We start from the raw sequence: 72,089 nt of genomic DNA on the forward strand, positions 1-72,089 counted from the left end.
TGATTATAAATGAATGAATATTATAGACAGAATGGACCAGATTATGACCTTTGGCGCTTTGCTAAAAGAGATAACACAATTCCAGAAACTGCTAGTCCGTAGCAGAGTCTGACGGTAGCCACAGCAGCCAAAATGAATGGTGAATCAGTGCAAACCTGAAAAGTGCACTGTGACCCAACCCAAGAACGAAGTGACTCAACAGTTAAGACACTGTGTCTTGCAAACAAGGTAGCACCTTTTCAATCCACTATACCATATTCTGAAGCAAACTTAGTTGGGAAGCATGGGGGAGAATATTTTGTAGTGTCCACTTTAAGTTTGAACCCATTCTCTAAGGGACCAAGTGGGTGTATAGAGGAGAGAGAGAGAGAGAGTCTGTGTCCGGGTTTTGGATGGGTGGTGGTGTTTTTCTACTTAGATGGCTTTAGAGACACATAGGTGGCTCAGTGTCAGGCCTGGAATCAAGAAGATCTGAGTTAAAATCTGGCTTTCGACCCTCACTAGCTGTGTGACCCTGAGCAAGTCATGTAACCTGTGTTTGTCTTAATCTACTGGAGAAGGAAATAGCAAACCACTCCTGTGTATTTGCCAAGAAACCCCCATGGTCAATATTGGCATGCTATGGTCCACAGGGGCATGAGTCAGACATGACTGAACAACTGAAAAACAAAATTTCTTTACAGTAAATATGCATTTGTAAAAGCTAATTGATGTTGACTGTATCATCAATGTTGAAGAGCAATCAACTGGTAATTGATTTTGGGCTGAATGGTAACTGGTCAACTGTTTGGGGAAGTATTAACTAGCAATTGATATTGGGGGAATAAACAGGATGGCAATGAGGTCACGAGCAATATTATGTAATATCCATATATAGAGACTATATATATATATAATGTGTGTATGTGTGTGTGTGTATACATACACATACACACACCAGTATGTATAAAGAGGGAGAGAGATTATCATACAGATGGATAGATAGATAGATAGATAGATAGATAGATAGATAGATAGATAGACAGACAGACATCTGTAGAAAGACTCTATATGGGTGTATATAATAAATATATTTTAAAAAATTTATAAATCTATATGCATATGTAGGGACAAGGAGAGAGTCTGTCTATCTATAGACACATGTGGAAGGAAAGGAAGATGGAAGGAAGGAGGAGATAAAATAAGGGAGAGGGAGAAAACCCTACCCCCCCACCTCCTCAGAGTTACTCCTAGCATTCTGAAGGGAGCAGTAGCCTTGCTCTTGCTTAGCTTATATGGGCCACAGTAGAGGAAATTGAGGTCTACAGGTTAAATAAGTTTCTCAAGGCCTCACAAATTGTTAATGGCAAAGCTGGGACTAGAGGTCAAATCTTCTGGTTCCCAATCTAGAGCTTGCATTTCTTGCAGAAAACTTTAATTTGTGGCATCTTTGAGGTATTATAGCTATTCAATATCATCTAAGTGCTCAGTGATTCAGGTAATTCACGCGTCAGGTAATTCATCCACTGAAGACCTAATCTTACACCTTATGTGAGGACCCTTGAAAACATTCAAGCACAGACCTGATGATGGCTTGTCATTATTTTATATCTACTTCACTGTTCGTGCTTCTCCTGATAGAATATAAACTCCTTGGGGGCTAGGCTATTTCCTTTTTGTTTTTGGATTTTGACTGCCTAGCTCAGTCCCTGGCATATTATAATGGTTTGATTAATTCTTTTGATTGATTGAAGGCCACTTTAGCTAAGTTGGGGGAAACTTGTTAGAAGGAGATTGGCAAATTGGTGAATCTTTTAACCAAGCAACCAATTCAAAAAATAGGCAATTAAGAGGGTCCTATCTTGATAGAATCATAGGATTTATGGGAAGAAGGGAGGTTTAAGATCATCTAGTCTCAAATTAAGGTTGAAGAAACTGAGACTCAAAGTGATTGGAGTGCTCAGACTGATGAAATTACCAGTTTTTGAAGTGTTGAAATATAAGTAATTAATTTAATTTTGAGATCTTAAGATTTTAGTACTGCCACAATATGAAGAGAAGTGTATTGTAGAAATGATAGAAAATCAAAATTTAAATTTATTTTAGGCTTCTCTGTGTTAACTTTCTGCCTTACATCCAACAGGTGCTTAATAGCTATGTATTGAATTGAATGGAAATGAATCATGCTGCATTCATTTCATTTTAGGGCATTCCAAAAAAAGCTTCAGGTATGATAGAGTGCTGGTTTCAGATTTGCCAAGATTGGGATTCAAATTATACCCCTAATATGACAATAATGGAGTCACTTGACCTGTAAGAATATCAGGCAAGACATGTTATAGACAGGTTGCAATTCGCATTGGTGGATGTTCCCATGTTAACAAAGTCATTCACCCTTGATGTATTGATGTGCAGTGTTCCAACACTCAGGTTTGGTTTCAGTTTTATTACGAATGATGCGTAAGGGGGGTGGAGCCAAGATGGCAGTGTGAAAGCAGTGACTTGCTTAAAGCTCTCTTCCAAACCCCTCCAAATACTCATAAAAAATGGCTCTAAACAAATTCTGAAGCAGCAGAACCCACAAAAAGACAGAGTGAAACAAAATTCCAGCCCAAGACAACCTTGATGATTGATCAGAAAGGTGTATCGCGCCAGGCGGGGAGCACAGCGCAGCCCGGCGTGGGCGAGCAGGCCGCAGCAAACCTGGAGCAGGCCTCAGAGGACTCAATCATGGGCAGCTGTGGCGGTTTCCAGACTCCTCAGTCCACCAATGCCAAAGACAATTTAGAAGACACCAATCTGTCCATATGTGAAAGAGGTTACCTCATTGCCCTGCTGGCAAAAGAACAAACTTAAGCAAAGCTCAACATGCCAAGAGAGGAGGCAGCAATCTTTTTTATCCTTCCTGGGGGCATTCGGAAAAAGAAGGGTGAATTAAGACTATTTACCCTTTTTCTACCCTATCCTACAATTCAGAGTCAGTAAAAAGCAGCATTATTATCCTAGTTCCTGTTTTTAAAAAGGGTCTGTGGTGTAATGTATGAAAAAGTAAATCAGAAAAATAGTATTACCTCTTGGAAGTTCAGTCAGGGGGCAGCTAGGTGGCATAGTGGATAGAGCACTGGCCTTGAATTCAGGAGGACCTGAGTTCAAATCCAGCCTCAGACACATAACACTTGCTAGCTGTGTGACCCTGGGCAGGTCACTTAACCCCAATGCCTAGCCAAAAAAAAAAAAAAAAAGAAAGGAAGTTCAGTCAGGCAAAACTGAATTAGAATTTTAGTTCTGATTCCATTTCACAATCCAAAGCTCATTGAGTCATGATGTCAATAGGCTAGAGTTCTACAGCCATTGTTGATTTGTCAAGTAAGCTTAGACAAGTAATTCAGTAAAAATAAATAAATAAATAAATCACTGAATGCTTATTATTTCCCAAGAAGTAGTAATAGACACTTTCAGAGATAAAAAGATGAATAAGACACAGAAGCTGTCTACATTTTAGTAAAAGCATATGTTAATTTTCCTATTTGTAAATTGCAATAAAACTACTCAACTTTCAGACAAGTCGCATAATAAACAAATGACAAAATGAGTAAAAAAAAAAAGAGTGATGTGTAAGATGTTATAAGGCAGGAAAACATAGCATTGCAGGTTTGGGAACAAATAACTACGAATAGGAGACATTTTTCCTGACCCTTTCATTGGCTTTTCATGTCATTTGTGTTCTTGCTTGCATTGGTATTATTTTGCAAATTTCAACAATAATTAATAATGGCTATGACACAATTAAACGTTGCTCTGAAATGAAAGTGATTTACCATTTTGAGCTCATTTTAGTACTATAATTGGCAAAATTTGAATTAATAGTTTGCATCAAGGTGGAAAATAATACTAATAGCCTACATTTATATATCACTTTGCAGTTTACAAAGCTCTTTCTTCTAACTCTGTGAGGTTAATAACTGAAAATAGCTCTACTATATCATCTGTGGTCCACTGGATTGGCTGGATCAGTGCCTAATTCAGTGGTAGGGACATAGAAAGGACTCATTATGCACCTATTTATCAATTGATCAACAAATTATTAAAGCTCATTGATTTACTCAGTAATACGGGATGTAATGGTGTGAAGATAGAAAGACAATTGACTTTAAAATGCACTTGTCCATGGAAGAGGCTTCAACAAAAGCCACAGCAACAACAATAGTCTCATGGGCTTAAATATGGATGGATAAAAAACTAGGCACAGAACTGAGTGGGGAAAAGAGAGAGCTGGACTCCATTTAGAAAACTGCATCAGATTTTTATCACTCTAAGTTTCTCCCTGCAACAAGGGGCCGTCTTTTTAGCATCAATATCCTTCCAGTGATACTGTACAGCTAAGAGTCATACAGTGCCAGTTGATGAAGAACTGAAGATCATCCAAATGACAATGGAGAGTCTCATGAGGGACATGAACGGGAATTGATGTAAAGAATATTGCCAGTGAGGTAGGTAAATGAACAGCAAAGGAGGTAGGTTAGTAATGTAAGGAGATTGAGGAAAAAAAAGCAATGGACAACTTGAACATTCCATTGGGATCCCTTCAATAACAAGAGATCTTGTGGAAGGATCCCAGCATGCTGGGTAGACTTCTTTGGAAAACTTATAGGAGGACAGATAAAAGTTGTATAGGATGAGAAAGAAAGGTCAAGTTATGATCTGCACTATTGGAGAGAGAGTACATTCATTCATTTTGCACCAGCTGTTCTGCTTGGTTTCTACTTCTCAAACATCATGCTTCCCCCAAGATTAGCTCATCACCAAAGAATCTTATTATCATGGAGATAGACTACTTCAACTTTGGCACTCATCAGTTATCTCTCCCCTCTGACTGGAGGGCTGGAGATAAAAGCAATAAATTACTCCCAAAGTCTCCCTCTATAAATAGAGGCTCAGAATTGTCCAGCCAATTCTTCATTTCCCATTAGCTATTCTGCTTGGTTTCAACTTCACAAACAACATGTCCCCCCCCCTCTGGTTCCCCCAACTTTTCAGTCTCTTTTTGTGTATTGTAATTCTCATTTGTATCCAGAGCACTTAGCACAGTGCCTGGCACATAGTAAATACTTAATAAAGGTTTATTGACCAATAATGGAATCACCAATCCATTGATGTATGGAAGGAGTCCTCACTAATCCAATTGAACAGCTGAATCAATTTCTAATTGGTGGATTTTCAAACAGTGAAATCTTGTGATGTTCTGGGAGCAACGTCTAGTCCATACAGTCTCTGAGCTAGTTTCCTGATTGCCTAAGAATAATAGCTCAATATCCAAGGAGTATACAAGGCAGCTAGGTGGTACAGTAGAGAGAGTGCTGGGTTCAAATGTGGTCGCAGAAGATAGATCTCTTGATCCCCCTTAAGTCTTTCTCTTTCCCAGGCTAAAGATTCCAAATTCCACTGTTACTTCCTATATCTATTCTTCTGTTATGCTACTAAGTCCCTATATCATCCTACATGCCTTTTTCTAAACATGCTCCAATTTGTTATTATCCTTTCCAAAATGTGGTGCTAAGAACTTGGCATAACACTCCAAATGAGAACTGAACGCAACACTTAAGATATAGTTTGACTTCTCAGCCCTATTCTTCTATTAATGAAGCTAGGATCAAATCGACTGTTTTCATAATCATGTCACATTGATGACTCATGTTAATTTCCACTTCAAAAAAAAAAGGATGGTTCCCATGGCGATGGGCACTGTGGCCTTCTCAGTGAAGGGGTGTGTGTTTTGGGGCAGGGAGGGGTGGTGAGGGGATAGAAATGAGGGTGGTGTGTCAGCTATTTAACCACTTCTGTGTATGAGTTATTTGGAAATTGGCTGGGACACTTTTATTAATAGAAGACAAAGACAAAATCAGAACTCCAGTGTTTGAGTTTGAACAGGGAACACAGTTTTAGTAAAAGACCTCTTTAGTATCTCCATTTCTTTCCTCCTGAGAAACACGGACATTAATAAAATGAACCAAAGACCCCTATCCTCCCCTAAGCCACAGTTAGGGCCCCCAGCCACACTGTCCTAAAAATCTTTTTCTTGCTTCCTACATTCACCTAATGTAGCTAATGGTAGCCATCTGGGGGGGGGGGTGGAGAGAAAAAAAAAAGAAAAAGAAAGAAATATACATGATATTTTTATAATATATTTAAAAGGAATAGTAAGCTGTACATAATGGATTTTCAATTTCATGTGCAATCATCTTTTTTATTATACTATGTTATGGAAATGCTTGTTTTATCCCACAAAATAAAAATAAAATAAATTTAAAAACCAAAACAATGTGAACCAAAGGACAACAGCAGATAGGCACTATATACCATTTTGTATAGTAAACCTATTTCTCATCTCTGGATAAAATGATCCTTCACTGACCTCAATGGTTTAAATTACCTCCTCCATGGCAAACTAATATGCTGATCCTTTGGGGCAAATGATAAGAGGAGAGCAGAGCAAAGGAGAACAGAAGAAAGAAGAGGAAAGGGGAGGAGAAGAGAGGAGGGGAGAGGAATTTATGGCTAAAGAAGATAGTGAATCTCCTTATAAGGATAGATATAGGGGACTACTCATGATGGACATCAAGTGAGTGAATGAGAAACACGGTTTGGAATATGAAGGTTGCTTCAGATACTGTCACAGTCACATACAAATTTCTCTTAAAATTTTCTTGAAAGCAGTAATGTCTTCCTAATCAACCAAACTCTCTCTGCATCTGACTGTGTATCCTAATGAACCATGGTACCAGGGTGGGCATGGGGAAAGGTAATAAGGTGTTATACTCTAGAGTTCTCAACAGCAGGCTGGGAGTACCAGGTAAAAAGCCAGCCCTGGGAAAGTTTCAGAGCAGTCTGGTATCAGAAGTTAGAGTAGCCAATAGGCCAGAAATGGCAAATTTAAGGCACAGTCAGAACTCAGAGAGAGATAGGATTAAGGGGAAAGAGTAGGTCTGAAGTCAGATAGAAAGGAAAAAATAAACAGCAAGGATAAAAATAATGTAAGATAAAGCAAGTTGGAAGATCTTAGAAAGGAGAACACAATAAGTGCATGGAAAAGGTTCAGGTAAAGTGCTTTAAGACATCTGAAAAGGGAGAAAATCCAAGGTGTCAGTAGTTAAGAACCCAGCTTGGTGCAAGAACTGAACACTCAGGAGAATGCCAACAAGAGAATAGATGTGAGATGTCAGAAACATGGAAGCACTTTGACAACCAAGGCAAAGGGTTGACCCTTAAGCCTTATATTTCTAATGAAAACAACCGGGCCAATTATGGTGAGTAACCAACCTGTGGATTGTGAGTGAAGTTCATTGAACACGCCAGGCTGGAATGGAAAGCAAAAAATAAATAAATAAAAACAATTCCTTCCCCCCTTCTCAACCTCAACAGCAGGCTTTTGCATTTACCCTGATCCTGACCTTTCGACATATTGGACTTTAATGATGATTTGGGATCACAATGGATCATGACTTAAATAAATAGATCAATAGATTGATTGGTATTTAACAACTATTAGATTTTTAAATTATTTAACATGGTTATTTGATTTTTCAAATTCTGCACACTAAAAATCATCTTTCTTCTTCCAGGCTAGCCTTCTTAGTGTGGCCTTACTGTGTCTCTTGGCAAACGGTACAATTCTGAAGATCAGATAACCTTATTAAGTCATCTGTAGCATAGATAAAAAGAAGTTATGTAAAAATGATTCTCCCGCCTCCCAAGCCTTGCTGGGAAAATATATTTTCAGATTTGTATTAGTCATTAGGTTGCTGCTAAGATACCAGATGTTAGTTGTATAAAATAAATCCATTTCCCATTTAATGCTCTCCAGTCTGCTTAATACACCTGATACGAACATAGACTATAGTGAATCCTTTCTTCTCCAAGCCATCATTCTAGCACAATTCAACATGTCATGCAGACCTTAACCTTCCACTATTTTCTTTTAAATATATATTCCTTCAATATTCATCTTGAAGTGGATGACCATTAGGCATTTCAAATTCAATGTACCTAAAAGAGAACTCATTATCTTTTCCCCAAAATGTATATTGTACCTCTTTTGAACTTAGTGATTTTGTAGAGACACTGCTATCCTTCCAGTTAGCCAGATTGGAAACCTTGGTGTCAGCTTCAACTCCTCATTAGCACTCACCCCACATATCCAATCTGTCATCAGATTGTCATTTTGATTTCACAAAATCTTTTGAAACCATTTCCTTTTCTCCACTCATAAAGCCGGCACACTAGTTCAAGTCATTATCACCTTTGGCCTTGACTATTGCAATAATAGGTGCTTGTTAATTCATTGATTAATCTGCTCAAATTGTCAAATAATCTTTGATACAACCTCAAGTGCATTCTAGTTTTACCTTTCTTTTTCATTTTCCCAAGTATATGCTTCCACAAAGGGAACATTAATTTCTCTCATTTCATATGAGACTTGCACTGTCTTTCTCTAAACATGTTAACTGGAATAGTAGATCACATCAGCCAAAACATCCTTCCCCTTTCAGCCAATACTCCTATGGGGGATTCATTGTTATCTGCTTTTAACTCTGCTACCCTCCCCTTGGGCAGCTAGGTGGCACAGAGGATGGAGTGCTGGGCCTGAAGTCAGAAAGACTCATCTTTTTGAGTTCAAATATGGCCTCAGACACTTAATATTAGTGTGACCCTGGCAAGTCACTTACCTCTGTTTGCTTCAGTTCCTCATCTATAAAATAAGTTGGAGAAGGAAATGGCAAATCACTTTGGTATCTCTGCCAAGAAAACCCTAAATGGGGTCACAAAGAGTCTGACAGGACTGAAAAACAACTGAACAACAATACCCTCTCCTCAGCCCCCATCCCTAATCCCTTCTGAGAGGCACAACCTTATGCAAAAGCAATGGAAGATCTTCAGGAGCTAGAAATTCTAATGGAATACAAGCAACAAGAAAAGATAATAGTTACTGAATAATGACGTCAAAAGAATTAGCAATTCCCAAGAAATACATACCTCCAATATGCCCATTTATAGACTTGTGAAAGTGGCCTTAAAGAAACCTGATTTGTGGTCACAAAGGATATCAGAAAACAATAATAATTTTTCCCAGTATATTTATTCACCAACAGTTAGTGAATTTTAAGTTCTTAGCCCCAAGCAAAATTTTGCTGAGAACCTTCTACTACTTCCAGTCCTGGAAACATCCTTGCCTGGAGCCTAAACCAAATTCTAACCTGGATACCATGAGTCCTGAGCACTCACCCCTTCCTTTCATTCAGCAATAATGACACAAACTAATTGGTTTTAGTAAGTGTGGAAGCAGGTTTGAACAGTGGATAGAGTGTTGGGCTAGAGGGTAGTAAACCTGGGATCATTATCACATGAAGACGCACGCTAGCTTTCTGAACCTGGACAAGGCACTTTATCTCCAAGTGCCAGAATTTATTTACTAAACCACAGATAGAATAGGATGTGCACAATAATGAAATCATTGATCCTTCACTCATTTGCGTATATTCAAGACATTCTGATGGGCTCTGGGGATATTAAGATGTAAAGGGAGACAAAATACAGTCCCTACCCTCATGTGTGTATGCATATATATATATATGGAGAAGGATGGGGGAGACAATATATAGAGGTCAGGAACACAAAGAGGTCAGGAAAGCTTTCTAGAGGTTGGTCCTAGAAGAAAAGGAAGTTATTTTAATAGACAGAATTTAAGGAGAAATTCCCTTCCAGGCAAGGGAAACAGGGGTTTGGGTAGAGTATTAGCTCCCAAAGGCAGAGGGATAAAAAAGGGCTGGAGAAGAATGCTGGATTGGATTTGGTTAGTTTGATTGTATAGAATACATGGAATAGAGTAGTATGAGATAAGACTGGGAAGGTAGGTGGAACAAATTATGGGTAGTCTGGAATGCTGGGGTCAGAAGTTTATACTTACTCAGTAGACAAATGGAAAACAGCTCAAGGTAGAATGAGTGGTATATTAGGAAGATTATGTGTGCAGCAATGTGAAAGACGTATTGGAATTGGTTGACTGGAGGCAGGAAGATCAATAAGGAAGCTATTATAATCATCTAGGTGAGAAGATATGAAGCCCCTGAATCAGGGTGACTAAAGAGAGAAATCAATCAGTGAAATATTTTATTCACCACCTACCATGTCTCAGGTAGGACCAAGATTCCCCCTTTTTTCCCAATAGGAATTGCTTTTTCCTAGAAGGCTGCAAAGCTGTCCCAGAATCTGACTGACTCCTGACTCCCTTGACAAATATTCCTGTTCACCTAAGGGCATAAAAAGTCTTACATACTTGAAGTTAGGGCTCCTCTGACTTGGTGGTAGAGATGAGTCACCATATCCAGCCTGGCTGACCAGACAGGCTTTCATTGGAAGGGAGGGAGACATCAAGAGGCAGTTAGGTTACCCCATAAATAGAGAACTGGGCATGGAATCAAGGAAGATCAGAGTTCAAATTTGACCTCAGATACTTATTAGCTGTATGACCTCAAAAAAGTCACTAAGCCTCTTTCTGCCTCAATTTCCTCAACTGTAAAATAGGAATAATAATAGTAACTACCTCACAGGGTTGTTGTGAGAATCAAATGAGATAATATTTGTAAAGTACATAGCACAACGCCTGGCACATAGTCGGTGCTGAATGAATATTTGTTCCTTTCCCTTCCCATGTCTATAGAAGCTAAGTACTACCCTTGTTATATGTATCTTTGCTGTGTTAGAGCGAAGTAAACTGTTTTTTAACTCTTCAATGACTTACAAGTGTTTCATTTTATCCCCAAACTGAACTTTAAATAAGAGAATGTTGATGTCAGGCCAGCCCTAACACTGGGCAGGCACTGGACTGGGTACTGGCGATATGAAGAGAAAAATGAAAGCGCTAAGGGGAAATAACAAACATACACTTACATACATTTTGAAAATTTAAAAATGCCCAGTGTTTTAGGGGGGAAGGCAGTAGCAGTTAGGGCCACTAACCTGACACAGACCCTCATCATCTCATGCACTATTGCAATAGCCTGCTGCTGGATCTGCCTGCTTGAAGTCTCTCCCCACTCTGACCCCTACTCCACTCGGTCACCAAAGTGATTTCCCTAAATCGGGGGTCAACAATATCACTTCCTCCCCTCATTCAATAACTCTATTGGCCCACTATTATCTCCAGAATCAAATACAAAGTCTTCTATTTGTCATTCAAAGCCCTTTATAACCTAGCCTCCTCACATATTTCCAGTCCTCTTATACACGACTCCCTCCTATGTACTCTTCAACCCAGTGATGCTGGCCTTGTATTGTTTCATGAACAAGACATTCCATAAGAAAATGCCTGGTGTGGGGCATTTTCTCTGACTCTCCCCCATGCCTAAAATGTTTTCCCTCCTCATCTCCACCTACTGACTTCCTTTTAAGTCCCACGATAAGCCTTTCCCAAGCTTTCTTAATTCAAGCATCTTCCCTCGTGGTGGGATTATTTTCTGCTTATCCTGTATATAACTTGTTTGTACATATCTGTTTGCTTGTTGTCTTCTCCAATAGACTATGGCCTCTTCTGGTGTCGCCAGAACTCAGCACAGCGCCTGGAACACAGTAGATGCTAATTATTGTTTATTGACTGGAAAGGTCTCATGTAGGAGGGAGATGTTGAACTGAGTTCGGGAAGAAAATAGAAATTCTAAGAGGCAGATGTGAGAAGGGAATTTCTTCTTGCCACAGAGAGAGCCTGTGCAAATGTATAAAGATGGAGCAGCAGCAAGTTATAGTAGTATAGCTCAGTATAGTATATTTCAGTATAGCAGTTTGGCTATACTGAAGAGCATATGAAAGGAAGTATTATATAATAATATATATGTATATATATATACATATATTATATATACACATATATGTACATATATGTGTATATATATATGTGTGTATATATATGTGTATGTATATATATATATATATATATATATATATATAAATGAGGTTAGAACCAGGTTATCTAGGACATTAAGAAAAAAGATAGATGTAAGAAATTTACAGAAACAAGTGAAGGACTGATTGTATATGGGGGAAAGAAGAAAAGGGAAGTAATTTTGAGGGAAGAGTATCAGATGTATCAGAAGAGTAAAGAAGACTGAGGGCCAAAAGCCATAGGATTTCATTATGAAGACTTTGAAGAGATCAATTTCAACAGATTGTTGCTGGCAATGTCCAAAATCTCAAGGAACCAATAAATGAGTGGTTGGTAAGCAAGTTGAAACATTGAGTATAGACTGATCTTTCAAGAAATTTAGCTCTGGGGGCAGGTAGGTGGCACAGTGGATAGAGCATTGGCCTTGAAGTCAGGAGGACCTGAGTTCAAATTTGACCTCAGACCAAACACTTGACACTTACTAGCTGTGTGACCCTGGGCAAGTCACTTAACCCCAGTTGCCTAAAAACAAAAAAAGAAAAAGGAAAAAAAAAAGAAATTTAGCTTTGAAATGAAGGAAAAATATGAAGATATATTGAAGGGATAACAGGGTATAGGGAAAGTTTTGTTTTAGGGCTGGGGAAGACCTAGGCAGTTTGTAGGCAGAGAGGAAGAAGCCAGGAAAGAGGTAGAAAGAAGGAATGATTGATGGAATAGGATCCCAGAAGACAAACCCCCAATACTACTAAAGTCCTATGCACACATCTGCTTGGGATGGCCACTAAAATAATACAAGGTGTCCCAAAAGTCTTAGGGCAATTTCTAGCCATTGAAGCTTTTTTACTTTTTCTTTTTTCAGTCTCAAAAGTCAGGATTGTGTATGTTTATATCATTTCAATTTTTTGTTACACAAAAATGGGATTTGTGTCTTTTTTTTGCATTTGATTCAGTGTCCAGGACCTTTTGGATCCTCTGCAAAATATTAGTCCATCAACATAACAATCATGAGAAAAATCCACAAGGTAGGAGGAGGGAAGTAAAATGGAAATCCATCCAAAACAGTTCAATTTTCCAGTTCTGACAAATAAACCTCATTGTGTGCACACTGATATTAATACACAAAACCAATGACAGAGTGCTTGGTGATATGAAATAATGAGTCAAGGGAAAAAGGTCATTTCATAGAACTCATATATCAGTTAGAATCCTCTTTATCCTTCTCCCTGCAAATTTCAGTAATGCTGGTAGCTTTTTTGAGGGAATTTTAGCTTTTATATTTGTGAGTTTCATTTTCCTTTAAAATGAAAAGACAAGCCAACAGGGTCAATAAACATGACAGAGAGGCAGCTGATGTAGAAGAAAGAGTAAGGAATATGTGGATTCAAGGGTTGCATTTGACCCCTATAATCCTGTATAACCTTGGGTAAGTCATCTAAATTTTTAAAGCCCTAGATTATAGTTTCAGCTCTGGTATCCTGGACCATTGCCAGTCATCCTGACTTATGTCTTGCCACCGGACTCAATAATTCTAGAAGAGAGAGTGAGGCTGATGACTTTGTGAAGCTCTGCCTCACTTAAATCTAATTCATGCAAAATTCAAGATATCAGCCTTCTGTGTGATGGCTAATATTGATAAACTGAACCCTTCTCAGCATTACAAGGATCTAAGACATCTCCAGAGGCCTTGTGATGGAAAATGTTGTCCACATCCAAAGAAAGAACTATGGAAATTGAATTGCTATCATTTTTTTTCTCTTCTGTTGAGTTTTGTTTCCTCTTTCTGATGGTTTCTCCTATTGTTTTAATTTATACTTACAACTTCACTAATGTGAAAATATGTTTAATAGGAATGTAAATGTGTAGCCTATATCAGATTGTGTGCCATCTTAGGGAGGGTGGTGGGGAGGAAGGGGGAGAAAAATGTTAAACTCAAAAGCATATGGAAGCAATTGTTGATAAATCAAAATAAATTAATAAAATTTGGAAAAAAAAGAAAAAAAAAGATATCAGCCTTGTGATGTCATAAGTCCACTTCGAGAATGAAGGAGGAACAACAATAACAACCATAGTTTCAGCCCCATGATTATAGATTACAGATAGGTGACTGTGGTCGGTCGTTGTTCTTCGTCCTTGAAGAGGACCAGAATGACATCACCACGCTAGAGTCAAGTTCCAGTGTTCACTTCAGACCAACATGAGCTTGGAATATTCCACAGGCACAAATTGTCCAGGTGAACATTTGTTCTCTAAATTTGTACATCTTGCATTTCTTTTGAGCTATTTCAATTCTTCTTTGTTCACAGAGCACAGCACCTTCTCTGACGTGAGCACACCATGCTGGCAGTATAGGGCCAGTGTCTCCCACATCATAAATTCCAAACTTCTTGAGAGAAACCTTGAGAGTGTCCTTGTATCGTTTCTTCTGACCACCGTGTGAGCACTTGCCGTATATGAGTTCTCCATAAAATAGTCTTTGACAAGCATATGTTTTGCATTCGAACAATGTGGCCAGCCCATCAGAGTTGTACTCTCTAAACTAGAATTTGAATGCTTGGCAGTTTAGTTCAAGAAAGGACCTCAGTGTCTGGTATCTTATCCTGCCAGATGATCTTCAGAATTTTGCTAAGATAATTCAAATGGAAGTGATTCAGTTTCCTGGCATGGTACTGGTAGTCTGTCTAGGTTTCACAGGCATAAAACAATGAGGGCAAAGATGTAGGGATTTCCCTTCACTAATAAAATCATAGGTGTGCCCCATGCACTCCCCCCTCCATAAAACCTTCCAAAACAGGACAATATGGAGTTAAATAAGCAAGGTAGAGTGAAAATTCACACCTCCTAAAAAAGTCATTAAAGTTATAAATTTAAGATAATTCTTATGCAACACAGTTTTTTTGGGTGTCCATACCCTGTGTCATTGTGGCCAAAATGTTTACCAGCCCTCAGCATAGTGTCTGGCACATAGCAGGTATTTAATAAAGATTTATTGACTGATGACCAACTTCCTCTAATGAACTTCTCCATATTTGCTTGATTGATCTTTGGACAGCATACACTTAATGCATTATTGGACCTATATTTATAACCAAAACAAAGAGTCCAAAAAGCAATGAAAAGTCTCATGGTGGGCATCAGTAGGCTTCTCTATCTTAAAAACCAAACAAACAACAAAAAAAACTGTCTTGACCCTAACCCCCATAATCATTAGCACACAAGAAGTAACAGAAATGTAAAAGAGACTGATAAGAGGGAGGGCCTTGATCCAGATGAATTTATAAATAAATTCTATCAAATTTTTAAACAGCAATACTCAAATTATTCTGTCAGTCTGACAGTCAGTAAGCATTTATTAAGTACAGTTTCCTCTAGTTCCATGAAGAACCATATGAATAGGAGTGAAGGAGGCAGATTGCGAGAGTAATCCAGGGTTTTGGTTTGTCAAGGCACAAGCATACATAGGATGGGGGGGTGGGGGGCAAGGCTAGGGATTTGGGAGTAGAGTATAGTGTAGAACTAAATTGGTTCTCAATATGGAGTAAGGATGAGAGTGTTGTCAGTTCAGGGGTGGTGGCCTGGGAAATGACTGAGGGGTGGAAGGAATGGAAATCGTGTTGGATGGAAGATGAAAATTAGAGTTAGGAATAGTAAGGCAGATGAAAGGGAGAATGAGAAAAGATTATAAGCAGAAAAAGGGATTTTGTAGTTCATCAACTTGGAAGTAGAACAACTGTAGGTGATAACGAGATCAATGGTATAACCATCTCTGTGTAATTGAGATGGAATGTGGGAGTAAGTCACAGGAACTGAGTAGATTGAGCAACTAGGAAGTTACGTTATGTGAAGAAGCATCAGTATGTTATGTTGAGGTCTCCTAATATGAGGAAAAGCCTTAGGAAGAAGAGAAAGACTATGAGCCAGGCATTGAATTCAGTAAGGAAGGAAGGAAAATATCAGTCATCAAGAAAGAACCAGATTTCAATGATTGCCAGAAAACAGAAGGAATGAAAAAGGAAGAAGTTTATGCTGAAAGGAAGTCTGTTAATTATGTTGCAGATATTCCATAGGTTACAGAGGAAAGGGCAGGCAGATTTAGAATCTGTCATGGGGAAATGGTCTCAAGGGAAAAAAGGAGTGGGCAGTTGGGACTAGAGAATGAGGTTTGTATTTTGGCAGGCAGAGGTTCAGAGACTCACTGGGATGGGGAGAATCTAAGGGGATGGGGTATGTTAGCTATTGAAGAATAAGTGCAGTTAGAGTATTAGTGGTTGGAGAAAAGTATGAAGAGAGGCACATGAGCAGACTTTATACACATATATGTGTGTACACACACACACACACACACCACACACATACACGTAAGTTTTGTTGAATAATTATTTTTTTCTTCCTTTTTAAAATCTTCATTATAAAAGATAGCTCTTGGAATCAGGGAAAGGGAGAAAGGAAAACATTAGAAATTGTAAGTATGTAAATACAAAAGATATCAATAAAAACTATTTTTTAAATTCTATTATCTAGAACATGAAAGATAGTAATTGGAAAATAAAGCAAGCCAGACATGTAGCAAAAATGAGAGCCAAAAGATGGATAATCATCTAAGTGGTCTTGTGACTTGTACCCATAAGTTTAAATTAACAGAAGCTGAGAAATGACTGCAGTGAATTGAGTGAATTCTCTATGGAATATTTCTGGAAAGACATGAAGAAGAATCAGACAAGATGAGAAGGAATGGAGGGTGTATCCCCTTGGGGGAAAAAAAACATCAGGAATCCATCGAAGCAATATTTGATACTCATTTGTCAAGTAGATGATAACTACTTTGCAGGAATAAAAGGAATATGTTTTCACTTCAGTCAATGGAATAGCAGTGCCCTGTCCTTCTCTCAACTACCATCAATCTGGGAAGCTAGCCAGACAGCACAGAAACAGAAATGTAATCTTTTTTTAATTACTAAGAATTGAATATACTAGTAAAGATATACTACTATGACACAAGGGAGCTGTGTCCTCTGATGTCCTTAGCTAGGCGATAATTTACTTGCTAAAAGTTGTCTGCATTGAGATCAATTCTTTTCTTTGATCATGATCACGTGACCTTTTTTTTTAAGAGCTATAGTGTTGATAAAAGAGTCCAAGGATGTACTTTCCCATTCCTTCCTTACATATCTTTAGGTGCTACTGTGGTATCCACAGGACAACTTACTTGTCCTTTAATGTATACAACTCTTTCATGCTGGAATCAATTGAGAATTACAAGGAATGTTTGACTTCTCATTGTTATTGCATCTGCAGATACTTATAATCTAGTCGTCCATCCTAAGTCATAGGTCCTAGCATAATTTTTTGCTTCCATTGATTTCAATAAACTAACAATACCTTATACATGAAGAGCACTTAGTGGTTTTTCAAGGGGCTTTCACAGTTCTTGCCTTATTTTATTTTCCCAACATCTTACACATTAGTCATGAGAGCTATTTTTGTGAGTGGAGTATGTGGCATATTTTCAGTGTTTATCTCAGGCGGGTCACTATTCCAGAAATCCCTCAATACATGCATGTCAGCAATAGTATTTCCTTTAGTAATCACCATCATAATAACAGATGGAGTTTTTATACAACATGTTAGGGGTTTCAAAGCATTTCACATAAGTTAATTCATTTGACACTGGGGTAGGCACATGATTTCATTAATGTGGGCACAATTTCCCATTGTGCCAATCTGAACCTCTTCATACCTCTTTATCTTTTGCAACTCTCATCCACGTCTTCCCATAAATACTCCACAGGAAGTCCACTCAGCATCCCAAAGCCCATCCTCTAGAGTTCTTGACATTACATGGATATCAATAGACAACTGAATGTCCAGCCACATACACATTCTTATGTTCTCCAATCCTTATGGCCCTTTGTCTTTTCATTTCTAGTTGTCAGACGTTTCGACTAGATTGCAAATCATCAAGTACAACATCAACCAGTTTTGATTTGAATTGGTTTAATGTTGCCACTGGCAGGCCTCATGTTGATGGGCAGATCTGGAAATTCAATAATTTAATAAACATTCATTAGTCTCCTGAAATATTCAAGGCTCTGTCTTGGGCACTAGTGAAAAGTTGGGCACTTTTCAAAGATGAAAAAACAGACAGTGCTTGCTTTCAAAAGGCTTATAATTTAAAATGGGAGATACATTATACACCTAATGATCATCTAAAGTGATATGGATAAAGGCAAAGGAGAGATTGAAACAGAGTGCTCTGAGAAAACTTGAGGAAGAGATCATAGATACAAGTTGTCAAGACTTGGTTGTCATTGTTGTTCAGTTGTATCTGACTCTTTGTGACCCCTTGGACCATAGCACACCAGGCCCTTCTATCCTTCACTATCTCTTTTTTTTTTCCTGAGGGGCCAGGCAATGGGGTTAAATGACTTGCCCAGGGTCATACAGCTAGTAAGTGTTAAGTATCTGAGGCTGGATTTGAACTCAGGTCCTCCTGACTCCAGAACTGGTGCTCTATCTACTGTGCCACCTAGCTGCCCCTCCACCATCTCTTGAAGTCTGTCCAAATTCATATCCATTGTTTCCATGGCACAATCTGTCCATCTCATCCTTTGCCATCCCTTTTTCTTTTGCTTTCAGTCTTTTCCAACATCAGGGACATGGAAAGAACCTCAAAAGATCACCTAGTTGATGGAAGGGACTTTAGGAGATCATCTGGTCTTCCTCATTCATTTTACAGATGAGAAAACTGATGTCAAGTGACTTGCCCAAGGTCACATAAGTAGTAACATTGCTAGCTTTTGAACTTGGTTCTTTTGACTCCAGATCAAACATGCGTTTTACTGAATCACATTATCTCTCAGGAGGAGAGAGCAGAGAAGGCTATATGGGGAAAATAGCACCAGAGCTGGGCTTTAAAGGAAGAGAAGGGTTACAATAAGTAGAGAGTTGGAGAGAGTGCATTCCAGACATGGGAGATGACTTGTGCAAATGTATGGAGATGAAAAGGGCAAAAAAGAGATAGAAGTCCATTTACAGTGAATATTGGGAAATACATGAAATTAGAAACATAGGTTGAACCCAGTTTTTGGAGAGCCTTAAATTTCAAGTTAAGAAGACTGTATTTTAAGGACAGCTAGGTGGCACAGTGGATAGAGCACTGGCCCTGGAATCAGGAGGACTTTGAGTTCAAATCTGGCCTCAGACACATAACACTCACTAGCTTTATGACTCTGGGCAAGTCACTTAACCCCAATTGCCTCACTAAAACCTAAACAAACAAACAAGAAGACTGCATTTTATTCTATAGATAAAAGGGATCCACTAAAAGTTTTTGAACACGGGAGTAATATGGTCAGAACTGTGTATTAATAGGATTTATTTAACAGCCATGACAAGGAGAGTTTGGAAAGGGAAGAAAATGGAAATCTTGTTTATTATCTTCAATTTGCCTTATAAATAACTAGGGGTTTCAGATGAAAATTGGGGCAAAGAGAAACTTCCATGGGGGGCTGGAGATTCCCAAATGGTATCATGTGCTCAAATTCCCCAGGATCATTTCACATCTATTAGGACACCAAAAATATCAATTTGTCAGCACTAGCTCACAGAGAACCAATATAGCATTATAACTTCTAAATTTTGTACAGTTCATTAAATTCTTACTACTGTACATATAACAAAATGAGGCTTTTGTTCAATTACAAAGAAATATCCTCCGATAAGCCTACCAGGGAAAGAATTTCATGGATTTCTATGATGGGACATGAGAAATTTTCACGTTCTGTTAAGCAGTGGGGAAAATAACAGTTCTTGAGGATGGATTACACCATCATTTCAGAGAAATACTCAGATTTTGTGGACCAGTCACTATGTAGGATGTCAAATTAAGGTCTGGAGAGCTCTAGAGGAGGTTATTAGAGAAGGTATATACCTCCTGTGGCACTTCTGGGAGAAATGGGTAGAATATAGAATGCCTTGACCTAATAGAATAGATTTCTTTCCGCATTATGTGGTAATTAGTAATAGTTGTTCACTTTAATATGGCATTTTACAATTTATTAAGTACTTTTTCCCACAACCCTATGAGGCAAGTATAGAGAAGCAGAGCAGACAGAAAACCAGCCTCCGATACATTGGTTCAGTGACTGTGGGCAGATCATTTAATCTTTCAGTTGCCCAGATAGTCCTTCAAGACTATAAACTGCAGAGAGCCTACCAAGCTGGGAGCTTCCTTCATTAGTGAAATCACAGATTTTTTTCCTAAGTATTAATATCTCTATTGTATAGATGAGAAAACTGAGGTTCACGGAGTTTGTGATCACACAGGTTACAGGTAATAAATCTGGGACTAAAAGTCAGATTTTCCTACATTAAGAGCTAAAAGGAAAGACTAAATAAGAGAGGCTACATGGTATAGCGGTATGGCCCTAGGACAAGAGGTCAGAAATCAGGAGCTGACTCTACCACTTAGCGGTTGTGTAAGTCACTTAGTTTCTCTGAGTCCCAGTTCCTTATTTTTAAAGTGAGTCTAATAATATTTATACTACCTATTTCACTCTAGTGTTGCAAACTGTAATGCTCCTTTTTAAAAATTTTTTTTGTTAACATTTTAAGTTCCGAATTGCCTCTCTCCCTCCCCACCCCACACTATAGAAGGCTGACATTTGACACACATTCATAAATATATGTAAAAAATATACTGTACATACTTCTATCTATCCATTCTTTCTCTAGAGGTGGATGTCATCTTCCTTTATAGGTTCTTCATAGTTGTGATTTGAATATTTATAATAATCATAATAATGTAGTTGTTCGCAATTATTCTTTGAACAATATTGCTGTTACCATATCCAAAGTAGGGGCAGCTAGGTGGAGCAGTAGATAGAGCTCTGGCCTTGGAGTCAGGAGGACCTAAGTTCAAATCTAAACTCAGCCACATGACACTTACTAGCTATGTGACCCTGGGCAAGTCACTTAATCCCAATTGCCTCACCAAAAACCAAAAAACAGAAACAAAAAAAAAACCCATATACAATGTTCTCTTGGTTCCACTCATTTCATTATTTCATTCAAGTCTTTCCATGCTTTTATTTTCTAAAATCAACCAGCTCATCATTTCTTATAGCACAGTAGAATTCCATCACAATTATATATGATAACTTGTTTAGCTATTCCCCAATTGATTGGCATCGCCTCAATATCCAGTTTTTTTGCCACTACAAAGAGAGCTGCTATAAATATTTTAGAACCTATAGGTTCTTTTTTTTTTCCTTTTTCCCCCTATTTACCTTGGGGAAAAGACCTAATAGGAGTATCACTGGGTCAAAGACATAAACAGTTTTATAACTCTTTGGGCAAAATTTCAGATTGCTCTCCAAAATGTTTGGATCAGTTCACAGTTCTACCAACCGTATATTAATGTCCGAATTTTTCTACATCCCCTTCACCATTTGTCATTTTCCCTTCTACCATTTAACCAGTCTGATAGATGTGAGATGATATCTCTAAGTTGTTTTAATTTTCCTTTCTTTAATCAATAATGATTTAGAGTATTTTTTTCATGTCTATACATAGTTTTGATTTCTTCATGGAAAAACTGACTGCTCATAATCTTTGACCATTTATCAATTGGGGAATGACTCATGTTCTTATAAATTTGAGAAAGTTCCCTATATAGTCGAGATATGAGACCTTTATTTGAGAAACTTTCCATGAAAAAATTCCCCCCAATTTTCTACTTTCCTTCTAATCTTGAATACGTTGGTTTTACTTGCACAAACTGTTTTTAATTTAATGTAATCAAAATTATCCATTTTATATGTCACAATGCTCTCTATCACTTGTTCATAAATTCTTCTCTTATCCATAAGTCTGATAGGTAATATGTTCAACATTCTTCTAGTTTTCTTACGATATATTCTTTTATATCTAGGTCATGTTTGCATTTTGATCTTATCTTGGTAAGTGGTATAATATATTGGTCTATACCCAATTTCTGCAGACTGTTTTCCAGTTTTGCCAACAATTTTTACCAAATAGTGTATGCAAACTCTAATGTTCTATGTAAATGTAAATTATTATCAGAATACTACCACAGACTCAATTTATGTCATTATTAATGCAAGCATTAGAAATTCTAATGAAATTCTCTCTTTTACATAGGAAAACAATGGATACTTTCAGTAAGATGTGTTTTGCCTTGTGTCTTCAGTTGGGGTATAGATTTGCACTGATGCAGCTATATTCTCAGAAAAAAATTATCTTTTCACTACTTCCATCTTATTGAAGGAAAAATGGTTCACATGGCTCCTAAGAATACCCAGCTCTAAGTAAGAGAGCCATAAAAGGGACGTATCAAAGTGTTTATTGACCCTGAAAAGGACCAGGACAGAAAGCAGCACCAGATCATTGCCAGACTTCGCTGATGAGTCAGAGAAAATAGCATCGAAATGACACTTTGATTCTTTAGCTTTTAGAGGTTCAAATTCTATGCTCTGTGTAATGCTTATAATGTTAATCTATTTCACCTTAATTAGAACTTCCTATCTAGCCCTTAAAGCAAAGTGAATAGAGGAAAAGCTATTGTTTCCAATAATGTTGAGCTGTGATTAAAAGTAATAATATGATCTTTGGAAAATTTAAAGTGTTATTACAAGAGATTTGAGGAAATATTTATTATTTATTAATATTGTCTGAACCTAGCTTTATATGCCTAGAATATTGGTCAGGCTGACCTCAGAGACCGTCCAGGATGGATGTAAGGGAATGGAGTAGATTCTACCCCGTGCTCGCTTTGGCTTCCATCCAAAGCTTATGTTTTGAGTGTCTCAGTTTAAATGGAGTTACCTGCTGATTTGCTGGTAAATTATCTGAGGAACTAGCTACAATCTACTCATGACCAATCTAGTAAATGTCCTCATACCTTTGTCTGAACTCCATATAATGTAAACTCATAGCCACACCTTTTTTCTGGCTCTCTCCTTTATTAAATGATCTAATAAAATTCTTTCTAAAACCACTTCAGGTTTTGGGGTCCATTCTCATGACTAACAAGGCGTGAAGGTAACTCTAAGCAACTAGTGATTAAAAAAATATTTCCAGACAAATGAAAGTTTAGCCACTCCCCTTTTGAGGAGAGGGGTAGGATTAATATAACATCTCCTAAAACTACTGAAATCTTTTTAAACATAGTCCTTTCTTGGTAACACTAGCAAATTCACCAACTTACAATTGGCATAGATATGAAGATCTGGAGAGAAAGGGAAGGGGAGAGAGAGAGGATGAGAGAGAGAGAGAGAGAGAGAGAGAGAGAGAGAGAGAGAGAGAGAAGATGAGGATGTAAAATTTGGCATAAAGAATTTTGTAAATGGAAAAATCAATACTTTGCCTTTTATAACAAAATTATTTCTAAAAGCAGTGCATGAAATCTGAAGGTTTGTTTGTTTGTTTTATGTAAAACCATATGTTTCTCATCTTCCTGAGTTCAAATCTGGTTTCAGACACTTATTAGCTATGTAACTCTGGGTAAGTCACTTAACCCTGTTTGCTTCAGTCTCTTCATCTATAAAAAAAGCTGGAGAAGGAAATGGCAAACCACTCTGGTATCTTTGCCAAGAAAACCCCAAATGGGGTCACAAAGAATTAGATGTGACTGAACAAAACCAAAAATCTACTGCATCAGATCATTGTAATTCCTAAATGCTGTGCACAGGTAGAAATTCTATGAAGTAGCAGCTGCCTCCGAAAACAAACAAGCAAAAATCCTCAAACTTAGCCCTTGATTCATGAGTATATTATCATATACCGCCACAGGATACAAGACACCTGAGGAAGGGTCATGTAGGCACACAACTTCTTCCCTGACAGTTATCACATTGGAGAAGAGAATTAAAACAGTAAGTTTTTGTGTGTATTTTTCACATTTCCCCTTTTACATAATTTTCTGAAAAAGTATTTTCTGTATCACTGTACTATAAAAATAGAAGGTTTAGAAAGCAAATGAATGCTATTTGTTTTGCTATAAAACTGCCATTTTTCTATTATGTTTTTGCCTGTTTGGAGCACAAACTAAGAGATGGTATGTTCCTTAAAGGCTGGTAGCTTAAAGCTCCTTTTGTAACTAACTAAAATAAATGAATAAAATATGTACAACTAAATTCATTGAGTAAATTTTTAATTAGCATGTGAACAGACTACTCTTTATATTTTATTGTAACAAACATCATTTATGAACAAAATAACATATACAGGAGATATTTTATATTCCCAAACTAGTAATAACCTTCCTTCTATAAACTGTATTAAATAAAATAAATATTGCATATTTCCATTTTCAAGAAATGTCCTTTTTCCCAAAATAATGAAAAAATAAATTTTTCCAAGGGTTTAAATTTTCTCAGACATAGTCTTTAGTCCTTGGACAACTTGATAATTGTTGATCAATTAATGTGACTCTGTCTCTGTGTCTTTCATATTTCTGCTGCTCAGAAATAACTATTTCCTTTAAAAAAAAAAAGTAATGCTGTCATTTAAATCAGGAAACCACAAAGTTACATTTAATTCACAGAAAGCTGAAAGGTGGTGCTGTTCTTAAAAGGCCACACATAGAAATATATAGGATTATGCTTAAAGAGACTTTTTATAAGACAAAGAAGCACCAGACAAAGAATCTGAGAACCTAGGTTCAAATACCTCCTTTATTACTACTTCCTTGACTTTATTCATCACTTCATCTTTAGGGGTCCCTGAATTGTAAAATCATCTATAAAATGTGTGTGTTAGAATAGATGATCTCTAAGATCCTGTCCCACTCTAAATTTATGGTGCTATGATCTTTTTTTCCCCCCTTAGGATTTCAGGGTTAAGTGACTTGCCCAGGGTCACACAGCTAGTAAGTATCTGAGGTCCATTTTTAACTCAGGTCCTCCTGATTCCAGGGCCTGTGCTGTGTTCACTGAGTTATGTAGCTGCCCTTGATGCTATTGTTGCTACTTGGGGTACTGGGAACCCCAAAATGCAAGGGTACAGGAGGGTCTGCCTTGAAAGAATTAGGACACTCAAGCTTTCTTTTAGCCAAAGTAGCTTTATTTGTGACACCAATAGAAGCTAGCTAGATTCTAAGTGGATCTGAGCAATTTAATGGGGGTAAGATTGGTACTTCTACACAGGAAAGGACAGGGAGAAGATCTGGAGGGGACTAAGGAGTGCTAAATAGCCTGGGATGGCCCAGGAGCAACAGAGAAAGGGTCTAGATGGGATTAAGGAGTGGTAAAGGGTCTTTGGTAGGCCAGGTATAGACAGTAAAAGCAGGTAAGTGGTCAGAAAGCCAGGGTAAAAGGGAAGTTAAAAGGATTATTGAGTATCTAGGTGGACTGGGCTGGGTCAGATGTCTCAGGAGAAACACCAGCATTCTGGGCTACTGAAATGTGTGGGAAAGTTCAGTGACTGGGCTGCTTTCAAAGACATGGTCTTTTCCTTTTAGGGGTCCAGGTCCCATAACTCCATCATTACAATCTAAAAAAACAAGCAACAAACAAACAAAGAAAATAAAACGCCTGAATGCAAATTATGTAGAATTCAGGTTCTCACTGTCATTCAGATATTGTGCCCATCAGTCTAACTCCAGATTGTGAGAGATGAACTCTCAGAAGTGAAGCCTCCTCAATGGGTCAATAATTCTTGATTATTACTTTCAGAATCCTCCCCACTGAGGCCCTGTTTTTAAGCACTTAACAGAAAGAATAAGCCCTGCCCCAACCCCAACCTGAGCCATTTGCCCTTGACTTCCTGCCTCTTTCCTTGTCTTTGAATTTGGAGCCTGGAATGTAAGCCCCACCTCCCAGTTAGAATGTAAGCCCACCCCCAGTTAAGGGGGTAAGGGATAGTGGTGGGTAGAGACTTGTTTGTGTGGTGGGCGGAGATTTGCTTTTATAAGGTGGCCTCTGTTAGGCAGTCTCTTTCTCTCCCCGTGTAATGAAGGAGCAGACAGCCATCTCACCAGATTGTAATAAAGGTAACCTTTGCTTTCCACCTTGAGAAGTCTCTGAGTTTAATTTGGGTTAGGGTTGCTGTCCCACACAAGACCTTGAATCTTAACTGACTTCTCATACTCCATTTGGTGCCAGAAACATACAGATCTTGGTTTCTGATTCAAGTATCATGTTCTCCATCTGGCTCAATAACCTATATCCATATAATACTCAATAATCTATATCCATAGTCATTTACTAAGCTCAGTTCAAGAGTGAATATTCCTGGTTCCTGCAAGCCAAAGCAACTCCTGGCTAAGGCCTCTATTTGCTGCCCAATCTGGGAGATTTTAGACTTAGACAAAAAATTAAAAATTAAAAGACCCTCAGTCCTAGCCAAGGCCATTCCTATCCATGGTCTGCCCAGGGCAATGTCACCAGGAAAAATTGTTTCTCCTTGAAAGTTCTTTTGTTCACAATTTCAAAATTTTACAGCTACTGACTTTAATATATATGCTACTAAGTTAAACATTTTGCAAAAGAAGGAAATTATGCCCCAAAGGTGTGTTGGTGACCATCCAATGAAAGTCACATCAAACCCATGTGATACTCCATGCTCTAAAGATATACTTTTTAAGAATTTTATTGATTGTCTATATGGAAGGGATAAAGTAGCACAAGAGGATAAAATATAGAATGCAGAACATTTATTTTAAATCTTCTTATAAAAATTCTTTCCTCATTTTTAGTTTACTAAATTTTTTCCTTAGGAAGAGCAGTGGGTTTGGGGGTGGTGAAGGCAGTCAAAACACCAATGCTTCTACCACACTCCATATCCAGTTATCCCTTCCACAATGTGGGGGTTAGGGGTGTGGTGCACCACCCCCACCCCCACAGCAATCTGGAAATTCTATGTGCATTATTTTTGGAGCTCCCTCTGTACCAAAGCAGAAGTCTAATTTTTTTTCTTTTGGGGTGTTTACAGTATCTTATTACAGAATTTGGGTTAAGTATTTGGTCATAGGCTCTGTGTCATCTGCGGTTTCTGCAAAACTCCCCCCAAATTCCCATTTAACCTCTTATGCCTATTTGTGATATATCAAACCCCTGCAATAGGGAGGGGATAACTGTACCTGCATTGGAAAATGGGATTATTCTTCCCACACTTAGAAGATTAAAAAAAAATACTACTTCTTCCAAAAGCAGGTCACAGTTTTTATGATTACAGAGAATCTACCTATTTCTAAACAGGGAAGGATTGGATTCATTTCTGAGTGAGTCTAGTGGCCTGAGGTGATAGACATCAAGAATTAGGTACTTGACTTGAAGCAAAAGAAAGGTAAAACAGCAGTATTCACTCCGTTAGCCTGCAGCTGCCCTACAGGCAGGGTGCATGTATTTTCTTTTGAAGTTCAATGCAATAAACTTGTGTGGATTGACTAGACACATATCTACATCTTTTTTTTAATTGCAAAGAAAAAAATCCCTTTTAAATTATGGTTGAAATAATGAAATAATGTAGACCTGACCTATTTTATTCTTAGGTCACACTTATGCATGAAGTTGAGGAAGATACATACCAGAGACTCAAGTTTGGGCTGGAGGGACCAAGTTTCTCCTCATTCCATCCATTTTTATTTTCTTAGTATTCAATCATAAACTCTTCTGTGTATATTTTTCAAGTAGCAAAAGTGAGACTCACCTATGAGATGCTTGGATGGGGGCAAAAGTCACCTGTATCAAAAGTTCCAAGAAAATTTTCATCCTGACCCATGCTTGAATCAACTTAAAACTGGGATTAACTAGAGAGCCTGGTGTGATGCAATGCATCCCCACCTATGGGCTTCAAAGTTTGTGTATGTACGTGGAAGGAGGAAAGGTATAGTTTAGAGTTATTGCAAGGAGAATCTGAGCCTCCCCCCCAAAAAGAAACCACCTACCACTATCATTTTGATCTTTATTGAACTCCAACAAAATGTGTATCATCCTTCAGAGCTGGGCTGGACTCAGGCCAGTACTCAGACAGTTTAGGTTCAGTATTAGAATACTGAATAAGTGAAACTGAATAAGTGAACTCCAAGATCATTCAACAGTTAACCATAGGAGAACCATGAAGAAAATTTACATGATGACCACAAAAATGTAAAGGAAAACAACATTGAAAGGTTTAATAATTCTGAACAATGCAATGATAAAATGTGGCTTTGACAAGGTGGGGGATCTAGGAAACTCTGCCCCTCCCCCCCAATTCTCCTTGAGTTTTCTCCTTTTCCCGCATGGTCAAGTCTTTGGCATTCGCCTAAGGCATCATCCCAGCAATCCAGTCAACTGGCCTTTCACTGTGGCTACTTTCATTCTGGCTATGCCCAATCTCCCATTCTGTTACCTCTGACCTAGCCCAATCTTCATTGTCTGTTACCTCCCTATTACAATTACCACTTCCCACCCTTGATCCTATCTAGACCCCCATTTTACCCCGACTCACTCCCATCAAGATCTTCTCTAAACCCCTCCTCTGTTCACCCTAGCCTACTGGCCACTCCTATCAAGATCCTTCCTAGACCCCTTATCCCAGACTCCTCCTCACAGTGACCCCAAATTATTTGGTCATTCCTAGATCCCTCCCACAGTCTTTCTGTATATAAAGTCCATCTTGTCTCCATTAAAGTGCTCAGATTCATAAAATCTAGCCAATAGCTCATAAATGTTCAGATTCTTTAAGAGTTTGGCCAGTATGGCAGATCTCTAATAAACCTTGTCTTTGGCTGAAAGAAGGCTTGGGTCGAATTTATTCAGGCAGGATCCATGTCACTATTTTGGGCAAATACACCCCTAAACCTCTAAACCTCAGCAGCTTCACATGTGAAGGCCTCCTTCTTCTGAGGAAAGACTGAGGTGCCAATGTATGGATTTTTCTTTAATTGTAACTTATTATAAGGGAGGGTTCTTTTTTGGTGTGTACATGTTGGGGGAGTCAATGAGATTTTTAAAAATAAAACATTTTAAATGTAAAAAAAAAACCCTAAATTGTGAGGTGTTAAGATTTCATTGTTGTTCAGTCATGTCCAACTCTTCATGACCCCATTTGTGGTTTTCTTGGCAAAGACACTGGATTGATTTGCCATTTCCTTCTCCAGCTCATTTTACAGATGAGGAAACTGAGGCAAACAGGGTTAAGTGACTTTCCCAGCTAGTAAGTGCCGAGGTCATATTTGAACTCAAGCCTTCCTGACTCTAGGGCCAGTCTATCCACTGCACCACCTAGTTGCCTTCCAACCCCCCCCCAAAAAAAAAAGCAGGAAAGAAATACTTTGATTGGAATTTAAAGCACTAGGAGGCTAATATTAGAACCTAGTGAGGTATCAGGACCCACTCAAGTCCCTTTAAAGAACAGAAGTAAGATTTCCTAGAGCCTCCAAAAGATGTCTGCAACCACCTAGGTGCCAACAGTAAGGGTCAGTTGCTTGTTTCCTTGTATGTCACATACTTTAAAGCCAGGTCTTCCTGTACCCAGTCATGATTTGATAACTTGGACTCTTTCATGAACTTTTTTCTCAGTCTTTTGAATTTGGCACACACCTACTTTTAATTTCTCTTTTCTCTTGGTTTGAGAGAAAAGGTGGGACCTGGGACCAAAAGACTCTGGTTCACTCCAGTACCTATTTTCTGTGTGACTCTGGGAAAGGTATTTAATTTGAGACTATTCCCTCATCTAGAACATGAGACCAATACACTTTGTCCCCAAATATAAGTACAGCATCTGGGAAGATTGAATCAATGAAGGGGAAAGAAAAGGGGAAGAAACATTTATTGAGAACCTATGTGTCAGACACTATGCTAGGCATTTTACAAATATTATTTGTAAAGTCTGATCCTCACAACAACCCTGGGAGAATAGGTTCTATTATTAGCTCCATTCTACAGTTGAAGAAACTGAGACAAAGAAAGGTTAAGTGATTTCCCCAGGGTCACACAACTAGTAAGTGTCTGGGGCTGGATTTGAATGCAGGACTTCCTGACCTTAAGCCCCAGTGCTTTATTCTCTCAACACTGCTGCTATTGCAACTACTACTACTACTACTACTACTAACTACTACTACTACTACTACTATTGCTACTACTACTACTATAACAACTACTACCACTACTACTACTAGAATGACAACTCCTCTTCCTTCTCCTCCTCCTCCTCCTCCTACTACTACTCCTACCACCCTCTAGCTAAATACAAATACTCAGCATGAATATATTCATTTACAGGTGCATTTGTCTAGGTCCCAGGCCACAGAGACATCCCCAGTTTAATAACATCAACAGTGCTCAGGAACAAAACAGCCTTGTTAAGTACAAAGAGCTACAGATCTCCTCAATGTGAGCTTATACAGGATTCACCAAAAAGAAGGGTTTAATGTGCTTACCTCATCAGGTTCCCATCAATAGGGGCTATACCTGTGCTTAAAATCACTGACCTGTATATAAAGCCTAGTCAGCCCCTCAGGTCCCACAATATGATCAGAACAAATAAAGCTAGGATAGGATAGTAATAGTATTACTTGCCTCACAGCAATATTGAAAAGAGTTTTTACAGGGTTTTTTTTAAGGGACCTAAGTGGTCTTTACAAAGGGAATGACTTCATCCACTCTGCATCAGTTCATAGAGGTCTTCTATGGAAGGGATCTATGAGGTCTTCTGGTTCAATCCCCTCCTTTTACAAAAATTGAGGCCAAAAAAGTTTTACTAAATACCAAAGGTCACACAAGTAGCGAGAGAAAACACGTTCCAAATCCAGGACCCTCTTCTCCTCACTTTAATGCCTCTTTCAAAGGCAAATGTGTATAACTTCTGTGACTATCCCCCTACGTCTTGAGAATGATTTGGTCCACTTCCCCCATCTCTACCTTACATCAACAAAGTGTTCTCTTATAGTCTTTCTCTCTACTCCTAGTTGGGAAAGTGAGAGTTTTTTAATCATATATTAACTCTCAAAACCTGTTCTTTCCTGACCCTTTTCTTACTGGGTTCCCCTCTCCCTACCCTGTCATTAATCCCTTAAATGCCTGGTACAAAGAGTTGTCTTGTAATCTTTCTGCTACCCCTAAGTTAGAGTTCCTACTGTCCCCATCCCCTTATCAACTCTTAACAGTATTTCTTCCTGAGCCTTTCCCCATTAGATTCTCTCTTCTCCTTGTAAACTCTTGAATTCCAGGATCCCAGAATGTGATAGTCTTTGATGATGCTTTCTTTACCCCAAATAAATTCCACTTGGAAGCATAGAACCCATAGAGGAAACATATGTTGTACACATAGACATGAGGACTGGCAGCTCTCAGAGTTCTCCTCTTCCAGGGTGTTCTAGGTCCCACAAGGCTGGTCCTTTTGGAAGTAAAGAGAAATCCAAACTGCTAGATAATGGACACACCTAAGGCTGTCATTTTTAATCTCACCCAAAGGCACGTCAAATCTTCTGTCTGTATTGCTCAGAAAGGATGACATAATGCATCTGGTAAAGACCCATGCATGTGTTAAGAGATGATTCACAGGAGCCAAAAGTAGGACACAGGGGTTATATAGAATGGTTCAGTATCATCATGTACATGGTGATTAAAGGAGGCATATCAACTAATGTAATTTTCTCTCTCCACATTTTTTTTAAAAGAAGGACAAGAAGAATACTTTTCTTTTCAAAAGTATGCCACTCATGTTGGGGATTTTCAGGTATAATCAAGGTGAAGTTAGGATGCAAACTTTCAGCTTAAAATGTGGATTATATGATTTTGACTTCAGGTTCTGGAAGAATAGGGAAAAAAATGATAGCACATTATTTCTTGCTTACTTGGGTTTTAACTTAAAAGAAAAAAATTCTTTCGCTTTCGGACTATTTTCTTTCTCCCAAAGGAATACAAAAGGGTCTAAGTCATACCTAATTTGATATTCAGTAGAATGTCATGAACTCTTGGGAGCTCTGCAAATACTAACAAATGAATATCAAAAATAAGAATGTGGGGAATTAATAAAATATAAATCTGTTTTTTAAATAAGCAAACAGTACAAGGGAGAAAAAAGAAACAGTACTAGGGTAGGATGTGTGAAGTAAATGAAAGTTTAATACATTAATGTGCCTGATGAATATCTCTCCAATTATCTAGGTGGGCTGGTGATGTTGAAGGAGGGATTGGGAATAAATTGAGCTTTTCAAGAACATGTGGGTTCTAAAATGAGAAGAAAAGGGAATAAGAAGCTGTGGGGAATGTAGGATGTGTTGCTGAAGATTATTTGCCTGGTCCAGGTCTGCTAAGGAAGATGCAGAACACAGACAAGGCTTATCAGAGAGTGATGAGTACGGAGAATACGAGCTAGATGAGTTTATGGGTAGCATCAAGGTGGGCTGAGAGTGGAGGACTAGAGTCTAGGCACAAAAAAAAAAGACCTTGGTCTTCTAGGGTATGAAAGCAATGTCTTGGCCTTGTATTGGGGAATAAAAAGCAAAGGAAATTGGCAAGAAAGAATTATAACAACAAATGTGGAGGGCTGAGAAGAATACTGCCAAACAGAAAGAATGACAAAGGGAAAGAAGGTAGAAACAGTCATGCTTCAAACCTGGCACACTAGATGAAAATGTGCCTGTAGTATATATTACATGTCAATAGTTTGTACCCTGAGATTGACTCACACTGGGGTAAAAATAGCTGTTAACATTGCAATGGCTGATTTTATGTGCTGTAACCTAGCAGGAAAGTTTGTGGAGGGTACCATCAGAGAAAGGAAAGGGCCCAGAGTCTCAAATGTGGAGAAATATTCACCTTCTCCCTGGGTTTTGGTGGTAGCAGAAATTTAACAGAGAAAAGTAGTTGTGAATGATTTGAAGAGGTAGTTTTCAAATGAAGGAGTCCAAGCTGTGAACAACCATATGACTTATTGTTTTAAATCACTACTAATTTAAAAATAGTGAGTTTCCATGTCATACCTATCAGACTGACGAAGATGATGAAATATAAAAATGACAAATGTTGGAGAGACTGTGGGAAAACAGGCACACTGTCATACTGTTGGTAGAGTTTCAAATTGATCCAGCTGTTCTGGGAAGTAATTTGGAACTATGTCCCCCAAAGTTACTAAACTGTGTGTATGTGAAGATATGTGACTAATAGGCCTACAAAGAGGGCAAAGAAAGAGGAAAAGGATATGTATGTACAAAAAACTATTTATAGCAGGCCTATTTTTCAATATTCCCCATAGCATTCAACCAAATTGGAATATTACCTTTTCCTTGATCTCATTCTTACTCTTAAGCATCTGTGCACATCTGGAATGCTCTGTATTCCCTCCTAATCTCTATCTTTTCAAATTTCTGTCTTCCTTCAGAGTTCAACTCAAGTACCATATCCTTTTTGAAGCTTTTTCCCATCTCCCCAGCTGGAAAAGCTTTGCCCCATCTCAAATTTCCTTAGTATATTTTGTCTGGATTTTCCCTATCATACTCTAGTTTGTAATACACTTATTTTGTCTATGTCATGCCCTGTCCCCAGTAGTCTGTAAATATCTTGTGGACAGAGACTGTATTATTTTTCATCTCTGCATCCCTAGCACCAAACACAATGCCACTGCACAAAATAGCTGCTTAATAAATTTGAATGTGATATCCCTACAGAATATCAATCCCAGCAGCTGTACCACCTTTCAGTTATTTCAACTCTTTGCATCTCAATTCTTTGATAAACTACTGCTTATGTACATGCGTATTTTTAAAAAATTGTGTCATTTGTGCTCCATTGCAATGTACTGTTTGCTTATTTAAAAAACAGATTTATATTTTATTAATTCCCCGCATTCTTATTTTTGATATTCATTTGTTAGTATTTGCAGAGCTCCCAAGAGTTCATGGCATTCTACTGAATATCAAATTAGGTATGACTTAGACCCTTTTGTATTCCTTTGGGAGAAATTGTGTCATTTGTGCCACCACCAAAACCCAGGGAGAAGGTGAATATTTCTCTGCATTTGAGACTCTGGGCCCTTTCCTTTCTCTGATGGTACTCTCCACAAACTTTCCTGCTAGGTTACAGCACATAAAATCAGCCATTGCAATGTTAACAGTTATTTTTACCCCAGTGTGAGTCAACCATTTCTATCCAAGTAGGATAGAAAACTTATAGGATGGGCAATTTCAAACTAAAAGGAACCTTAGAGACCATCCAGTCCAACCCCTTCATTTTATAGACAAGGAATTAAGGCTATCAGAGGTTAAATGACTTGCCCAGGAACCTGGCTCTTCATGACTTCAAGTCCAGCACCTTACCTAGGTCTTAGGAAAGATTCATGGGTCCTATGTAACTTCTGCCATGAATGGGGGTTTATGGGGAAAGGAGGTGGGGGATTGTGTCTTTTTGTGGGATTTTGTTGACTAAAAGTGCAACATCAGAAGTAGGTAACATGCCTTCGAAAACGATTCCCAGAACTCTTCACTCCTTCTCAGAGGCTCATGGAGAAGTAGGCAATTGACTCTTCTTCTAAGTCTTGCCAACATTTTAGATGCCATTCCAGGATGCCTTGGAAAGCAAGGAGTTTTTATAATGATTAGTTTTGCGACAGCCAAAGTGTGGACTGGATGATCCCATCAGCTTCAATAATATGTGTTCTTTCTATTCCAGAGATGATGTAACTGCCCTGGGATCTGATAGGCTAGCCTTGTGAGTTGGCAGCACTAGCAGAAATGAGCGGGTCCAATAACAATACGATTAGTGAAAGGTCCAGGTCTCTCCTGGTAAATTCTGTAATGATGATGTGCATTCATAGAGCATATCACTTCCAATTATCCAAGGCATTTGGACAGTAGTCATACTTAGTGGGTTTGCTTTTCACCCAGATTTGAAGTCTGATTGCTCCAGCGGTGCTCTGAGCGAGGCGGTCAGAGAGTGTGTGGGTACAGCAGACATCTAGCTGGAAGACTGAGCTGTTGGAAAGGGCAAAGGCACTTGATGTCTCCATAATATTACCTTCTTATGCAACTGCAATGGCAGGAGTGGAGGTGGGGAAAGGAGGATAAGATTCTTTAGCTCATTCTAATTCTAAATTATATCGCCTTCCTCTCACTCTCTTGCATATAATTCCTTCAATCATCAAGGAATACGTACAGTGGAAAAAGTATCAGACAACAAATTAAAAGACTTGAGTTTCAGTTCTGGCTTACCAATGAAGAGTTATGTGTCTTTGTGAAAGCTATTTAATCTATATGATCCTCAGTTTCCCTATCTGTAAAATGATGTGGTATGGCAAGGTAGATAGTGTAATGAATACAGAGGAAGGCATACCTGGATTTAAATCCATCCTTTGATGCTGTAAGAGTATGAGCAAATCACAGTCACTCTGCATCTCTAAATCATATGTAGATAATTTATAGTTGGTTAATATTAATATTATGTGGCTGCTCCACCAGTGAAGCCACAGGTCTTTGGCATACTGACACTAAATGAGGGTAATATAACTTTGCTTAAGAAACAATGTGGTGGAGCAGATAGAGTTCTAGGCTTGGGGTCAGGAAGCCCCTAGTTGAAATCCTGCCCTAGATACTTAATAGCTATGTGACCCTGCAGAAGCTGCTTGGCTTCTCTCATTCCCTCTCTCAGTTTTCTCATCTACAAAATGGTGATAATAATCCCATCTGTCTCCCAGGGTTGTTGTGAGGATCAAATGAGATTCTCTCTCTCTCTCTCTCTCTCTCTCTCTCTCTCTCTCTCTCTCTCTCTCTCTCTCCCCATATAGACACATATACATTAATATACATATTATATTATATATATATATACACTATATAATAAATATTATTATATAGTGTATATATAATACATATTAGTATATATTATGTATACATACATATATAAAGAATTTTGCAAATTTTGGAACACCATTTAAATGTTAGCTATTATTATTATTACTGCTTGTTTCACAAGGTTGTTGTGAAGAGCAAAAACAACATTGAAAAAGAAAACACTTTGAAAACTGTAAAGCACAATATAAGCATAAAGAAATACTGTAAGTGGCATTACAATTATAAAAATAATTATAGTGAGGTGTAAGGGATGGGGTGGAGAATAGAAAGAAAATCACTTATAAATATAAGCAGCTTAGGTATTTGTCACAGTTGTCTTTCATATGCATTTTTAATCATGTCCTGTCTAAAAATGAAAAAAAAAAGAAAATAGTTCATTGCTCATGCCATCATTCTATGATTAGAAACACAGATCTAGGAATAATGTCACCATGTTTCTTGGAATTGCTGACCTGATGCATGATAAATAGTTCTTCCTGTGAACATGCCTGGAAAAGTAATTGATTCCCATACCCACATATGCAGGCAGGCAGCCCTTACTCCTCTATATCATTTGAACTACATGGAAGGGACAAAGGGGTTCACATGCCCACTGCAGACAAAAAGAAAGTTAATTAAAAGGCATTCCCCATTGTCTGGAATTTGAGTAATAAATGCTATAAATAATGCACACTGAACAAAATCAATTGCTCTGTGGTCACATTTTGCAGCTTCCTTTTCAGAATTATGAGAGTATCCCCACAAGGAATCTTCTCATTCCCTGTTTAAACTACTTTGAGTTCCAGCTAAGGAATCATTGGCTCTCTATAAACATGAGAACAACAGTAATAATTATTTAATCCCCAGTCCTGCTTGTCCATGAAGATCATTACATTTATTGCCTATGCTGGCACGTATTTTGTAAAGCCCTAGACGCTGGATCCCGTCTGCTAGTGATGCCAGTTTAATGTTTATTCATAACTAATAATCTTTAGAAAAGGAGGTGGGAAAATTACTAACTTGATGACCATTCCATGGGATTCATTTACAGCAAACAAGTCAAACAATCCTCATTTAATTGTAAGGAATGAACATGGCAATCCTAAGTGTCAAAACTTTGCAGAATGTGTCTTTATTAGTGAAGATATCATAAATGAATATTGATATTCTGGGTATAATAGGGAGAAGTTTTTTCCCTTCTTCTCTCTGCTTCTATGTTATTTTCTTGATGTTTAAGCAAGTCAGCTTTGAAGGAGATGCTGTGGGGATAATGCTCTATTAGAAACCAATATTCAAAAAATAGCTTAGAAGCCCCTGACTATTTAGTTTCTGTTTGCTTCACTGTCTTCTATCCAGACTGAAACTCTTAATTGTCTTCGTAAGATTTGGCCCAAGTTTGATTGCCAAGTTGTCTTAGGTGGGGTGACTGCCTTACCCCAACTTTTAATTATTTCTGCTGTACTAAAATTTATTTTGAGGCATTCTTTCTGGAGGAATTTGGGAAGGCCAGGTAGCTTCCTGCCTCATTCTTCCCACAATTCCCCAGTATAGGCCTTTAGTGGAGGCTACTTTCTTAGTTACTATTTATTTTGGAAAAGCGTTCATAGCTACTGCCTGACTAAAATACAGGTAAAAAGAAATTACAAATGTATTTCTGGAAGTAATAATCTTGTCCCACAGAAGAGGATTGCCTTAATATAATTGTGACTGTATTTGGCACATGTAGAGGGCCAGCTTTGGTGAGTTGGATGGCTTAAGCCAGCCCGGGTCTTACCTGTAGTTTGTACTAAGCCTGACAGCTGTGAAACTCAGGATGTCGGCTCTCCACCCCCCTGTTCCATCTCTTGAGAATAGGACGCAAGAAGGCAGGAAACGGATGGGGTACAGGACAGGACGAAAGAATGTAACAGACAAGGTACAAGGAAGTAAGGAAATCACTTAATTAGATTTGTACTTTTCATGGAAAATAATGTTACTATTGCTTAATCCAGTACTATATAAGCCTGAGCCCTCAGATCAATAAACGAAGTTTTTTCTTCACATCTTCCACCTGGCCCCTGATTCTTTCTCTCTTCACACTCTGCCGGCATCAGACCACAGCCTCAGACGCAGGCGCTCCGGCATTTGGCGCCTAGACAGGGACCTGAAAGGAAGGCTTCCCCTGGCAGAGTGGCCCTGGACAAGGTGGGCTGTTTGGCCAACAGCCTGGAAAAAAGCTCCAGTTGTCAACAGAAGAGGGCTAACAAGGTAGGGTGATTATTTTCCTATATAGTTTTTTATTTTCACCAGGTTAAGCTGGGATTAAAAAGAAACGAGACTGCCGCTTTTCGGGTCCCTTAAAGTGACAGTAAACTTAAGAACAAGACTGCCGCTTTGGAGTCTCCAATTTAAAGTGAAAGGAAACCGCAGCAGCTAAGTAGTGTCCTATAAGATAGTTAGCTAATATGGGGCAGAGCTCATGGGCAGAACAGAGAGACAGACAATATTATTTGAAAGTGTTCAAATACAGGGGACACAACTAGAATTTCAGCATGCAAATAAGAACATTGTCTTTCTTTAAACTGTCAACTGCGTCTTTGTCATTTCTATTGAAAACAAACCAAGTGCCATTCTGCTACTGAAATCTCTGCATAAGATACCTGTATTGTCCAACCATTGCATTGCAAGATATAGCTGAAATCAGTCCAGTGTATCACCAAGATTCAATCTGCTGACTATTTTGCTAGCCTATTCCAAGACTGTACTAATACCAACTTTGATTACACTAGGAAATGGCAGTGCTCAGTCTTTGTGGTGTTGCAATGTTCACATATTTGCTATTTTATTGATTGTTGTTTAAAATAATAGTACTGTATGAGAACTTAATGATTGTATCTTGGAATTATTTTGTATAGACAATATACTTAGAAAAGTGGTTACCATGCTGCTGTCCTGTTCTTGTTAAAAAGTCCCATGTGTAGAAGTAGAGTTTCCTCATGTACAAGAGTCCTTTTTTCAGGTGAATATTAATTATTCTTCACATAACATTAAAACACAGCATAATTCTGGTAATTTTTACTTGTTTAAATAGAATCTACCAGTAGTTCTGGAAAGCCTTTTTTGGTTTCCTGGGTACAATTCTATGTAACATATATAAAAACTAAAGTGAGATTCATAAATATTCAGGACATTGGCAGCTGATCACATTTACAAAGTCAGTGTGTAAGTGAAGTTATTACTCCCTCCATAATGCCTTATGGACAAGCAGGAGCTGTGATGTGAAGCTACATTGTATTTCCCATTTTACATATGTCTCCCTATTTGATTTTATTCAAGTTATAGTACATTCTGAAAAAGTTGGCCTTAGGTGTGTGTCATTGTGGCATGCAAAGAGTTATGACGACTTTACATTAAATGTTAGAATTTGTAGTCGTTATGATATTAGTAATTTTTGTGGTTTTCAAGAGTCTCAAAGAAAATGTTAACATTTTTTGTCAGCCATCACATTTCCAAACAGTATTTTTAAAAAACAAAGGTAATTGTGATATGGCAGATGAGCAGACTAATCAAAATCAGTGGTTAAGGGGACTTCATTTTAGATCCTTTTTAATAATCAAAGAAAATGGGACATTTGCCATAAATATATTACATATATATATATATATGTATACATTATATATATATATATATATAAAGTTTTATTGAAGTTAGAGCTAAAATAGCATACTTAATTTTATAGCTTTTGTAGATACATGTCCTTTGTAACCTTCCATTAATTTCAGATCAGTTTGTAAATCAAGAGTTCTATCTTACAGTAATTCTACAAAAATAAAGGTTGTATCATTTTATCTACAACCACCATTTAGGTAACTTAAAAATTACATTGGTATTCAAAAAAGAGGAAAATTACTTAAGAAGCTAAGTTATATCAATAATTAGAAAACAAATCAACTTGTTTTCTTAATCAGGTGGGGAGGAAACTTCAAGGTTAGGAGTAAATAAACTCTCTGCTTTAGAAATTTGACATGAGCAGTTTGTATGTTAAACACAGTCTAATGCACTGTATGTATACTAAAATTTCCAGTAAGATGTAGCTTGTAAATTTTCTGAATCGGCTCCTTAGTACTAGTTATAATATAGCTAAAATCTTAATATATTTTACAGTATATAAAAGGCTATAACTTCATAATTTTTTTAAACATATCTTTGATAGAACTTTTTGATTTAAAAAATCATTCATTCCAACTTTGTTAGAATATCAATAGCAATATTTTTAGGCTTTCATTTGTCCTGGTGGTTCTTTGGGAGGATTTGCAAGCAAATTAAACAAGCAAGAGTGGTAAAGGGGACATTTATTTGTCTTTGAATATTTAGAAATAGATTTTTACTCTTGCCCAACAAAACCCTTTTGAATTCAGTAGATAACTAAAGAAATTCTCTTGCTTTGCTGCAGAGTTCTACTGTCTAACTCCCCTCTTGTATTAGAAAATTCAGCATAAATTTGTCATAGCCTGGTCAGTAGTTAAAACAACATTTCAGAGTTGAAAATAATTTTTATTAATTAAACCATTAGGGAATCTTTTTTTCACTACAGATAGGAAACTTAGTTATTTCTGTGTTTTCTGCCAAGAAGCATAGCCTTAAACACATTTCTATACATACCTGATTTCTTAGCTACTTAAACTTATGCTGTTCTAAACATTACTTAATCATATTTAGTTGGCTATTTTCCTACTGAACAATTACACAATGTTAGGAAGAGTCTTATTCTAAAATTTCTTTATTTCATATAAATGTGTGATTCATGTTTTTTTAAGTGTAATTACAATGTATGCATCAGAGTATGTGCAAAAAAAAAGTGGGGGAAAGATGACTATCATATGAAGATAAGCAGATACTTTGGATTAGTTATATTTTTTTTTTGGCTAGGTAATGGGGTTAAGTGACTTGCCCAGGGTCACACAGCTAGGAAGTGTTATGTGTCTGTGGCCGGATTTGAACTCAGGTCCTCCTGAGTCCAGGGCCGGTGCTCTATCCGCTGCGCCACCTAGCTGCCCCCTTAGTTACATATTTTAAGAAGGACATAAGCAATATCATTTCTTGTTTTGCTTTAGTATTCTTGGCAATCCAAGACACCTCAAGACTGACAATGGTCCCGCCTATACTAGCAGGAATTTTGCACAATTTTGTCTCACCTATAATATCACTCACTCTACTGGCATCCCATACAATCTTACTGGACAAGCCATTGTTGAAAGGTACAACAAGGATATTAAAATCCTCCTTGATAAACAGAAAAAAGAGGGAATAGAAACTAGGGTAAGAAGGAGATTGGATCAGGTAATATATACTATAAATTTAAAAAGGAGATTGGATCAGGTAATATATACCATAAATTTTTTGACACTAGATGATCAGGGACATAGTCCTGCACAAAAATATTTTGCAGGACAAAAGAACAGGTTGTTAAATGAGCAACCAGATATCACAGTAATGTGGAAGGATCCAAAGATGGGTGATTGGGATGGTCCAGTAAAATTACTAACCTGGGGTTGAGGTTATGCTTGTGTTTTTCCAGAACATGCAGAAGAACCAGTCTGGGTTCCCAAGAGGAACATCTGCACCTGTCAGCATACTGACCAGAGGGATAGAGACCCTGAGCATCAAAGGAAAAACTGGTCAGAGAGACAAGCGGAGGAGGAAGGCGAGACCGAGAAGACGAAGAGCCAATAATAAGATGTTGACTGTCCTTTTTGCAATGATGACTGTCGCGGATGGCTCTAGGATAGAGTCATGATTACATTGGACTTATATACCTTACCCCACTTTGGGTTAAACCTGTAACTTGACCACTATCCTTTTGTTTGTGTAACTCCCTATTTGCTTTCTAATACTACCAATGTAACTCCTGATCAGATATTGAATAAGCTTCAGGGTGCTTGGCATTCCAAAAATATAACATGGATGGTATTGATCCTCAAGATATTGTTTATAAGCTGTTGTACTATATCAAGCAACTTAACACTTTCCAGAATATTTCGAGTTTGCTGTTGCATTGCGTACCCTGATAGTATTCTTGCTACTCTTGAGTTTTCTCCTGATGTGCATCCCACATTCTCAAGCTAGAACAGAAGAAAGGGGGAGATGTAGAGGGCCGGCTTTGGGGAGTTGGAGGGCTTAAGCCAGCCCGGGTCTTACCTGTAGCTTGTACTAAGCCTGACAGCTGTGAAACTCAGGATGTCGGCTCTTCACCCCCCTGTTCCGTCTCTTGAGAACAGGATGCAGGAAGGGAGGAAACGGATGGGGTACAGGACAGGACACAGGAAAGAATGTAACAGACAAGGCACAAGGAAGTAAGGAAATCACCTAATTAGATTTGTACTTTTCATGAATAATAATGTTACTATTGCTTGATCCAGTACTATATAAGCCTGAGCCCTCAGATCAATAAATAAAGTTTGTTCTTCACATCTTCCACCTGGCCCGTGATTCTTTCTCTCTTCACACGCTGCCAGTATCAGACCACGGCCACGGACGCAGGCGCTCACGGCAGGCACAGTGTTTGATCCTTCATCATTAGCCTAAAAAAAAAATATGATCTGCCTGGGCTGGAGTGACAGGCAATGGTGGCAGCAGGAGAGGGAGCTGCAAAAGGAAATATGTTTGCACATTGAACTATCTATGATTGTCCACAATTTACTGGAAACAAATCCTTTACATTGGCTTATTAGTTAATTTTCTTTGTCAATGGGCAGACTTTTGTAACAGCTTTCATAATTTATCAAGCCTACAATGCGTCAAGTTTCAAAATTAATGTGCTCACTGACATAGAATTGCATTTTTATGACATACCCTTTGATTTTGACATTTTTCTCTCCCTGCAGTACATAGACAGCCTATTCTAAATTATCGGATCTTTCTGCTTTGGTATATTTTGGGGTATAAATTAATGTCCTGTCTTTGATTAGTAAAAAGGATTAAGTAACAAACTTTGAAAGCAAGGTTGCCAATATATGTTGATGAACAACCCAGATGTACTTGCTGGGCCTATGGAAATCTAGTTGAAACATATCTCCCTCCCTCCTTGAAATTTTTAGCAGCATTCTAGAACACGAAAAGATGCTTTGTGAGGTATTCAAAAAGCAATCTGATGCCATTTCTTGTGATTAAAATTTAACGATGAGAATAAATTTAATTATATTATCCTATACTTGAAGTTTTGGTACAAGTCCAGCATAATGGATTGCCCTTGGATATCATAGTCCTTTGAAGAGGAGGAACTAGCCAGCTAGTGGTCAAAACCTTTTGCTGTCTCACAAAAAAAAAAAAAAAACAAAAACAGAAAAGAAAAGGCTCTTACAGTGGAGGGGAAATGGGGAAAGGTGAGAGGGAATGAGTGAATCTTATTCTCATCAGATTTGGCTTAAGGAGGGAATAACATACACACTCAATTGGGTATGGAAATCTATCTTACCCTACAGGAAAATAGTCGGGGAAGGGGACAAGAAAGCAGGAAGATGATAGAGGGGAGGGCAGATTGGGAGAGGGGTAATCAGAAGCTAACACTTCTGAGGAAGGACAGGGTCAAAAGAAAGAATAGAATAAATGGGGGGGCAGGATAGCATTAAGGGAAATAGAATTAGTTTTTCACAACATGACTACTATGTTTTGCATAACCGCATATATATAACCCCTGAGTTGCTTGCTTTTTCAATGAGGATGGGTGGGGAGGGAGGAAGGGAGAAAATTTGGAATCCAAAGTTTTAAAACACATGTTAAAAAAAATGTTTTCACATGCAACTGGGAAATAAGAAATATTGGGAATGGGGTATAGAAATCTATCCTGCCCTACAGGAAAATAGGAGAAGGGGATAAGAGAAGCAAGGGAGAGACAAAAGGGAGGGCAAACTAAGGGAAGGGGTATTCAGAATGCATGCCATCTTGGGGTGGAGGGAAGGGCGAGATGGGGTGAAAATTTGGAACTCAAAATCTTGTGGAAGTAATGTTGAAAACTAAAAATAAATAAAATCTGATTTTTAAAAAAGCTAAAAAAAAACCTTTTGCTGATTAGCTAAGGAGACCATTCACTACATGTGTACTTAAAGAAACAGAAATATTGGAGTTGTGAAGATTTATGGAATAGTTTCTCAATACTTAGAGTTATTGGAGATCTAAAATATGACCAATGAACAGAGACTATACCTGTACTTCCATTATGAACCTTCAGTTTCAGAGGCTGTCATCAATCAATATATGACCATGTCCTACTGTCAGATGGGAGGAAAAACACAAGGTGACCCAAAGGAAGAGTATTAATGACCTGGTTACAATTCATTAGGAACATAGGAAAGCTTCAAGGGGAGACTCACACACTGAGCAAAGATGCATAGGATTTGATTGGGGAAAGGAAAGAAAGAGATGATAAGATAAATCTGGAACTCTCCCAGGTCAGGTTCGCCAGAAAAAAACTAAATGCATTATTTACCACTGAAGAAAAAAAAGATCTCAGTAACCTCAAATCTTAGAAGGTGATATACTAATAACATGGGATTTGACATTGTCCTTTATACTCAGGGTCACTTTTGTGGGCTTGTAGAAATGCTTTATTTATCCTTTTCAATCTTCAGTTGAAAGCTGTGGGCTCAGTGGAAGGGTTTCAGTCACTTGATAAAAATACACGTACTCAGAGACAAAGTCATAAGCTATGAACTCCCTGTCATGGGATCAAAGGATCTAAAACTAGAAGGAGCCTTAGCAATAATATAGCCCAATCTTCTGATTCAAGTATTTTTAACCCTTTTCATGTTTTGGATCCCTTTGGCAGTATAGTGAAGACTTTGGACACCTCAGAATAATGTGGTTATTTTTGCTTGTTTGTTTGTTTTAATTTATTTATTTTTAGTTTTCAACATTCACTTGCATAAAATTTTGAGTTCCAAATTTTCTCCTCAGCTCTCCCCTCCCTGCCACCCCAAGACAGCATGCAATTTGATATAGGCTCTACATATACATTCATATTGAACCTATTTTCACATTAGTCATGTTGTAAAGAAGAATTAGAATCAATGGGAGAAACTATGAGAAAAAGAAACAAACAAAAAATAGAAGAAAAAAAAGAGAGCAAATAATATGCTTTGATCTGCATTCAGACTATAGTTCTTTTTCTGGACGTGGACAGCATTTTCCATCGTGCATCCTTTGGAGTTGTTTTAGACCCTTACATTGGTAAGAAGAGATGACTCTATCAAAGTTAGTCATCACACATTGTAGCTGTTACTGTGTACGATGTTCTCCTGGTTCTGTTCACTCAGCATCAGCTCATTCAAGTTTTTCCAGGTTTTTCTGAAATCTGACTGCTCATCATTTCTTATAGCACAATAGTTCAGAATAATCTTTTAAATAATAACAACAGTATTTATACAGTGCCATACATGTGTATTCAATCATTTTTCAATTGTGTCCAACTCTTCATGACCCCATAATAGCAACAGCGTTTTAAGAACAACTTTGAGTGACTGAGTCATTTTGACTATTATAAATACACAAATTAAAAATAAACTACATATGAAGCAAGACACTGTCAACATTCAGAGAAAAAAAATTAAGGACATGTGAAAAATAGAAGTATGTATAAAATAATTTTACATATATGTACATACATACACATATGTTTCTATCTAATGGTATCCATCTTTAGGACAGTGGTTGGGGGAGGGAAGAAAAAAAGGAAAACAAAAGAAATGTACATGACTTCATTGTATATTTGGAGGGAATAGCAAGCTCCAATGGTAGATTTGCAGTTTCATGTGCAATTATTTTTGATTGTGCTATGTTATGGAAATGTTTGTTTTGTTCAACGAATTGAAAGAAAAAAAAGATACTAGAGTGGTTTGTCATTTCTTTCTCCAGCCCATTTTACAGATAAGGAAACTAAGGCAAACAGAATAAAGTGACTTGCCCAGGACTACACAGCTAGTAAATGTCTGAAACCAGATTTGAACTCAGGAAGATGAGTCTTTCTGACTCCACCCTGGCACTCTATCCAGTGCACCACCCAGCTGACCATATATAGTGCCTTAAGATTTGTTAAGTGCTTTACACATGCTATTTCATTTCATCCTCACAATGATCATGTGAAGTAGGGGTGATTATTATTCTAATTTTACAGATAAGGAAACTGAGTCTGAGAGGTCAAATGATTTACTTAGGGTCACAGAGCTACTACATGTGTGACCCAAGACACATACGATTGCAAAGGAAATCAATTGTATTAAAACAGAGTTATTAAGACATGTTTATAAAAAATTCTATATATAAAAAATTGCTGCTTTGATTTTACAGATGGAGAAATTGAAGCCCAGAGAGTTTAAGCAACTTGCCTAGGGTCAAGGAACCAGAGATATGAACACACAAATACTTCAAGGATTTCTAGAGCCTAAAATAGAAATGTGATCTCTAGGGTGGAGAAAGATTTCATTTTTAAAGTGGTAACAATAGATCATTTGTTTGAGGAGGATTTCTGGAGACATATGTAGCATAAAAGGTGGCAATTAACAGTCAGAAGCAGTCAGCAGCTAGAAAGAACTAAACCTAGAGACATTCCAGTGTACTAAGATCACATTGAATTACATGGATTACAGTTAAATTACAGTTCTACAAGGTGGGCTTCTTAGTCCTTGCTGTTAACAGAGGCCCTGTTAAAATTTAATTTGAAGGAAAATAGGAAACCTGAGAAGGATCATATTATAGCATTCTCCTGAATAAAAAAAAATCCTCCAAATTCCATCTCACACCTATCAACTATTTTAGTGTGTGAATTTGAAAGTAGGCAATCTTAGAATCGTGATATAGGCAAAATTAATAAATAGGCAGAATATGTGTTGGGTAGCCCATCTTCCCTTTTTTAAAAATTTATTTTATTTTTAATTTGTGGAATAAAACAAGCATTTCCATAACGGTTCAATTTTTAAAAAGATGCCCATGAAACTGCAAATTTACTAGGACAACTTGCTATTTCTTTCAGATATAGTCTATTTAAGAATTCCCACTTCTGACCAGGGGCCATCTTTTAATGCTTTTCTGGGGTCTTTCCCATAAATTCAAGGTAACAAATGTTAGGAGGCCCCTCTGTATAAAGTTCTGTTATAAGCAGTAAAGTGATACCTGCTCCACCCTCCTCATTAATATTTACATTTAAAAACAGGGAGAGCACAATCTGAACAAAAGGCAATATTAATTACTAATGAGAAATGTCTTCCATGATGTCAAAATGGAGCAAAAGGCATGTTTTAGAAATTCACAAGTATGTCATTGAAATTGCTCTAAAATGGATGATTAAATGACTATTTTGTAAAATGTCAGGAAGGAAATTGATCATACAAAGGATACTCAGTCTCAGCCTCAAAAAAAAAAGGTATGAGCTTATATATAAATATATTATAAAATATTGTGATATTATATATGTTATGATAGATTATAAAATTATAAGTTTACATAATGTGATATATATCTAATATATTGTGATATTATTGTATATTATTAAATTATGTATTTTATGTTATGATATTTTTATATAACATACTATCTATGGTATATTTAATGTTACTCATAAAATCATGTATTGTATTATAGTGTTGCTTATAAAATTATATATTACATTATATTTTATAATATATATTATTAAAATGGTTAGATCAAATCCTGCCTCAGATACTTAATAGCTATGTGACAAATGAGCAAGTCACTTATCCTCTTTAAACTGCAATTTCCTCATATCTAATATGAGGATAATAAGAAAGAGGTCTGTTGAAATGTATGAAATGATCTGTAAACTTCAAAGCGCTGTACAAATGCTGGCTATTAATGTTGATTAACCAATCTGTGTTGACCTGAGAGGTTATACCTATATTCTGCCATGCTGTACAGCTCTGACCTTCGTCCTGGCTCATTCAAAGTTTTAATCTGTTATCTCGATGAAAATGAAGAAGGCATGTTTATTAAACTGGAGAATAACAAAGCTGAGGGGGAAAGCTGGGTGACAGTTAAGATTCAAATATCTCATAGACCAGAATAACTGACTGAAATTAAGAAGCTAAAGCTTAATGGGAATAAATAAGGTAAAATCCTGAATTTATTATTATTATTTTTTTACTGTTCCTTTCATCAGGTATAGGATGCTCTCTCTAACAGTGCATATGGTATCTGCTTTGCCATTTATAGTCTTAGAGTTGCCTGGAACACTGATTGGTTAAGTGACTTGCCTAGGATCACTCAGACAGCTTGGGTCAGGGACAGCATTTGAAATTGTGTCTTTCCACCTCCAAGGCTAACTTTCAGTGCACTTTACTATGCTATTTCTCAGTCTCTTATGTTTGACGAGTTAACTACAAAGTACAGACTGCGGAGCACCTGGCTTAATAATAGTTTCTGTGAAAAGATATACAGGTTTTTAATGAACAGTTTGATTGTTAATTTGACTTTCTAAAAAAGCTATTGTAACCTTTATGTTAACTGAAGTAGAGTCAATCCGCGTCTTTCCTAGGGGTAATATTCCTGAAAGATGGCATGAAAGTAAACAAACACAAGTGATGATATACTGAAGCTATGGGAAATATGGGATTCGGTTACCATGACCACTAAAAAACTATAATCTTTCACTAGAGATCACTGAAAATAAACTTTTCTGCATATGATTATTTGTAACAAAACATTAATTCTGATAATATGTACTTTTCCTAACCATGAAATAACCCACAAATGCAGGGAAGAGGAGAGGCAACCTGGAAGGAACAGAGGGATGGGCTGCATGTCAGAAGAACCCAGAGGTAAGAAAAGGGAAAGGGGCAAACTGCCATCTCTAATCTCGCTTTCCACTAGTTGGCTGAACTGTCTTCTGATGAAAAAGCACATGCCTCTGGGTGATTTCTGGCACAGTCCAAGCTTGGAGTGCCTGCCTGCCACAGACAGTCAGGGTGGGGGAGGCCAGAAGCTCCAGCGGCAGCAGACCACCACAGAGAGGGCCATCTCATTTACCCATACACTTAACTGCTTTTCCATTTTTTTCAACTGCCTCAGCCTACCTTAAGAGGTTACATCAGCACTTTCAGGAGCAGATTCACGAACACTTTTAGGACTACTTTCCTTCTTTTTGCAATATAAACTCGTTCACATCCCACCTCTCTCTTTTTTTTTTCCTTCTCTACTGTAAATAGCCACAAACATGCATGGTTGCCAATGGGAAAGTAAAAATGAATTACTAATAAAATCATAGCAATGCTTGAAGTGGTGAAAGTTAAACTCAAGACTGTTGAGGATTGACTGTACAAAGTTCACAGCTGTATTATAAGCTCACCAGACCACATCTGGAATTGTGCACACAGGTCTGCACCTGGCTTTTAAGAGAAATATTGAAATAAGATATACAGGCAATGGGGTGTAGAAATCTATCCTGCTCTATAGGAAAATAGAAGGGGAAGGGGATAAGAGAAGGGGGAGAGATAGAAGGGAGGGCAGATTAGGGGAAGGGGTATTCAGAATGCACACAGTCTTGGGGTGGGGGGGGAGGCATGAGATGGGGAGAAAATTTGGAATTCAAAATCTTGTGGAAGTGAATGTTAAAAACTAAAAATAAATTAATTAATTTAAAAAAAGAGAAACATTGACAAGTTAAGAGTTCATCCAGGGGAAGTCAACTAAGGTAAGGAAGGGTCAGGAAAATAACAGTACTTAAGGAACGATTAAAGGGCTTCAGGACGCTTAGTCTGGAAGAAACTAGTAGTGTTCAGGCAGAGCCTAGGTGATGGCTTACCAGAAATATTGCAAACAGGATTCTAGCATTTGGTGAAAAGTTGGGCAAGAGGACCACCAAGGTTCTTTGCAACTTTAAATTTCGATGACTATGAATTTTAGGCAATGGCAATAGAGCATTAGTAGAGAAAATTAGGGGAAGGGCTTATAATCATCCTTTGGATCATGACAAGTGTGGGATCCTACATTCTGGCTATTCATGCCAGTCCTCCATGTCAAAAACAAAGATTTTCATTTTACATATGTGTGAGTGTATATTTATTTGTGTGTATATATGTACAAATGTGTGTATGTGTATGTGTACATGCATGCATGCATGCATGCATACATACATGTGTATGATAGAGGCAGTATGGGCGATACGAGGTCACCTTAGGAGTCAGGAAAACATGAATTCAAGTACCATCTCTGACTCGTACTAGCTGTGTTGCCATGTACAAATCACTTTATCTCCCGGTTTGCCAAGCAACCTTCTAAAATTCTAAGTTATAGAAGAGCTGTCAACTTGAATCAATTGAGGGACTTCGCACACCAGAAATTGCTATACCAATAAAACCACAAATCCCCCCCAAAAAAAAATTTAGTTGATCTCTGCATATGCATCACTTTTAAAAAAAATGTATTCAGTTCCAAATTCTCACCACCTCCAACCCTCCTGCACCCATTAAGAAGACAAGAAATACAATACCCATGATCTGTATGAAATCACATAGGTATCACTCTTCAGAAAAATTAAATCCTCAACAAACATTACACCCCCACCTCCAAATTAAAAGGAGTTGATTCTCTTTCTAGACTGCCTTGCCACAACACATTGTTAAGCTAGAACTCATTATCAACCAGAGTTTCGGGACTCATTCATTTCTTCCCCCAGATATTCAGAGATTTGGTATTATAAACCTCATTTCAAAAGTTTATTATGGGCCAAATAACTAGCTTGGAACAGCATTTCATTTAAGCACACGGCAGGCTCTAAAATTACTGCACCACATGAACTGCTAAAATGAAAAATAACTTTTTAAAAAGCACAGGGTTGTCGAGTTTCATTTTTGCTAAAAGTGGCAAGGATATTAAAACCTTCTGCTGCCTCTCTGAACTGATCTTTAGATGATGTGGGAAAGGCATATCTTTATACAAGCTACTTTTATTCCCAGCCAGGTACTTCTTTCTAAGCATTAATAATTATGAGAATTTAAAAAATATTCCTGGAAGCATCCAAGGTAGCATTTGAATTCTTCTTTCCATTTCCCATGCTTTCTCAGAACTCATAATCCTTTTCATAGGAAATGTCAAGTTTTTAGTGAAGATGTAAAGGATGGGACCATATCTTCTACTTTTTGCTAACTCCTACACAAAGCCTAAAATTGTCAGAGCTATAACTAGTCATTTTTGGTCCTCAGGACAAATGAAACAAAATTTGCCCTCAAGTCAGGTTGGGGTTTGGGACTTCTGCGGGAGGGCTTCTTATTTTAACTAAACATTCCTTCTGAATAATTGCTGATCTCAGTTGCGCATTTACTGGTATAGGTACCCTTGAATTTTCCGTGCTCTGGGGCAGTTGTGCTGTCCTGATTATGGCTTTGCATATAGTTAAGGGACATTTGGGAATATACTGTTAGCAAGAGATTCTTTGTCAAGATGTTTCTCCAAAGAAGAAATGTATCTAACACTTGGTTAATGAATTCTTTGGCCATAAAAAACCATGTAAGAGATAAAAATACAAAAATGGCTCTACAGAGAATGCTAAAAATCACAGTTTTTTAGATTATCTACAAATATCAACTTAGCCAATGGACTCTAAGTGATAGGTCCTTAGCCAATGACAGCAGAATACATGTACTACTAGAGAAATTGAGTCATGAAAGTCTTGACATTCTTGCTACAAAATATGTCATTTAAAACATTGGAAAGAACATTCTTTTAAAAGCATCCATTATATAGGTATAAACACTCAAGCATTTTACAATTTTTGCAGAAAACAAACTTGCCAGCACAAGAAAAGACAATTGAACAAGACTTGGCACAATGTCATATTAGTAGAAATATGGGATTATAGATTTAGAGCTGGAAGGGACCCTAGACGCCATCTAATCTACACCTCTTTTTATAGATAAGGAAACCAAGGCCAGTAGAGGGTAACCCACTTGCCTAGAGTCAAATAACAAGAAAGTATCTTAAGTGGGATTTGAATCCTGGTCTTCCTGATTCCAAGTTCAGCACTTTTCCACTACATAAGCATGGCACAAAGGAAAAACAAAAACAAAAACACTGGGTTCTGAGACAGAGGACCTGAGTCTGAGAGCCTGAAAACATCTGCTGCTTATACTTATGTCATCTTAGGCAAGTCACTGAACTACTCTGGCCTCAGTTTCCTCATCTGTAAAATGAGGGTGTTGGATCAGATGACCTTTAAGAGCCCTGCCAGTTCTAAATTTGAAACTATGTTGGATTTCTTCAGTAACCTAGGGAAATAAGTCACTATACAGGGCCTCCCAGAATATAAAGCTAATTTGCCATAAATAAGAAACTCCTGGGACGACAGTGCTAGTGTGGGGAAGCTGGTAATTGGTGGTTCTAAGCAGGGTGACCTTGGAGTATACACTTGTGATTTTCATTGGTATGCTTTTCTCTAGATTGGTAGATGAGGTGGCATCTCCCCAACCTGCCATTTTCAGTTTGGCTGTATAAAAATAGCATTCATGATAATTATCTTGGGAAAGAATTTGGGAAATAAAAAAGGCCTCCTGTTGAGAAGTATCGGGACTTCTGGGTGAAGACTACTAGTAGATTTAATTGACTTTTTCCCCAATTAATGAAATTACCCTCCACGAAATTATGCCTCTGATGCCACATCATGACCTGAAGGTGACCCAGGGTTCTCAAAGACTTAGCCAATGTAGCACAATCCCTGGCAGGTCCTAGCAAACCGGATAAGCTTCAAAAATGGGCCAAACAGACCATATGAGGATCTACCAAAGGAAGTTTGGAGAAAATGCATTTCCAGAAGGTAAAGAAATTTTCTTTGCTATAATAACAATCAAAGATTACCCGTGGGGTTGCCTTGAGAGACAATGAGTTTTCCATCCCTGAAAGTCTTAAAGCAAGACTGAATTATCATTTCTTAAAGCCATTATAGAAGGATGTTTGGTCATCTGTGTATTGGATTGGCTGGCTTCTGAGACCCTTCTGTCTCTAAGATTCTATGATTCTATAATATTAAGACATGGAAAGTTGTGACCTGAGTCATAGAAGACAGTACCTTTACCAATGGAATCACAGATCCTTTTACTATTGAAATATGAAACTGCATCAGGTGGAGAATTTTATTTGTTTATTTTTGGTCCAAATCTGTGATTTTTTTTCAGTGGAGAGATAAGAATGAAAGGAAAGGGAATAGTAAGGGAATTAGCATTTATAGAGCCCCTAATGTGTGCCAAGAACTGTTCTAAGTGTTTTATAAATGTTACCTCGTTTAATCTTCACAATAGCTCAGGTCTCTGAGATGCTATTATTGCCTCCATTTTGTAGTTGAGGAAACTGAAGCAAACAGAGGTTAAATGACTTGCCCAGGGTCACCCAGGTAGTAAGTATCTGAGGCTGGATATGAACTCAGTTCTTCTTGAATCCAGGCCAGGCACTCTATCCACTGTGCCATGGAAGAGAAGTCTCAGGGTATAAATTTCCTTATTTTTTGCAGTTCAAGGTCCATAACATACTGTCAGAGAATTGCCTAGAGCAATTAAGAAGTTAAATCCTCTAAGATCACAGATAACATATATTAAAGATTGGATTCTCCTGACTTCAAGGCTAGTCCACAATGTACCCCATCCTAATGCTTCTCATGGTTTATATAGTAGCAACATATGGCAAAATAGTGTGACCCTCTTTACCAACATAAAATCAACCAAAACATTCAAAGACAAAATTAAACAATCAGCAAGCACCTACTATGTAGCAGCTGTTATACAAGTAACTACAATATAAAATGGAATAAAAATTATAAGCCACTTATGTTCTAGACTGGAGATAGACCATTTCTGGCTGCTGCTCAGTAGTTTAAACAAGTGGCCACTCCGATAATCTGTTAGTTTAACAATCATCTTTCCAAGTATAGGAATAAACCAAATCATTGAAATTAGAAATTCCGTGAGTGCTTGTTATTAAGAATTTAAAGCACCCATCCTCTCTTATGTATGGAGACTTTTCAGGCAGGCAGCTTTAAGCAAATCTGGAAAACAGTTAAGTATTACTGATGTTCTGCCCATTACTCATGTAATATTGATGAACCTTGGAATGATCATTCTGATTATTCCTAGCTGATTTTTAACAAGAGATCTCCTCCCACTCCTTAATTAGGTGCCTACACACAAACAAAAGCCTATTATAGCCTTCTGAAAGAACACACTAAATAAAATGAGAAGAAATAGATCTTCCAGATCATGGGATAATAATCTCTGTATAAAAATAAAATGATTCCTGAAACCCTCGACTTAAACATCAACACATGGGGAGTTTGAGACTGTGTCCACTGCCCCCACTGCAGTGAGCAGCTAGCAAACAAGATGATACCCATTCTTACACAAACACATTCAAAACTGTCTATGACTCATCATTTGAAAGGTTTTATCCAGGTCAAAAGCAGTATTACATCTACCTCAGTTACATTGTTATCCTTAATTTCTAACAAATTGGAGAATTTTGGAAGGCAAAGGGCTGAATTTTAGAGGAAATGAAACAGCTTGACCTATTTCTGAACCTATGGAAGAAAACTATCAGAGTCAAACAGGGAAGGAATCACAGAGGGGTAGAGGAACCAGCTAGAATTCCACAGTCATCTCAAATCTTTCTTTTGTAATCTATTCAAGTAGAATTGGAGTCTGTATTTATGTCTCATGCTGTTGGTGAGATGGAGATTCAGACTGCAAAGATTGCCGGCAATATGCAGCTGAATTGAGATATTTTAGCTTCCGTTATGCCCAGAGCCCCACAAAAGGCCAAAATAACTTCAAAGGCTTTGATTCACCAGGAGTAATAGAAATCTGCTCCTCCTGTCACCCACTAACTAGCTTGTGGAGCCATAAGATAAAAACATCAATAACAAGACTATGAGAGTTGGTGAAACCCTAGAGTGTATGAGGAGAAGTGGTTGAGCATCATTTTCAGGAAATTCCAAAGATACTGTTGAAATGGCCACAATAATCTTCTGACACTCCCCATTTTGTATGCAGACTCACAATTAAAATCAACCATCCAGATAGAAAGTGGAATAATAAGCAAATGGGGATACAGCTTAGGGTGGTGGAAAGAACTTTTCTTGAAATAATAATAGCTAGTGTTTAAATAGCACTTTAAGGTCTTCAAAGTATTTAACATATGTTATCTTATTTGGTCCTTGCTACAATCCTATGAGTAGGTGCTATTGTTATCCCATTTTATAGATGAGTAAGTTAAGGCTCAGAAAGGTTAACTTTCTCACCCAATGTTAAACAAGTAGTATGTTAAGGCAGGATTACACCCAAAGAGTTACTAAACTGCCTATACCCTTTGACCCAGCCATACCACTACTAGTTCTAGTTCCAAAGATGATTAGGGGAAAATGAAAAGAACCTATAGGTTCTAAAATGTTTATAACAGTTCTCTTTGTGGTGGCAAAGAACTGAAAATTGTAAGGATGCTTGTCATTTGGGGAATGGCTGGACAAATTGTGGAATTTGGCTCTTCCTAATTCCTAATCTCTATCCATTGTGCTACCTAGTGACCAGAGTTTATGATGCAATTATTGACACAGGCTATGTAATTGTAAACATGTGACTTAACCTGTTTTAGCCTGTTACCCGGTCTACGTGATAAGATGACTCATACTATTTACTTTATAGGGTTATTATGAGAAAAACATTTTGTAAAACTTAAAGTGGCAAATTTATGAATATTAATCATAAAGTAGATATTCATTTTAGGACCATAAAATTAGGATAGAAAGGGACCTTTGAGGTCAAACTCCTCATTTTCCAGAAAAGGAAACTGAGACACAGCGATGTCAAGTGACCCACCCGAAGATCCCACAAAGAGAAAGTCTAGTTATTTCTCCTGGGGCTTGCTCTTTCTTTTGATGATCTCTTCAAATAAGAATCCTTTGTAAAGGAACTATATACGATCTTACCAACTCTTTTCAAAATTTACGATATGCATTTTTGGACTAACTTTCTCCTTGATCCTCTCCACTCCCTCCTATGGGCACCTGTGAAGAGCTACTGACCTCTGAAAGGAGATATGTGGGAAGGAGTCACTTTTCATGTGCAAATTTGATCCCTGGGGATTTTTTTTTAACCTGAAGTTCTGTATTCCATAGTAAGGAGGTTTCTTGTCTCCTTAGTCAAGTCAACTTAATAATTATATTATTAAAGGCTAATTCTTTCATTCTTTCTCTGAAAACTCTTTAAAATGTCATCACTGAGTTTTTCAAACTGAAAAAAAAACCGCCTTAGAAGAAAAGCTAGAGGATTTATCCACTAGGGAATAACAGATCAGGGCTGGCATCATTATACAAGCATAGATATAGAGTTGGAAGAGACATTAGAGGTCATATGGTCCAATATACAAATTTTATTAGAGAGGAAAACTAAAATCCATGCAGGAGAAATAATAAAATTTGTTCTCTTCTGAACTTCCATATTTTTGTTGACGGTAGGGCCATTTTTCTAGTCACCCATGTTCGTAATCTTGAAGACATCTACTCTCCTTCACTCCCCTATCCAACAAATTGCCAGGTATTGTTGATTTGACCTCAATGACATTTCTCATACTCATTTCCTTTCCACTCAAATAGCCGCTATCCTACAGCCTTTTCTCCCCTAACTGGAATTATTGCATTCACCTCCTATTTGATCTCTCTACTTCCACTCTCTCTTCCTCTCTTCTCTCTTCCATACCAGGGTGCATGGACTGTTCAGGGAGGACTAACCCCTCTGGTGTAAGGGCTTGCTGAGCCCTTTTCAGGCATACTCACCCACCTTTGGTGCCCACATTTCACCCAACTCTTGTGGTTCCAAGAAGCTGTAGCATGCATAGCAGCTAAATCCTGGTAAAATCATTTTAGCAGATGGGCTAAACTAGATTTAGGGTAATCAACACACTTCAAACCCAATGGTAAGTTGGGGGGGTGGCCACCCTAAGTATATGAAAGCTTCCCAAGTGGAATGGGTGAATAAGAACAATTTGCTCCAATGGAGCATTTAGAGCTTGGTCAAGCATGGAAGATGCCAAGGTAATTCACTGCATCTGGGGCCATCATCAATTGTCCTAATTTTTGTCTTACCACTGGACTTCAAAGACTCTGGAAGACAGAGTAAGGCTAATAACTTTGTACAACTCTGTCTTACTTAAACACAATTCACATTCAAGTCATCATCCCATGATGTCATTGAGAATGAAGAATGAATGATACAACTGGTGCCAAAATAACCTTCTTAAAGCACAGGTCTGATTATATCATTCCCCTAATCAAAAATCTCTATCTCCCTATTGCTTCTTCTCTATTTCCCTATTGCTTCCATTAAATATAAACACATTTAAAAATCTTCTCAGCCTGACTCCAGCCTACCTTTCCAGGTTTCAGGTAGGACTTCAGCCTATCTTTCCAGGTTTCCTTCCAGCTAAACTGTCCTAATTACTGTTTTCCAAACTCAGCACTCCATCTTCTGCCTACATAATTTTGCCCAGGTTATCTTGACCACCTCAAATACACTGTAATATATACCTTTTCCACTTAGAAAGCCTTGGTTTCCTTCAACGCCCAGCTCAGGAAGCCTCAGGCTACTGCAAGAAGCCTTTCCAAATCTCTACCAAACAGTACTCTCTATTAAAATTTTACTTTTAATTTATTCATTTAAATATTGTGGCGTAGTAGTAGTAGTAGTAGTAGTAGTAGTAGCAGCAGCAGCAGCAGCAGTAGTGGTAGTGTTGAAGTTTAGAGGTTTAGGGGTTCAGGGGTCCTGGGACCCCAAAATCACAACACACTTATCCTGCCTAAAAGAATTCAACCCAATTCTTTCAGCCAAAGACAAGGTTTATTAGAACATCTCTCATATTGGGCAGACTCTTAAGGAGTCTGAACATTAGTAAACTATTGGCTTATTGGCTAGATTATAAGAATTTAAATAGTGGCTAGATTATAAGAATTCTAGCATCTTAATGGAGACAAGATGGACCTTATATACTGAAAGCCTGTGGGAGGGATCTAGGAGTGGCCAAGTAGTTTGTGGTGATGGGAGGAGGGGCCTAAGGAGATCTGGATGGGAGCAGCCAGTAAACTGGGGTGAACAGAACTCCTGGGACCTGGACAATGGAGCCTAGCTAGGATTAAGTGTGGGAAATGGCCAGGGGCCATAGGGAGGTAGGACAATGGAGGGGAGATTGGGTGTAGCCACAGTGAAAGGCCAGTTGATGGGATTATAGCCTCAGGCTAACACCAGAGATTTGGCCATGTGGGAAAGTCCAGGATTTTTCCTTTCTGGGGCCCAGATCCCAACCCTATCAGTAATAGTAGTAATATAGTAGTAGTAGTAGTAGTAGTAGTAGTAGCAGCAGCAGCAGCAGCAGTAGCAGCAGTAGCAGCAGCAGCAGCAGCAGCAGCAGCAGCAGCATTTATATAGCACCTACCATATGCCAAGCACTCATGCACTTTACAAAAATGATCTTATTTGATCCTCACGAAGATTCTGGGAACTAGGTGCTATTATTATCCCCATTTTATACTTGAGGAAAACCCTTGAGATTAGGTACTATTTCACCTTAATCTTAGCACATTGCTTTAGTAGGTGCTTAATCAATGCTTTGGCAATCTTTGAAGTGCCCCAAGTAACACAAATAGTGTCTGAGCTGGGAATAGGAATTGAATGCTGGTTTTGTGACTCCAGATCCATCCCTCTCTGCACCAGTTTCCATTTTATTCTAGACACGATCAGGAGACAAAGGAGCTTCTGAGCAAAGAAAGTGACATGATCAGAATTAGACTTCAGGGATAACATTTTGGCAGCTGGTGTGGATCATACCATGGAATAGGAGAAAGATTGGAGGCAAAAAGACTAATTAAGAGGTTATTGCAATAGTCCAGGCAAGAGGTGATTAGAGCTCAGAATTATGGAAACGGATGTGTGAATGGAAATAAAAGGGCAGATTTGAGAGATGCTATCAAGGTTGATAGAATCAACAAAACCCAGAAATTCACTGGGTGTAAACAATGAATGAGTGAAGAATGGCTGAGATTGTGAACTTGTTTGACTACAAGGATGGGAGTGCTTTGTTTGTAAGTAGGGAAAGTAGGAAAAGGAGATGAGTATTCTATTCCAAATCCAGAACTCTCTCTCTGTTGCACTATGATGACTCATGCTGGATTTGGGTTCAAATTCTAGCTCTGTGTTTTAATACCTATGATATTGAGTGAGTCACTTAGCCTCAGATTCCTCATTTTTAAAATGAAGAGAAATGGATAAATGCCCACTAGTTTCCTTCCAATGCTACTTCTGTGATTTTACACCTTCATGATGAGGTCTTCTTGAGTCCTGATCCAGTCAAGTAATGTATTGATGAGCCCTCCAATGTTTATGTCAACTGCAAATTTGCTGACAAAATTTTGTATTTTCCCCTTAACTCAATAATGTATTTTTATTTTTTTTTCTTTTCATATGATTAGAATATGGGCCTCTGTTGAGTTTGAAAACTGACATGTTTTGATAATTAAAAAACAATATTGTTGAATCAGAGTATAATGAATAATAATTTTTAGAACTACTCATTTCTTCTGTAAGCGTTATAATTCTTTCTAAATCAAGTTTTGTCATGTAGTTGGAATGACTTATACTTTTCTTTTTTTTTTTTTGGCGAGGCAATCAGTGTTAAGTGACTTGCCCAGGATCACAGAGCTAGTAATAAGTGTCAAGTGTCTGAGGCCGGATTTAAACTGTGATTTATACTTTTCAAACCTATGTAGCTGACTCATATTCTGTTTTCTTGGCATTTTTCATTTTCATAGTATCTATTCCATTATTTCCACTATTCAGTAATTACCAATTCAACAATATTTATTAAACATCTGTCATGCATCACACTGCATGACACAGAAGAAGATAGCAAGATAGCTAAGACAAGGGCTCTGCTCTCACAGAGCTCATTGTCTAACAAAGGGACGTGACACATATGCAAATAACTCTGTTACAAAACAAAACAAAATATGATAAGACAGAAGAGATGAGTAAAATGCAGCTTGAATATTATAGCGGGATAGATCTTTTTTGTAATATTAATGTCACGTATTTTTTGAAATAGAAATCAATTCTAACTTTACTTTTCAAAACCTGTCCAAATATCCTAGCTATATCTTCCACTACATCTACTAAATAAATATGCTGCACCATTGCTTTGAAAGCTTTCTCTTTTCTCCTCTCTGACAAGATGCTAAAATCTTTTTTTTTTATGGCTGAACTGATCAGGTTCTTTTCTTTTCTTTTCTTTTCCTTCCTTCCTTCCTTCCTTCTTTTCTGTCTTTCTGTCTTTCAAGAGTCAACACCTTTTAAATCACTAAGGATTCAGCTTCTAGTAAGCTCTTCTTTCCACATAGCTGAAGCACTTTAAGTAAGTATGAAGTTCCAACTGATTTCATGATTTCTCTAATTTTAGATCAGTTACAAGAAGCCTAAAAGGAGACAGGAGTGTAGTCCCCTTAAATTCCAGCTAGGGGCCATATTCTGCTGCTTTCAGGACACAAGATAAGATTAGCCCACAAAGCAGTGTTGCCATCAGAGATATCGCCCCTTCCCCTTCAGAGAGTCATTTGGACAGGTCTGTTTAACATTGTTACAACTCTTTTTTTTTTAAATAAGACTAAGCAGTGTAACTCATCATACTAATTGCTTTCTTAGCATCTTCTGTTAATAATATAGGAGAAAATGGGATTTGTTTAGTAATCAGAATTTGTTAGGGTAAACATTAGCAGGGATATATATGTATATACATAATATAAATGAGTGTGTGTGTGTATATATATGCATACACACATCATATCTATATATATTTATATTTTCTACTAGGAGACGGAGGAAAGGAGAGAGAGGGAGAGGAGAGAAGAAGGAGGAGGAGGAGGAGAGAGAAGAAGGGGAGGGGAAGGGGAAGAAAGAGAGGGAAAAGGAAGGGGAGGAGAGGGGGAAGGGAGAGGAGAAAGGGGAGAAGAGAGGAGAGGAATTCCACTGGACTATGCTTTTATGCAATAATAGAAAATAAAATCTGATTCATGTTCAAGGAAAAAGAGAAGCAAAATGAAACTGATCCCAGAAATGCCTACATCAAAGCCCAATGATTCATCTAAACCAATGAGAACAGAATCGGTTATAATAACTAGAGACTAATCACAGTTGTTTTGAGATTATTTGCTCACAGGGTTAACATTTCATATTTGCCTGTTTCTTAATGGTTTGTTTGCCATTCATGCTAATAACATGATGAAATGGATACTGATGGATTTGTTTAGCATAAAATGGGGAAGTGTTAGATGAAGAATTGCATTGTAATTGATCCATTATTTTAAAGTATTCCCTGCCCCCTCTTCAAATGCTTCTGTGTGAGCCATTAAGGAGCTCAAAGGACCACCCAGACTAATTTCCTTGCCAGAAAAGGAATGTTTCCTTGGGAGGCTATAGTACATTAGTCAGAAATGTGTTTTTTACTCTAAACAAAAGCACCTTAATGGCAAAAGGTTGCAGCTTACATGAGAAAGTAATTGGAACCAAGAGCCTTATGCTTGAAAGGTTCACTATTGACCCAAACTATCAAAGCTGCATGATGTCTTTAGAAAGAAAAGTAACCTTTCCAGGAAGTTCTTTCATCTTCTGTGGCATTCACTGCGCAAAAGTCCTTCCTTTTTACCTTGCTCTCTCAAATCGCAAATTGAGCTTTTGCATTTTTAGCAATGTGAAGCTGCTGGTTGGCAGTATTGTTATGGAAAAAAGAGGCAAGGGGAGGAGGAAGGGGAGGGGAGAGAAGAGGAGCAGAACCAATTCCAGTGCCAGCTCAACTACTAACAGTGACGTGTATAACTCTCGTCTAGTTACTTAACCTCTCTGGGACTCAGTTTCCTCATCTGAAAAGTGAGGGCATTAGACTGGGTGACTTCCAAGGTCCCTTCCAGTTCTAACAATAATCAAAGTGGTGGTTCTATCTATGAATTGTTCCATGATTCTGTGATATGGTAGTTCAAATGTCCCATATTTAGACTGAACCTATGACTCCCCTCTCTCCTCTCCCTTCCCCTCTCCTCTCCTATCACCTTTCCTTCTATTCCCTCTCCCTCCCTTCTCTACTCCCCTTCCTTCTCTCTATCCTCCTCCCCCTCCCCCTCCCCTTCTCCTCCCTCCTCCTCCTCCTCCTCCTCCTTTTTCTCTCCCCTCCCTCTCTCTCTCCTTTCCTCCCTCTCCTAGTAGAAAATATACATAGCTATGATGTGTGTATACATATGTATACACACACTCATATATATTATGTATATACATATATATCCCTGCTAATGTTTACCCTAACAAATTCTGACTACTAAACAAATCCCATTTCTCCTATATAATTAACAGAAGATGCTAAGAAAGCAATTAGTATGATGAGTTACACTGCTTAGTCTTATTTTTAAAAAAAAAGGGAAAAAAGAGCTGTAACAATGGTAAACAGACCTGTCCAAATGACTCTCTGAAGGAGAAAGGGAGATATCTCAATGGCAACATTGCTTTGTGGGCTAATTTATCTTGTGTCCTGAAAGCAGCAGAATATGGCCCCTAGCTGGAATTTAAGGGGACTACACTCCTGTCTCCTTTTAGGCTTCTTGTAACTGATCTAAAATTAGGGAAATCATGAAATCAGTTGGAACTTCATACTTACTTAAAGTGCTTCAGCTATGTGGAAAGAAGAGCTTACTAGAAGCTGAACCCTTAGTAATTTAAAAGGTGATGACTCAAGAAAGAAAGAGAGAGAGAAAGAGAGAGAGAGAGAGAGAGAGAGAGAGAGAGAGAGAGAGAGAGAGAGAGGAAGGAAGGAAGGAAGGAAGGAAGGAAGGAAGGAAGGAAGGAAGGAAGGAAGGAAGGAAGGAAGGAAGGAAGGAAGGAAGGAAGGAAGAGAGAAAGAAAGAAAGAGAGAAAGAGAAAGAGAGAAAGAGAAAGAGAGAAAGAAAGAAAGAAAGAAAGAAAGAAAGAAAGAGAGAGAGAGAGAGAGAGAGAGAGAGAGAGAAAGAAAGAAAGAAAGAAAGAAAGAAAGAAAGAAAGAAGAAAGAAAGAAAGAAAGAAAGAAAGAAAGAAAGAAAGAAAGAAAGAAAGAAAGAAAGAAAGGAAGGAAGGAAGGAAGGAAGGAAGGAAGAAAAGAAAGAAAGAAAGAAAGAACTCATTTGGGGAGTTCCTGATAAGGAAACTTCCTCTAGCAATGCAGACCCCACAGCCAATAACAGACTTTTCTCAGGGAAAAAAAAATGTTGCAAAATGTATAAATAAAATGCATAGCATTGCAAAGGAAACTGATTATGTTGAAATAGTTATCTAAAATATTTTTAAAATAAATTTGTGGACCATGAAATTAACCATCCCACTACCAAATTCCTCTGATTCTAAATTCTGCCCTCTTTCCACTATACCATATTGCCTTTACCTTGGACTTGACTCTGTTTATACTGAATTCCCTATCATTCCAGCCCTAAATATTCCTTTGGTACTTAGGCTTTTATTTGGTCGGTCTCTGATGTCTGTCAGATCCCTCCTGGTTAGCTCAGTTTCCAGTCCATTCCCTTCCATGTCTTACCTGTTTCATTGCTGTTCATATCATGATATAACAATTATTATAACTGTTTATTGTATATATAACTAATATAATTAGTTATAACTAATATAATTACTATGTAATATATTATATAACTATATATCATAGTTATTATTATAACTATTATAATACTTTAAACAATACTTGTTCCTTCATTCCCTACTTCAGTCAAATACTTGTGTTTTATGTTTAGTCATTTTTCAGTCATGTCTGATTCTTCATGACTCCATTTGGGGTTTCCTTGGCAAAAAAAGAAACAAACAAAAACCCAAAAACTAGAGTAGTTTGCCATCTCTTCTTTAGCTCATTTGACAGATAAGGAAACTGTGTCAAACAGGGTTAAGTGGCTTGCCTATGGTCACACAACCAGTAAATTTCTGAAGTCAAATTTGAACTCAGAAACATGAGTCTTCTGACTACAGGCCTTCATTCTATCCACTTTGCCACCACTTATTCTATAAGTCCTAGGCTAGTCATACCTGTGGATCAGTATCTTTCCTAACAGGAATTATATATGGAAATTTCCTGGATGAGCAAAGTGTTACCACGATTATTATGGTCCTTCCTGGTCCTCAGGCCTTATATTCTCTATTGTTTCTCTCAGTTTTTAGGTTTCTGATTAGTGGTCTGCATTTTTATCCACCTATTTTGCTTTGTTTTTCAACATCTGTGTCCCTATCTTTGCAACTCTAATACTCAATGCCCGCAAATAATTCCACTCCAAACTTTTTACCTGTTTCCAGACCCCCTTTAAAAATCTATGTTCTATATTTGGTTTGATTGCATGCTCATTATCCATATTGCTTTACCAACCTGTCCCAAACTCATCCAGTTCATTGACCAACCTCCATATGCCATTTCCACCTTTCATTTCTATAGTAACAACTAATTGTTATCAGTCACTGCTTACCCTAACTCTTCTCTAGGCTTGAGAAGAACTAACTTCTACTGCATCTTTCATAGCCTGTCTAGGGGCTGTCAAGGCATTTCTGAAGTTCCAGGACCCTTCCTTAGGTTTGCATCAAAAATCCTTTCATTTAGCATCCTGTTTGGCCTTTGATCTCTCTTTCAGTAGATTGGGAAATGTTAAAGATTTGAGAGGGGGGTTGATTGAGGTTGAAACCTGAAGAAGAAGATGGGAGAGGATGTGATTAACTGCACATTTAGAAGGGTTGGCCTTGGTGAGAAGGGTCATTTACTTTTCAGAGAATGGGGGAAAGGAGAGAATGGGGAATGATGTCAAGATGAGAAGAATGAGAGAAGAGCAAGCTTACATAAAATTACCTATCTGTAAATTAAGAAGCAACGTTGCTAGCTGAATGGGAGCAGGGAGGAAGAAAGATAAGAGGCTTGAGGAGGGAAGAGGAGGTTTGGAATTGCTTCTGTAGGGAGCGAGGCAGTGAATCACTTACAAAAAAAAATTAAAGGACTTGGTTGCAATATGGGCCCTGTTAAAGCTGTATAACATGAATTTAAAGTGTATCCAGCCAGCTGTATAAGACTTTCTTCCAACTTGTGAGTTAGAGTAGAGGACATGAAGGGTAGGAGGGATATGGAACAGAGGTTTGGCAAGAGATGATTCATGATAGGATGAGGGATTCAAGAACAGAGGACAGTATGAAGTTGAAATGGCTAAATATAGTGCCAGAATTAGAAAGGGAGAAATATGAAAGAGCAGGTCTAATGGCCTGCAACATTATGAAGGGTAGAAAGAAGTTTTGATGAAGGGAAAGAATAGGTTTAGGAGTTATGAGGCATAGGAAGAGAAGGAATGATAAGAAGTTATGATCAGATAGAGGGCTGTCAGAGTTCACAATTAAGATGGTTGAATACTTATGGGTAATCATTATAATTAGTGTGTGATCATTTGCGGTTGAGGTGGCATGAAGGAGTAGATCATGAAATATAGGAAAAATGAGTAATTGGAAGGTTAAGGACTGAGCAAACATCCATTGAATTTTGAAGTCCATTAATACAATGACAGGAATTGAGAAAAAGATGAAGACAGTAAGCTAAATGCTAACCTCCTTGAGAAAGGAAGGGACATGACTTGGAAGCCCATCTACAACAGCTGTTATGATCTGGATTGGGTCAAACATTTTTATTGAGTAGACTTCAAAGGCGGAAGGTTGTTGAGTGATAGTATCAATAAGAGAGTCTGAAAATGGCAGTAGAAAGGAAGGAACGTTTTTAGTTCCTCTCAAGGACAAGTGTGTCGGAGTATGTGAGAGAAGGTGCTACTAGGATTGTAGAAGATGTCCAGGGATACAACATCATCCATAGGAATCCTAGTCTCCATGAGGGTTAGTAGATAGAAGGACTATGAGAGAAAAAGGTCCAGGATGAAGAAATTTTGTTCACTATGGAGTAGGAATTACAGAAGGCATAGGATAAGAGGTGGTTGGTTTTGGAGTGGAGCATTGGTGAAGTAGGGGTGAGAAGGATGGAGGTCAGAGAACAGAAGGTGGGGATTGGGAAAGGTTTGCTCCTATGTGGTCTCGGATTGATTAATACAGAAATAGTGAACTAGATAGGAGGTGAGAAAGTGTCAGCCATAGTTGTAGTAGTGATGGGGGATGGGATTCATGTTGGACCCCTAAAAGGACCCCAATCAAGTCTCTGGTATTTGCCTGAGGCACCTGGCCCATCCCAATATAATCCTTTTAACTACCTCTTCATTGTCTGAGGCACCTGGCCCCACCTCAGGCTATCTAGACCCCTTCTCTGTTACCTCCAGATCATCCCAGGCTATTGGCCACTCCTTGATCCCATCCAAATCTTCCCACAATCTTTTTCACTATAAAAAGAGGTCAGTCTTGTCTACCAATTGCTCAGGTACCTTAAGAGTCTGGCCAGCTTGTCAATAAAAGAGTCACAAATGCACTGGTTCTTAAAAGTCACCAGCTTCTATTGGAGGAACAAACCTTATCTCTGACTGAAAGAAGGCTTGAGTCGAATTCTTTCTAGGTATGACCCACGCCTTTTGCCCTTGAATTTTGGAATTCCCAGCACCCCTAGACTGCAATAGTAGTGGGTGGAAGATAAAGTTCACAATCTACAAGGGGTATTTCATAGGGCACTGAGACAAGTCTAGGTCTGGATTGCCCCTGGACAGATGCTACAACTACTCCTACTTCAGGATATCTGGGAGAAGGATTTCTGGTTAGTTTGTTAACCCAGATTTCTATGGTCTATAATTGGACAATGCTTCATTCATTAGTGTTTCTAGTGACTAAAGAGTATACGGGGTAACAAAACAAAAAGTAGAAAACTATTTATCTTGCTTAGTTATATTCCCTCTGGGCTACCCACCGTGCTTTCATTCTCCCACACATATTCACAAGTTGTAGAGATAAATACTTATCCAGGTACAAGACACTCTGTGAGTCAGAACTCCAAAAAACTAACTCATGTACCTCACAGTGGTGGATTTGCCTTTAATAGTCCACCAGCAGATACAAATAGCTCAAAGCAAAGGCGCGTGCTAAGATAGCATTAAAAGAACAATATTAACAAAACAGTTTCCCTATAAACCTGGAGTACACTCTTCCATAAATACACACAGTGTCAATGGGCTAAGTGGGCACACAGAGAAATACACTAGTAAAGAGGCGACTCCCACTTCCAGAAATGCAGAATGGTGATGTCTTTTCCCTTCTCCTAGACTGCTCTCGTTTGGGGTATCATCTGTGCTGGGCAGGCCACTGTTGTACTCCCTGAGTCTATTCAGATCTGCAGTTCATCTCTCTAACTTACTTAGGACACTCTGAAGTCTGACCCCACCTTCCTGAGATGCTGGATCTTCCTTCACTTGGCTAGATTGTCTCTGAGGTCCCTTTTAGATCTATGATCCTAGGATCAGGGGAACCTTGAGAGAAATTATTATTAATAACTAATGATTTGGGGAGATTGAGTCCCCCCCTTTCTTTTCTATTTTCAAGACCTCAGTCTCTGAAGGTCAAATTAAAATTCTCCTGTAGCAGACCTAACCCAACCCAACCCTACAAGGAATCTCTAATCTCAGGTGAATTGCATTCAATCGAGATCCTTTTGTCTAGATAACCCAAGGCTGGGTGTGGTCTGAGTATACACAGACAGTTTCTTTTTATTTTCTTTTTCTTTTAGGCATTTGGGGTTAAGTGACTTGCCTAGGGTCACACAGCTAGTAAGTGTCAAGTGTTTGGTCTGAGGCCGGATTTGAACTCAGGTCCTCCTGACTTCAGGGCCAGTGCTCTATCCACTGTGCCACCTAGCTGCCCCAACACAGATAGTTTCTCTGTCCAGGGTGACAAGATGTCACTCTCAGCCCCTCATTTTAATATAGCTCACCTCCTATTGTGTTAGTCAATCAGAATTGATAGCCATCCTTCTTGCAAAAGAACATATAAGCTCTGAGACTGTTGCCATGATTGTCTTTTGGTCTGAGAAAGATGGCCAAATAACCATCCATTTATTAATAATGTGCTGGTCTTATTAATAAAATAATTAAATTACCCAGAAATTATGTCTCTTGAACCTTTCTAATCATTGCAACCTATGATTATTTGCAAATTTATTTCACTATCCAAGTCACTGATGAAAGTATTCATTAGTGCTGTACCCAAGACTCATTCTATGGAGCACCACTCATTTTAATCTTGAAGCAATACTGATTGACCCATTGGTGATGCTTCCCTACTACTAGAACTGTATTCTCCCTTAGAAATAACCTTCAATGTTTTTGTATTTACTTATAAGTGTATATATGCCTGGCACACTTAATGCTGGGAAGTACTTAATAAATGATTAATCTAATAGGTGTTTCAGCTATTCTCTCAGGAGAATATGGATTCCTTGAGGTTGAGGATCATTTGTCTTCCTAACCCTAGAGTCTAGCACAGTGTATGGCATATAGCAGATGCTTAATAAATACTTGATGAATTGGTTCAGCAATGTTAACGATAAAAATCAGTAGTGTCTTCATCACACTTGATACAACTGAGTCCAGAGCTCTGGTTTCTTTCAATAAATGATTTAGGGGAACACCTGTGGAGTCACCTAATTAAAGAGGGAGGAGCCCTTTAAGTACTCATGAGATGGTAAAATGTGGCCACAACTACACAGAATAAATTGATGAGAACAGAATTATTTTTATTCTGAAATCTTTTTTTGAGGGAACAAATGAAATAACATATGCAAGATACTTTGTAAACCTTAAAGAACTATATAAATGTTACTTATTATAGTAACTATTATAATTCATAAGTTCATAAGATTTATAGCTTGAAATTACTTTTGAGATCCACTAGCAAACACAAATAGTAGAACTGGAAAGGAACTAGTCCAACTCTCTCATTTTATAGATGAAGAAATTGAGGCTTTATTAGGTTAAGTGACTTATCTAAGGTCACACAACTAGTAAGTGGCATGCTCAGAACAATCTTCAACACCCTCACCAGAGTTAGAGTATTTACCTAATTTCTAGTTGTTGTTTTTGACAATAGAAGTACCTGAACTTGTAATATGTACTTATTTTCCTTCCCTTTCTCCCATTTATATCTGGTTACAACTTCATTGATATTTACTTTCAAAGGACAATCACTGAGTGGTTATAAGGTAAACAAGTTTTGTTACTTCAGCAGTGCATGGCAAAAAATAAATGGCAGGTTTGTTTTTTGAATTAGAGACCTATGGCTCCATTGAGAGACTCTGGTAATGTCAATCCATGTTAGCAAAGCAAGTGGGTTATTTGGATAATTATTAGACAGGAGAAAAACATTCAACAGCTCTTTTAGGTAACAATGGATGGGTTCATCATTCTTCTATAGGCATCTATCCCTCCACTCTTTGCAGAAACTCCTATAAAAGTAGCTGTCTTTTCATTTCCAAGATTTTATTTTTATTTTCTTAAACTTCCAAATAACAAACATGCTTTCTGATGCATTTCTCTAACCACAAAACAATATCTGGCAGCAACAATGGGAAACTCTCCTTTGTAGCAATAATCATAAGAATGCAAATCTGATGAAATAATATCAAGAATTGCCTCAGGGATGATTTATTTACCCTAAGGAGGAGGCCAAACAATCCCTTAGAGTGAATTATGTGAAAGGAAACATTGCAAATGTAGGTAGCGGTTCTTTTTCTCCTCTGAACCCAGGAACAATCCTCTTTTCCTTCAGAAACTCCCCTAATAGTAGTGCCCTTTTGATTGGACTTGAGAGCCCCAGTGGCCCTTGAGGGGAGGTAAAGTGTATTTACTTATACTCTCAGAACATTCTTGATCACTTGGTTCTTCTATGCAACAGAAGAAAGTGCCCCTAAAGTTGGGAAAGAGGGACTTGAGTTCTTTCTATTATATATTGCCCACATTGACAGCAGAGAGTAACAGCAACATTATAATTCTGCCTTTGCTTTTTTACCGTGTGCATGATTAGTGAACTTGTAGTAGCGTAATCAACAAAAACAAATCCCCACATGCTGTAATCTATATTTTCTCTGTGCTACTAGAAAACTTCAGTCTCCAACTGATTGAATCAAACCTAATAAGTGATGCAGTTTAGGGGCTCAGGGGATGCTGGGACCCCAAAAATCACAACACACGGATCCTGCCGAAAAGAAATCTACCCAAGCCTTCTTTCAGCCAAAGACAAGGTTTGTTAGAACATCCATCAGGTTGGGCAGACTCTTAAGGAGTCTGAATATGGGTAAGCAGTGGCTAGATTTTAAGAACCCCAGCAGTGGCTAGATTTTAGGAATCTGAGTCATAGCTAGATTATAAGAATCTAAGCATCTTAATGAAGACAAGGTGGACCTTATATACAGAAAGACTGTGGGAGGGACCTAGGAGTGGCCAGTAAGCTGGGGTGAACAGAACTCCTGGGACCTGGACCTTGTGGCCAAGGAGAATGGAGCCTAGGGTGGGAAATGACTGGGGGCCATACATAGGGAGGTGAGACAAAGGAAGGGAAATTGGGTGTAGCCACAATGAAAGGCCAGTTGATGGGATTATAGCCTCAGACAAATGCCAGAGTTTTGGCCATGTGGGAAAGTCCAGGGTTTTTTCTTTCTGGGGCCCAGATCCCAACCCCATCAATAAATATTTAAGTATCTACCATGTATAAAGCTCTGGCAATACAAAAACAAGACCAAAAAAAAAGTTCCAGTTCTCAAGTAGTTTATGTTTTACTAGGGAGAGATAATGTGTATACATATAGATAAGCATATCTGTCATTATTTTCAAATCTAACAAATATTTATTAAGTGCCTATTAAATGCATTTAGTCCTTAGAAAGGAATCCATTATCTCATTTTCCTTAAATAGAAATCTATTATCTTATTTTTATCTTCACAACAGCCCTGAGAGGTAGGTGAAAGAGATTTTTTGGTATGTTTATTTGTTTTAATTACATATTAGATTACTCTTTAAAGTTTAAAAAGTAATTTCTTCACAATTCTATTACAGTCAAATAGCTAGGGAGAGAACACTAGTAACTAGGGAGATTAGTAAAAGATTCCAATGGCTGTGTGTGTGTGTGTGTGTGTGTGTGTGTGTGTGTGTAATTCCTCAACAAACATAAAAGATAAAATAGACAATTTTGATTACATGAAATTGAAAGGATTTTGCACAACCAAAATTAATGCACCTAGGGTAAAAAGGTGGGGGTGATGGGGTGTGGGCCCAAGCCAAGACCTTAGCCCCTTGATCCAAAGAGAATCTGGCTCCCATTTGTCTACGTGCCCCAGCCCTCATCTCCCTTTGAAAGCCTTAGCCTACCTTTTGATCTTAATCAGATGCACCTTTGCCCCTTGAACTAAAAAGAATCTGGCTCCCTTTTGTCTATGGGCCCCAGAAAGCCCTTACTCTGGTCTCAAATGTTCCTTACTAACTCCCCTTATCACCCTTTGAAAGCCCTAGCCCCACCTTTTGATCTTATACAGATGCCTTTCAAACTTCTACCTTCCAGTTCCCTTCATTATCTATTCCCATTGTCTATTCAATCTCTCAGAATCCTTACCTAGACCCTTTTCCCAGCCCCCTCCTCTGGCCACCCAAAGTTACTTTAGTAAAAATGTTACTATATAAGATCCACCCTAGCCCCTATTCAGATGCTGAGAATCTCATGCCCAAAAGGCTGAGACTTTCTCATGCCCACTCGTCCTTACAGGCGTTACCTGGCCTATGTGTTTTATCACTAATAAACTTTTCCTCTGGCTGGAAGAAGATTGAGTTGAATTCTTTCAGGCAGGGCCTGGCTTTGTAATCTTGGGGCTCCCAGCAGCACCCCAAACCTCTAGACTTCTTCAATGTAAAGGTACTACAATAATACTATGCTATAAGAAATGACAAATGTGGGGGCAGCTAGGTGGCACAGTGGATAGAGCTCTGGCCTTTGAGTCAGGAGAACCTGAGTTCAAAGTTGACCTCAGATACTTGACATTTACTAGCTGTGTAACCCTAGGCAAGTCACTTAACCCTGATTGCCTCACCAGAAAGCAAAAAAAAAAAAAAAGTGAGGAATTCAAAAAAACATGGGAAGATTTTAATGAAGTGATATAGGGGAAAGTAGGACCATGACAATAATATGTCTGATGACTACAATAAAGTAAATGAATAGCAAATATTATAGAATAGTAAGTAGACTAGTAAAACCAAGATAAACAATGTATTTGGTATGTTGTTGTCATTTAGACATTTTTCAGTTGTGGCTGACTCTTCATGACCCCATTTAAGGTTTTTGATACTAGAGTGGTTTGCCATTTCCTTCTCCACTCATTTTACAGATGAGAAGCTGAGGAAAATAG

The sequence above is a fragment of the Phascolarctos cinereus genome, unplaced genomic scaffold, assembly GCF_003287225.1.
Source record: "Phascolarctos cinereus isolate Bilbo 61053 unplaced genomic scaffold, phaCin_HiC Scaffold_726;HRSCAF=1367, whole genome shotgun sequence".
NCBI classification, from domain to species: domain Eukaryota; kingdom Metazoa; phylum Chordata; class Mammalia; order Diprotodontia; family Phascolarctidae; genus Phascolarctos; species Phascolarctos cinereus.